This window comes from Schistocerca cancellata, chromosome 6, assembly GCF_023864275.1.
Source record: "Schistocerca cancellata isolate TAMUIC-IGC-003103 chromosome 6, iqSchCanc2.1, whole genome shotgun sequence".
NCBI lineage: Eukaryota > Metazoa > Arthropoda > Insecta > Orthoptera > Acrididae > Schistocerca > Schistocerca cancellata.
In genome coordinates this window covers 662,519,373-662,591,461 of record NC_064631.1, presented here as the reverse complement: position 1 = coordinate 662,591,461, position 72,089 = coordinate 662,519,373, and the positions used below count along the sequence as shown (strand labels likewise).

The 72,089-nt window shown below is 41.7% G+C and overlaps 1 protein-coding gene across 1 annotated transcript; it reads left to right on the top strand.

Moving 5' to 3' along the window:
- Positions 1 to 13,441: 13,441 nt before the first annotated feature.
- LOC126191265 (ejaculatory bulb-specific protein 3-like) lies at positions 13,442 to 64,092 on the top strand. Its single transcript, XM_049932074.1, has 3 exons — positions 13,442 to 13,550; positions 51,661 to 51,852; positions 62,422 to 64,092. Exons 1-3 carry the CDS (start codon positions 13,496 to 13,498, stop codon positions 62,616 to 62,618), a joined length of 444 nt encoding a protein of 147 aa, XP_049788031.1. The 5' UTR covers positions 13,442 to 13,495; the 3' UTR covers positions 62,619 to 64,092.
- The last annotated feature ends 7,997 nt before the right edge of the window (positions 64,093 to 72,089 follow it).

Genomic DNA, 72,089 nt, shown 5'->3' with positions numbered 1-72,089 from the left:
ACACCGCGATGCAGAGTGCCTCTCTTGCAGAGTCTGCCACTTGAGTTTGTTAAACATCTCCGTAACGCTATCACGGTTACCAAATAACCCTGTGACGAAACGCGCCGCTCTTCTTTGGATCTTCTCTATCTCCTCCATCAACCCGATCTGGTACGGATCCCACACTGATGAGCAATATTCAAGTGTAGGTCGAACGAGTGTTTTGTAAGCCACCTCCTTTGTTGATGGACAACATTTTCTAAGGACTCTCCCAATGAATCTCAACCTGGTACCCGCCTTACCAACAACTAATTTTATATGATCATTCCACTTCAAATCGTTCCGTACGCATACTCCCAGATATTTTACAGAAGTAACTGATACCAGTGTTTGTTCCGCTATCATATAATCATACAATAAAGGATCCTTCTTTCTATGTATTCGCAATACATCACATTTGCCTATGTTAAGGGTCAGTTGCCACTCCCTGCACCAAGTGCCTATCCGCTGCAGATCTTCCTGCATTTCGCTACAATCCCCCAATGCTGCAACTTCTCTGTATACTACAGCATCATCCGCGAAAAGCCGCATGGAACTTCCGACATTCTCTACTAGGTCATTTATATATATTGTGAAAAGAAATGGTCCCATAACACTCCCCTGTGGCACGCCAGAGGTTACTTTAACGTCTGTAGACGTCTCTCCATTGATAACAACATGCTGTGTTCTGTTTGCTAAAAACTCTTCAATCTAGTCACACAGCTGGTCTGATATTCCGTAGGCTCTTACTTTGTTTATCAGGCGACAGTGCGGAACTGTATCGAACGCCTTCCGGAAGTCAAGAAAAATAGCATCTACCTGGGAGCCTGTATCGAATATTTTCTGGGTCTCATGAACAAATAAAGCGAGTTGGGTCTCACACGATCGCTGTTTCCGGAATCCATGTTGATTCCTACATAGTAGATTCTGGGTTTCCAAAAACAACATGATACTCGAGCAAAAAACATGTTCTAAAATTCTACAACAGATCGACGTCAGAGATATAGGTCTATAGTTTTGCGCATCTGCTCGACGACCCTTCTTGAAGACTGGGACTACCTGTGCTCTTTTCCAATCATTTGGAACCTTCCGTTCCTCTAGAGACTTGCGGTACACGGCTGTTAGAAGGGGGGCAACTAACCGAATGCCAGCTATCGTTTCTGGATACGATGCTGCAAAATAATGAGAGAGATCCGTGTGTCCACTCTGCAAGCGAGGCCAGCTGCCCTCACTTGTTCAGCCAATTGTGTAAAGGAACCGAGGATGGCCTCAGAACCCAGGCGCCAAGCGTCATACGTGCCGATATGAGCCACTTTTTGCACCCATTGTGTTCAATAACTGCCGGCAGTGACCTCTCGGCAAGCATACCATGTGCACATTGGCCTTCTCCCTTGATCTGTCTGCTATTTCCTTGAAAGACTTCACTAACCGCCTAACTTTGTAGTTCGGAATGACAATCGAACCCAACCTATAGCCGCGTCGCCAGTTCCGACTTTCGCCCTCCGCCCAGAGATACGCGAACCCACCACTGTCCGCCACTCTCCCTCCGGTGGGGACAAATCGGTCATATGTTGCGCTTCTGAAGACGCAGTGTCATCGATGTTGCCAGTGTGTCGCAGTGTTCGCCAGTGGTGCCGCAAAGTTGCTGCAGCTTACGAGTAGAACACGGAAAGATAAGTAATCCCGATCTCCCACAAACTTCTTTCACTGAAAGAGTGGGCAAAATAAACAAACACGTGTCTCTGCTTAGCTGCGCGACTTTTTTATTTTGCGGACCGTGTTCGAAACACGATTATTATTTATATTTTTGTTTTTCATTTGTACACCCATGTCTGTAGAAGATTACTACACGAATATTTTCCGATATAGATTTACATAACGCTGTACTTATTCGTCTGCTAATCGTACGTCAGATGAATGAATTTAAAAAAAGAGGAAAGTATTTGACACGGTTTTTGGTGAAATTCCTGTGGTGTATCTTGATTCATAATCAAAGGGTTGAAATGGTTCTGAGCACTATGGGGCTTAACATCTGAGGTCATCAGTCCCCTAGAACTTAGAACTACTTAAACCTACCTAACCTAAGGACATCACACACATCCATGCCCGAGGCAGGATTCGAAACACGCGACCGTAGCGGTCGCGTGGTTCCAGACTGAAGCGCCTAGAACCGCTCGGCCACAACGGCCGGCGATTCATAATCAGTTGTAAGCCCCATTTTTCGGAAAAAAAAGATCCGTTATGCACTGTCTGCCGCGAAATCATTGCACACGCCCGATATCTTTCCTTCCAGAGTGAGATTTATACCAAGAAATGTTTCTGTGGCAAACCTGCTTTCGCGTGATGCTCGTGGTGTTCGGAATATCTGTGTTTGGAATGTTTCCACGATCGGCATTATCCACTGGAATGCACCAAATCTTCACGAAGAAAAACATATGAATAAAATATAAGCATTAATATGAGAATGAAATACCAGATTGTGAGAATTTAAAAACATTGTAACCCCTCAACACACCATAAACATGTACACTGGTCAGCCGGAGCATTATGACCAGCTACCCAACAGCCTGTATGTCCACCTCTAGCACGGATAACAGCGGCGACAGTTCTTGGCATGGAAGCAGTGAGGCCTTGGTAGGTCACTGGAGGGAGTTGGCACCACCCCTCCACACACAAATCACCTAATTCCCGTAATTTCCGAGAGGAGGGCGATGAGTTCGAACTCCACGTTCAGTCACACTCCAGATGTGTTCGATCGGGCTCAGATATGGCGAGTAGAAGGGCCAGCACACCAACTGGAACTTGACAGTGTGTTTCTCGAACCACTACATCACTATCCTGGCCTCGTGACACGGCGCATTATCTTGCTGAAAAATGCCACTGCCGTCGGGAAACACGACGTCATAAAGGGATGTAAATGGTCTGCAACCAGTGTACAATACTCCTTGGCCGTCAGGGTGCCTTGCACGAGCTCCACTGGACCCAATGATGCCCACGTGAATGCTTCCCAGAGCACAATGGAGCCGCCGCCAGCTTGTCTCCGTCCCTCAGTAGAGGTGCCAAGAAGCTGTTCCCGTGGAAGAGGAGGTATCCGTGCCCTCATGTCGGCGTGGAAGAAGAAAGTATCGGGATTCATCAGACCATGCTACGCTCTGCCACTGCGCCAACGTCAAGTGCTGATGGTCACATGTCCATTTCAGTCGTAGTTGCCGCTGTCGTATGTTAAAATTGGCACATGCATGGGAGTATTGTATACAGTGTGTTAACTGTAAGACGGCAGAGTTGTGAGGGGAGTTCGGGGAGAGGAGGAAGCAAGCATTGGCTGGCGAGGGGAGCGGTGTGGACCCTTTTGGGGAGGGGGGGGGGGGACAAGGCACGCCTACCAGTTGGAGTGCTGGCACTACAATTTGCGCGTCATGCTTACACGAAAGCAGCGAAAGGCTTCTTATAATCGTAGGCCTACCGGTAGGGGTTGTTGGCGACTCCCGAGACAGGCCAGCAACTGCCTCTTCACTCACTTTGATAATGTTTAGCAGAACTGCACAATAAAAACATGCATAACAGTACAGCGCAAAACAATAACGAAGCAGACGACAATGGCTACCTTGTACAACACAGTCAGCTACGTAATGTTGGCAGCAGTCGAAACTGCGTGCCTACCGAAGCCTCCCGACGTTTACCGATTCAGGACTAGGGAGAGGTCTGCCATCTAAAAGTTTACTCACTGTACTGAAACAGGGACCTAGAAACGACAGCGAGGCTTCGTTCCGTCGTAGTCCTCAGTATTCCACAACCCCACAGCAGACCACAGCAGTCACCCACCTCACCGCCGTCCCACACAGAACCCAGGGTTATTGTGCGGTTCGAACCCCAGTAGACCCCTCCGCACCCCCACGCCCCTCCGGGAACGTCTCATACCCGACGAGTGTAACCCCAAATGTTTGGGTGGTAGAGTAATTATGGTGTACGCGTACGTGGAGACAGTGTTTGCGCAGCAATCGCCGACAAAGTGTAACTGAGGCGGAATAAGGGGGACCAGCCTGCATTCGCCGAGGCAGATGGAAAACCGCCTTAAAAACCGTCCATAGGCTGGCCGGCACACCGGTCCTCGACACAAATCCCCCAGGCGGGTTCGTGCCGGGGACCGGCACGCCTTCCTGCTCGGGAAACAGCGCGTTACATGCTTGGGTACCCGGCAGCGTAGGCCCATAAAAAAAATGGTTCAAATGGCTCTGAGCACTATGGGACTTAACTGCTACGGTCATCAGTCCCCTAGAACTTAGAACTACTTAAACCTAACTAACCTAAGGACAGCACACAACACCCAGCCATCACGAGGCAGAGAAAATCCCTGACCCCGCCGGGAATCGAACTCGTAGGCCCATCGTCAGGAGTGTTCGGCCCACCGTGTGCTCAGACACACTTGTACTCTGGCCAGCATTAAAGTCTGATGTTACTTCCACCACAGTTCGCCGCTGGTTCTGTTTTACCATCCCGCCTAGCCTACGATGTCTGACGTCTGTAGTCGGGAGTAGCTGCCCAACCTCAAGACGTCTGGACGTGGTTTCACCTGGGTTTTGCCATGTGTTGAAGGCACTCACCACAGCACTCCTCGAACACCAGACAAGTCGTGCAGTTTCCGAAAGGCTCGTGCCCTGCCTCCGGGTCGTCAAAATCTTCCCTCGGTCAAACTCAGAGAGATCGCGCGCCGCCCCCATTCTACACACGGACAGCAGCCTCACTGATGCTGCATACACCGCGCACGTGTCTATCAATCGTTCCTTGCCACGCGACGCTTCTGTCACCTGGACGGGTTTATGTCGATAGTTGGTCGGTGGTCATAATGTCCTGGTTGATCAGTTCATGTTGTGAAATAAATGTGTAACACTTATTGTAAACTCCACTTGCAGTTTTACAAGTACTGTAACGTTCTTGTTTCCCATAATTTGATAAGAAACATCTGTGTAGTAAGCTTGTACTAACTTGGGTAGATAAATGAAAACAATAAAAATAAAATAAAATGAATGAAAAAATAATCGGGTTTCGAATATGGGGCCAAAATTAAAAAGCGGCGAAGCTAACAACTTCTTCTTCTTCTTCACGCGATCAGGCCCAGAGGACCGCGCGCCACCACAGTTAGAGCTCTCCATCCGTCTCTGTCTTCTGCTATCTGTCTCCAGTTTTCTGTGACTCCCAGCTGCAACAGGTCTTCTCTCACTCCATCGATCCACCTCTTTCTAGGTCTTCCCACTGGTCTGCTGCCTGACGGGATCCAGTCCATTGTGATTTTGGGCCATCTTGTTGCCTCCATTCTAACAACATGTCCAGCCCATTGCAGTCTTTTGCTTCTCATCACTCCCAAGATGTTAGGCTCCTTGTACAGCTCTTCTAATTCAGTGTTATGGCGTCTTCTCCATTCTCCAGTAGTCTGATCTCTGACTGGTCCAAATATTTTCCTGAGGACTTTCCTTTCAAATGTTAGCAGTCGCTTAAGGTCTTGTTTTCGAGTGCTCCAGGTTTGAGAACCATAAAGTACTACTGGCATTATTAATGTCTTATACAACCGTAGCTTTAGTTGTTGCGAGACACTTCTGTTGCGAAGCTAACAACAGAACAATCATTTAGTCTGATTTCACCGCGCTATAAAAGGCGCGTCAAGTACCGCGAAAATTTTGACCGTCGTTTTCTCAGAAACGATTGAGTGCCTGCGGCTAAGCCTAGACCCGTGTTCGCTTACTTCCACTCCTCCTTCACCGAGCGAAGTTCCCGAGAAACCGGGCTGTGGCAGTTGCCCTGTCCTCCTCGTTAGTGAGGCAGCTTGAAGACCGTCGACCGTGACCTATGCACCTTATGGTTGTTTCCGGACAAAGGCCAATTAAGCTTGTGTCTGCACACAACGAGCACGGCCCCTAGCCATTTCTGACGGCCGAACAATAAAAATAAATACTCCCTCCGGTGCCTTTTGGACGACGCTGAAGGTCATACTACTAAAGACTGGCGCGAAACGTATGCGCAAGCTGCTGTATGTGCACTAGCACACCGAAACACGACTGGACAGCACAATTGTTGGAGGAAGGTGTTTCACGTACCGTATTCGAATTTGGATACAATGCTGCACTCTTTCCTGCTGCGAGTTACAAATTCTTTCAGTCACTTCCAGATCATTTCGTAAGGCCTGACAAGACTAAACAATTCGCTGCTCCATTTATTCAAACTTGACCGATGGAAGTGCTGTCTCTTCACTTATGAGACGATTCCTGAACCGTATTCTCACGTTGAACTGGGTTCAAATGGCTCTGAGCACTACGGGACTTAACTTCTGAGGTCATCAGTCCCTTAGAACTTAGAACTACTTAAACCTAACTAACCTAAGGACATCACACACATCCATGCCCGAGGCAGGACTCAAACCTGCGACCGTAGCGGTCGCGCGGTTCCAGACTGTAGCGCCTAGAACCGCTCGGCCAGTCTGGCCGGCCGTTGAACTGGGGCTCCCAAATTTACAATCATGCCAAGTAAAGGAGAATTTCATTTCTTTTTTAGGTAATCCAAACTGGATAGAAATTTATCGAAAAGTGAACATAGAAAATATGTACAGACGGAAAAAGTAGCAACTCAAGAAGAAATTGTGCGACATAAAATAAAGTTGGTAGGTGTGTTTCTACATCCGACTGATGATGCCTCTTCAGATTTCGCACCAGACGCAAAAGAGTGGCGCTAATAGCACCACAACGAGAATGCTATTCAGGTTTGATTTAAACACACGTTGTAACGGTCGTGATTGTTAGTTATCTTCGAGATTGGACATGGTGAGTTGATGCTAGTCAAGAATGCCTTTAAGTTACGGAGATGCCATTATCAACACCTTACTGAGTTTGAACGAGGTCGTGTAATAGGACTATGAAAAGCTGTATGTTCTTTATACGGTACTGAAGAAAGACTTGGCAGGAATTTAGCCACTGTACATGATTGCTGACGGCGATAGTCGCAAGAATATACGGTAGCAAGAAGACCGTGCTCTGGACCGTCACTCGGCACCGCCGAAAGGGAAGACCATCGTGTTCGGCGTATGGCCATGGAGCATCGTATTGCATCTGCAGAAGCAATCTGAGCAGCAGTTGGCACTACAGGGAAATAATGAGTCGGTTACTTCGAGGACAGCTCCGAGTCAGACGCCTATAGCGTGCATTTCACTAAACCCAAGCGAGAGCTCACTGGAGGGCAGGGTGGAGGTGTTTTCTGTTTTCTGATGAAAGCTGGCTCTGTCCCGGTGCCAGAGGTGGCCGTGTGTTGGTTAGAAGGAGGCCAGTTAAGGGACTAGAATCAACCTATCTGCACGCTAGACACTCTGGACCTACACCTGGTCTGGGGTGCCATTTCATATGACAACAGTACTCTCGTGATTATCCCACGCACACTAACTGCAAATTTGTACGTCAGTCTGGTGATTCTACCTTTCGTGCTGTCATTCATAAACAGTATTCCATGGGGTGTTTTCCAACAAGATAAGCCCCCCACCCCCAACATACCGCTTTTGTAACCCAACATGCTCTACAGAGTATCGACATGTTGCCTTGGTCTGCTCGATCACCAGATCTACCTCCCATCGAGCACATATGCGACATCATCGGACGACAACTTCAGCATCATCCAAAAGCAGTATTAACCGCCCCTGTACTCGAGCAATTAAACAGAGAACCGACTCGTGGAGATAACATCTTGGACCTACTGATAACAAACAGACCCGAACTTTTCGACTCTGTAAGTGCAGAACAGGGAATCAGTGATCATAAGGCCGTTGCAGCATCCCTGAATATGGAAGTTAATAGGAATATAAAAAAAAGGGAGGAAGGTTTATCTGTTTAGCAAGAGTAATAGAAGGCAGATTTCAGACTACCTAACAGATCAAAACGAAAATTTCTGTTCCGACACTGACAATGTTGAGTGTTTATGGAAAAAGTTCAAGGCAATCGTTAAATGCGTTTTAGACAGGTACGTGCCGAGCAAAACTGTGAGGGACGGGAAAAACCCACCGTGGTACAACAACAAAGTTAGGAAACTACTGCGAAAGCAAAGAGAGCTTCACTCCAAGTTTAAACGCAGCCAAAACCTCTCAGACAAACAGAAGCTAAACGATGTCAAAGTTAGCGTAAGGAGGGCTATGCGTGAAGCGTTCAGTGAATTCGAAAGTAAAATACTAGGTACCGACTTGACAGAAAATCCTAGGAAGTTCTGGTCTTACGTTAAATCAGTAAGTGGCTCGAAACATCATGTCCAGACACTCTGGGATGATGATGGCATTGAAACAGAGGATGACAAGCGTAAAGCTGAAATACTAAACACCTTTTTCCAAAGCTGTTTCACAGAGGAAGACCGCACTGCAGTTCCTTCTCTAAATCCTCGCACCAACGAAAAAATGGCTGACATTGAAATAAGTGTCCAAGGAATAGAAAAGCAACTGGAATCACTCAACAAAGTCCACTGGACCTGAGGGGATACCAATTCGATTCTACACAGAGTACGCGAAAGAACTTGCCCCCCTTCTAACAGCCGTGTACCGCAAGTCTCTAGAGGAACAGAAGGTTCCAAATGATTGGAAAAGAGCACAGGTAGTCCCAGTCTTCAAGAAGGGTCGTCGAGCAGATGCGCAAAACTATAGACCTATCTCTCTGACGTCGATCTGTTGTAGAATTTTAGAACATGTCTTTTGCTCGAGTATCATGTCGTTTTTGGAAACTCAGAATCTACTATGTAGGAATCAACATGGATTCCGGAAACAGCGATCGTGTGAAACCCAACTCGCATTATTTGTTCATGAAACCCAGAAAATATTAGATACAGGCTCCCAGGTAGATGCCATTTTCCTTGACTTCCGGAAGGCGTTCGATACAGTTCCGCACTGTCGTCTGATAAACAAAGTAAGAGCCTACGGAATATCAGACCAGCTGTGTGGCTGGATTGAAGAGTTTTTAGCAAACAGAACACAGCATGTTGTTCTCAATGGAGAGACATCTACAGACGTTAAAGTAACCTCTGGCGTGCCACAGGGGAGTGTTATGGGACCATTGCTTTTCACAATATATATAAATGACCTAGTAGATAGTGTCGGAAGTTCCATGCGGCTTTTCGCGGATGATGCTGTAGTATACAGAGAAGTTGCAGCATTAGAAAATTGTAGCGAAATGCAGGAAGATCTGCAGCGGATAGGCACTTGGTGCAGGGAGTGGCAACTGACCCTTAACATAGACAAATGTAATGTATTGCGAATACATAGAAAGAAGGATCCTTTATTGTATGATTATATGATAGCGGAACAAGCACTGGTAGCAGTTACTTCTGTAAAATATCTGGGAGTATGCGTGCGGAACGATTTGAAGTGGAATGATCATATAAAATTAATTGTTGGTAAGGCGGGTACCAGGTTGAGATTCATTGGGAGAGTCCTTAGAAAATGTAATCCATCAACAAAGGAGGTGGCTTACAAAACACTCGTTCGACCTATACTTGAGTATTGCTCATCAGTGTGGGATCCGTACCAGATCGGGTTGACGGAGGAGATAGAGAAGATCCAAAGAAGAGCGGCGCGTTTCGTCACAGGGTTATTTGGTAACCGTGATAGCGTTACGGAGATGTTTAACAAACTCAAGTGGCAGACTCTGCAAGAGAGGCGCTCTGCATCGCGGTGTAGCTTGCTCGCCAGGTTTCGAGAGGGTGCGTTTCTGGATGAGGTATCGAATATATTGCTTCCCCCTACTTATACCTCCCGAGGAGATCACGAATGTAAAATTAGAGAGATTAGAGCGCGCACAGAGGCTTTCAGACAGTCGTTCTTCCCGCGAACCATACGCGACTGGAACAGGAAAGGGAGATAATGACAGTGGCACGTAAAGTGCCCTCCGCCACACACCGTTGGGTGGCTTGCGGAGTATAAATGTAGATGTAGATGTAGATGTAGACCGACCAAGTGGAACAGACGTGGAACTCCATCCCACAAACTGACATGCGGCGCCTGTACAACACAATGCATACACGCTTGTAATTTACATTCTGGTGGTTACACCGGTTATTAACGTACCCGCATTTAATACAGGGCTATTACAAATGATTGAAGCGATTTCATAAATTCACTGTAGCTCCATTCATTGACATATGGTCACGACACACTACAGATACGTAGAAAAGCTCATAAAGTTTGGTTCGGCTGAAGCCGCACTTCAGGTTTCTGCCGCCAGAGCGCTCGAGAGCGCAGTGAGACAAAATGGCGACAGGAGCCGAGAAAGCGTATGTCGTGCTTGAAATGCACTCACATCAGCCAGTCATAACAGTGCAACGAAGTTCAACAAAGATCCACCAATTGCTAACTCCATTCAGCGATGGTATGCACAGTTTAAAGCTTCTGGATGCCTCTGCAAGGGGAAATCAACGGGTCGGCCTGCAGTGAGTGAAGAAACGTTTGAACGCGTGCGGAAAAGTTTCACGCGTAGCCCGCGGAAAATTGGCTCATGCCACAACTGGAGACCGACAGCGCCGACTTCATCTTTCAACAGGATGGTGCTCCACCGCACTTGCTCCACCGCACTTCCATCATGATGTTCGGCATTTCTTAAACAGGAGATTGGAAAACCGATGGATCGGTCGTGGTGGAGATCATGATCAGCAATTCATGTCATGCTCTCCACGCTCTCCCGACTTAACCCCATGCGATTTCTTTCTGTGGGGTTATGTGAAAGATTCAGTGTTTAAACCTCCTCTACCAAGAAACGTGCCATAACTGCGAGCTCGCATCAACGAAGCTTTCGAACTCATTGATGGGGACATGCTGCGCCAAGTGTGTGGGGAACTTGATTATCGACTTGATGCCTGACGAATCACTAAAGGAGCACATATCGAACATTTGTGAATGCCTAAAAAAACTTTTTGAGTTTTTGTATGTGTGTGCAAAGCATTGTGAAAATATCTCAAATAATAAAGTTATTGTAGAGCTGTGAAATCGCTTCAATCATTTGTAATAACCCTGTATTTGCAGTGGTTTCTCTTGAGCTTACATTAAACAGTGACGTTATGTACACAAATGTATTCTCGAAATTTCATTACTGAACATTAATTTTTTTGTGCTGCGATTTTTTTTCCGTCAGTATATTTATCGTAACTATGGTAATATGCCAGGCTAAAGTAAGTGGTGATTTGTGACCACAGTTATCTCACACACTGCTTGTAAGCGGACTCAAGTTTACTGGGAAGTTTCTGCTTCTACAGTTTCGTAAAGATTCATTCATTTCAGTTCGCGATGTTAATTATCATACACCCTTCGTACAGGTCGTTCCAGAAGGAATGGTCAGTACTCAGGAATATAACAGGAACGATAATTCAAAGCAGAAAAGCCTAGTAAACGTGGGCTCTAAAATGTGTTCCTGAAGAGCTGTTCATCTTCATTGCCGTGAAACAAATCTCTTCTACAGCAAGCTGTTTCCGTTCCATAATTTGAGAGGTGATAATACGGACAAAACAAGCACAAAATGTCCAATAAACGTGGGCTCGAAAGTGCGTACCTGAAGAGCTGTGAACACTTGTTCATCTTCACTACTATGAAACGCATCTCCTCTACTGAGAAAGTGCTCATAATATGCACATTATGGAGCCCATGTTTACTGGACATTATTCTATAATTTCGGCACACACTACCTCTTGCCAAAGTAGGGAAAGAAAAGAACTTGCAGTAGATGAGATCTGCGATATTGCAGTGTCCGTGTTGTTAAGAAGAGCGATATAATATTCCTGCAGACGTACATGTGTGCATGTCCGAACGAACAGTACACCTTCCTTCTTAACAACACTGTCTCTGCAGTGTCGTATTTATCCGCCGATATCAGGCAGCGACTTTCAATTAAAATGTATTCACTTGTACGGGAATTACATAATGTGTGTGGGAGTACAGGCTGTGACGCAGGAACGAGGGCGTATGGAAGTTTGGGTGTGGCCGTGAGTCCTGCACGGATAGAAAAATGGTTCAAATGGCTCTGAGCACTATGGGACTTAACTTCTGAGGTCTTCAGTCCCATAGAACTTAGAACTACTTAAACCTAACTAACCTAAGGACATCACACACATCCATGCCCGAGGTAGGATTCGAACCTGCGACCGTAGCGATCCCGCGGCTCCAGACTGTAGCGCCTAGAACCGCTCGGCCACCCTGGCCGGCCGTGCACGGATAGCCGAAGCGGTTAAGGCGGCCACTAGCTTAAAGCGGAAATTCCGGTTTCGAGTCCCGGTCACTCACAAAATTTAATTACCTTTTTCCCTTGCACAGTTGATGGTTTCATGTAATAGAAGAGATTTGTTTCACAGCATCAAAGAAGATGTCCTCATAGCTCTTAAAGGTAAGGCCGGCCGGGGTGGCCGAGCGGTTCTAGGCGCTACAGTCTGGAACCGCGCGACCGCTACAGTCGCAGGTTCGAATCCTGCCTCGGGCATGGATGTGTGTGATGTCCTAGGGTTAGTTAGTTTTAAGTAGTTCTAAGTTCTAGGGGACTGATGACCTCAGAAGTTAAGTCCCATAGTGCTCACAGCCATTTTTAAAGTTATGCATTTTAGAGCCCATTTTTACTAGACATCTTTGCTTCTAACGATCGTTGCTGTCATATCCCTGTGTAGTGACAATCCTCCTGGGACACCCTATATACGTTTCTTACGGATTCATCTCTCTAATGTTTCAAATGGCTCTAAGCACTATGGGACTTAACATCTGAGGTCATCAGTCCCATCGACTTAGAACTAATTAAACCTAACTAACCTAAGGACATCACACACATCCATGCCCGAGGCAGGATCCGAACCTGCGACCGTAGCAGCAGCGTGGTTCCAGACTGAAGTGCCTAGAACCGCTCAGCCACAGCGGCCGGCGATTCGTCTCTCCATTGATCTTGGTCATGCTGCATGTAATAAGACTTTTGATTTTGAAAGTAACTTAAAAAATGTACCTACACCAACAATGTTGCTTCTTCACAAACAATGACTATCCAAAAACGCATACCAATAAATTCCAGATATACATATATGTTGTGTCCTGGTAAGATCAGAGGATATCCGCCATTATCTTCGCTAGAACTACCCTACGTCATTCGGCAAGGGCCACAGACATCTGCCGATATATATTCAGACGTTTGTACGGAAAGAGCAGTTCCTTCGCATCTGTTATCTTCTCATAAACGGGAATGCAAGCCACTAATGCAGCAAAAGTGATGCAGCCCTACTAACGTTGGCATTCTGTGGGTGGACAACTATGCTGTGATCCGTCCCATCGACATGCACGAGCCCTCTCTCGTGGCAAACAACAACAGGAATAAAAAGAATTCAGGCGCCAGGAGGAGCGAAGACAGAGAGAAGGAAGAGAGAGAGAGACTCGGCGACCCTGAACACGGCTTGCACTGGGCGCCCGCCGCGCCGCAGCCACCCACCAGTACCCCATGAGCCTTCCAGCATGCCGCTCTGCCGCCACAGCGCCGCCGCCGTCGCCGCTCTCCTCGCCGTCGCCGGTAAGGTTGCCTCCTCATCGCTAACTCGCTCTCCTCCGAGTACTTGCGCTACCGCTACACCACTCTACCTCCGCACTGAGGACAATCGAGCGACATGGACCAACGACAGAACAGCGGTAGTAACAAAAATGGTTCAAATGGCTCTGAGCACTATGTGACTTAACTTCTGAGGTCATCAGTCGCCTAGAACTTAGAACTAATTAAACCTAACTAACCTAAGGATATCACACACATCCATGCCCGAGGCAGGATTCGAACCTGCGACCGTAGCGGTCGCTCGGCTCCAGACTGTAGCGCCTAGAACCGCACGGCCACTCCGGCCGGCAGCGGTAGTAACAGGTTGACAAGTATTGCACGGAGCGATGAGGAACAGTGGCTAAGACACTACATCTACATCTACATCTACATTTATACTCCGCAAGCCACCCAACGGTGTGTGGCGGAGGGCACTTTACGTGCCACTGTCATTACCTCCCTTTTCTGTTCCAGTCGCGTATGGTTCGCGGGAAGAGCGCCTGTCTGAAAGCCTCCGTGCGCGCTCGATTACCTCTAATTTTACATTCGTGATGTCCTCGGGAGGTATAAGTAGGGGGAAGCAATATATTCGATACCTCACCCAGAAACGCACCCTCTCGAAACCTGGACAGCAAGCTTCACCGCGATGCAGAGCGCCTCTCTTGCAGAGTCGGCCACTTGAGTTTGCTAAACATCTCCGTAACGCTATCACGGTTACCAAATAACCCTGTGAGGAAACGCGCCGCTCATCTTTGGATCTTCTCTATCTCCTCCGTCAACCCGATCCCATACTGATGAGCAATACTCAAGTATAGGTCGAACGAGTGTTTTGTAAGCCACTTCCTTTGTTGATGGACTACATTTTCTAAGGACTCTCCAAATGAATCTCAACCTGGTACCCGCCTTACCAACAATTAATTTTATATGATCATTCCACTTCAAATCGTTCCGCACGCATACTCCCAGATATTTTACAGAAGTAACTGCTACCAGTGTTTGTTCCGCTATCATATAATCATACAATAAAGAATCCTTCTTCCTATGTATTCGCAATACATTACATTTGTCTATGTTAAGGGTCAGTTGCCACTCACTGCACCAAGTGTCTATCTGCTGCAGATCTTCCTGCAATTCGCTACAATTTTCTAATGCTGCAACTTCTCTGTATACTACAGCACCATCCGCGAAAAGCAGCATGGAACTTCCGACACTATCTACTAGATCATTTATATATATTGTGAAAAGCAATGGTCCCATAACACTCCCCTGTGGCACGCCAGAGGTTACTTTAACGTCTGTAGACGTCTCTCCATTGATAACAACATGCTGTGTTCTGTTTGCTAAAAACTCTTCAGTGCAGCCACACAGCTGGTCTGATATTCCGTAGGCTCTTACTTTGTTTATCAGGTGACAGTGCGGAACTGTATCGAACGCCTTCCGGAAGTCAAGGAAAATAGCATCTACCTGGGAGCCTGTATCTAATATTTTCTGGGTCTCATGATCAAATAAAGCGAGTTGGGTCTCACACGATCGCTGTTTCCTGAATCCATGTTGATTCCTACAGAGTAGATTCTGGGTTTCAAAAAACGACATGATACTCGAGCAAAAAACATGTTCTAAAATTCTACAACTACGGGGGGGAGAACTCCACCGGCAAATTTTCGAAGTGTGTTCTGAGTATTTTGGTGTACCACACCCGTGCTCTCCGATAGCTCGTTACTCGAAATATCAGCAGATGTTGACGGAATGGGCTGCGCTTCTTGTCTGGAAACAAACTTGTTCCATCCACTGACGGTATTTGCTGTCGACAGCGGTAACACTCCACTCTTCGCCTCAAAACCTGTATTCAGTACTGCTCGGTTGTGTCAGGGTCTGTCTTCTCGGCAGTTTTACCTGTACGGTAACTGAGTTACACAGCAGTGTTGATAAGTTTACTTATGAAGAGCTGCGGAAGTTCAAGATCCATTGCTTATACAACAGCTCAGCTCAGATGTTACACTTCTACTGCATTCAGTGATCCCATACAGAATTTTGTAACCCACCTGGAAGGCGGTGCGTGGGTCTGCTCCTGAAAACTGATAGGTTGGCCGAATGAAGGAAGTGTGTAGGAGCAGCAAAAGGTAATACACGTCGGTACTACAAGAAAGTAAAAGTGGTTTACTGGTGCATGAATATATACAGGGCATACATAACTTTGTAATGAGGTGCGAAGCCTTAAACCCGTCATAAGTAGAGCAAAGTATTTGAAGTGAAGCTGAAGCGAAGTGTCCCGGCTGTCTGTTTTTAAAAAATTTAAATCTAATTCGCAAATGCAAAAAAATGGCAACAGACGCTTCCTACCCCAGCAAAATGGTCCTTCCCCGATAGTCGGCCATTTGGCATATTTCTTCGCCTCTGAGGAACTAGATCTCAACGAGACATTGAACATCAGCCCCTGCGTGGCAAATACTCTTTCACTGCAGCTCCTGGTCTAGTTAGTTGAAAAACGAAAGAAAGTAGTTATCATCGTTGCCTCTAGATCAGGGGGGTCCCGGGTTCGATTCATGGCCACGTTGTAGATTTTTTTTTATTTTTATTTTTTTTGGCTCGGGTACTCGCCGTTTGTGTTGTCCTAATACTCCCATCTCCTCTTCATAACAAAGACGTGGAAATCACCGAAGAGGCGTCAAATAGAAAGAGACTAGAGCAGATGTGGTCTCCTGGCCAATGATGCCATACGATCATTTCGATTTTTTCTCTTACATAAAGTATGGAATATAACGTATGCGGAAATTACCCAAATAGCATTTCCTTGGAGGGCTGTATAATACAGCTAATATGGGGCATTTTCCTGAACACTAACTGCCTGGTGGTATGGAAAGTGTGTAGCAACTAGCGAGCGGCAACTCATACGGAGAATCGAGGTCCGTTTCCTACTTAGTAGTTATAAGATCCTGTCTCGTAAGTGTCAACCGCTTTGCTAACGATTTGGCTGGTCTGATTCAATTTTTGTATCCATTACTGATCACAATAAAGTGAAACATCCCACTACAACGATTCAACGCTGCCTGCATCTCACCTGTCAATGGTGACTAAGATGTGAAACATTATCGTGTGAATTACTATCGTGAGTGCTTGTGTAGTGTAGTGCCATGCTAGTGTGTTGCGGATGATTATAGAACTGAAAGAAAGGAACGGGATTAAAATCAGTAGCAGAAGGAAGCCACCTTTTCCCGTACAACGCCACTGAGATAAATGTCAACATCCGTCAGATGGATCACCATTACCGTCATACTCTGCCACTGGATGAGACATTGCGGAGAGGTCTGAGACATTAGTCAAGATGCTGTTGTACAGTTTTGTTATCAGAAGCGATAAGTTACTGCTTTTCCCTCTGGAGGGCGAAATACTAGTGCTGAAAACTTCTCCCATCCCCAGAATTCGAACAACTACATCTGAAACTATCACTAGCATAGTATTATGTATGCATTGTATTAGTTTCGTTTTCTTTCTCATCCTCTGCTTTTCGTAATATTTTCTCTGCTTCAGTTGTTAATGTTCCATGACATATTACTTTGTACCATGAGTGATATAGTCGTTATCCAGAAAGGTATCAGATACTACTCATGAAGTTGTCTTGCAATCACGGTGATTGTCGAGTGTTTATAATGAAAATAAAACTCTAGAGAAATAAACTGTTGGGTGTAATGCGTCCGCGGTACAAAGATACTGGAAGTTGTCGAGCGGGATGGAGAAGTGGTTAAGATTGTGGACTTACAATCACGTGCCAATGCATCGTGACCGCTGTCTACTGTGACATTGGATGCCGTCAGGTGGAGTTGCAGGCGCGTGCCGCAATAAGAAAAGTGTGCAAACGGAGGAGGAACGAATAAGGAATTACTGCAGCTACGATGCGGTCCGCAAGTGGGGAAATCCACATGACATAAGGAAGGGCAGATTGTTATATCCCGGCGTCCGAGAAATTGCATCTCGAAAACGATGAAGCTGATCGACGCTTCACGAGCCACTGATTATCTACGGAAAATGTTTGGAGAACGGTGGAATCAAGAGTAGGCGGCAAAGTGTTGCACGTCACAGCCTCACTACACAACGTTGAGGTTGGACGTTCGCCAGCTGTGTGAGTAATTCGAGGACGTGGCTAGCGCTGCGCTGCTGCCACGTGCCGATCACTGATGCAGTGAGGTTCATTGGCACTCGGTCACGATTTGCGTGTTGTTCGAGACACGAGTAACGCTGTCTGTTACGTCCTAGAACACAACCGTTCTCAATCAGCTCTTTAAAAATGCTGCATAAATTAAATAGACATTATAAAAATAGTTTTAAAGTGAGTTTCGCTGTTACTCGCAGGTGCTGATATATCTTATTAAGAGATCATCAGACTGAAAAGGTAGAAGGGCAGTGCATTGGCGGAGCTCTCATTTGTACTCAGATGAGTCATTTGAAACGGTTTCTAACGTGATTATGGCCGAACGACAGGAATTAACAGACTGTGAACGCGGAATGGTTGTTGGACTTAGACACATGAGACATTACATTTCGAAAATCGTTATGGAATTCGATATTCCAAGACCTCAGTGTCAAGAGTGTGGCGAGAACACCAAATATCAGGCATTGCCTCTCTCCATGGACAACGCGCCGACGGCTTGTACTAAACGACTGAGAGCAGAGGCGTTTGCGTTGAGTTGTCAGTGCTAACAGACGAGCAACACGGCGTGGCATAGAGGTAGGAATCAGTGTGGGACATACGACGAACGTGTCAGTTACGTTAATGGGCTATGGCAGCAGACGAACGACACGAGTGCCTTTGCTAACAACACAAAATCCCCTGCAGCGCCTCTCCTCAGCTCGTGGCCATATCGGTTCTACTCTAGACGACTGGAAAACCGTGGCCTGGTCACATGAGACCCGATTTCAGTTGGTAAGAGTTGATGGTAGGGTTCTAGTGTGGTGCAGACCCAAGAAGCCGTGGACCCGTGTTGTCAATAAGGCACCGTCCAAGCTCGCGGTGGCTCAGTAATGCTGTGGGCTGTGGTTTCAAGGAATGGACCGGGTGCTCTGGTCTAACTGAACTACCTGCAGGCCATCTGCGGCCGTCCATGGACTTCATGTTCCCAAACAACGATGGGATTTTTATGGATGACAATGCGAAATGTCACTGCGCCACAGCTGTTCGCGATTGGTTTGAAGAACTTTCTGGGCAATTCGAGCTAATTATTTGGTCACCCACATCGTCCGACATAAATCCCACCGAACATTTATGGAACATAATCGAGAGGTCAGTCCATGCACAAAATCCTGCACCGGTAACACTTTCACAATTATGGTCGGCAATATGGGTCAATATTTCTGCAGGGGATTTCCAGCGATTTGTTGAGTCCGTCCCACGTCGAGTTGCTGCACTACACAGGGCAAAAGGAAGTCCCACACTATATTAAGAGGTATCCCCTGAACTTTGTCACCTCAGTGTAGAGTGAGACCGCAAGTGGGAAGTTTAGGAGCAAAGACCACTGTTGACTAATGGGAGAGACAAACTCAGCGGTACAGCAGCATTATAGGCATTTTCGTGAAAGTAGTGAAACTACAACAAAGCTATAATGTTCACTTTGTGCTTAACTCCCATGGTGCTTTCGATTACCACAGGTTCCCATGAAAGCCCAGGCGAATGTCTGCTAAACTTCGTGCTTCCCCAGAAGTCTTGAGTCCGCGGCGCTGTGCACCTGGATGACGGCGTATCCGGAATCGGCCATCAACGTGCTGCAACAAGAGACGAGACTCATCAGCCCAGCCGACACGTCTCCACTAATCCACGCTCCAGTCTCAATGATCCCACGCCCACTGCAATCGTAATTGGCAGTGTCGTGGCGTAAAGATGGGAACACGTAGGTTCTGTTTGCTAAGGATCCCCGTACTCAAAAATGTGACCTGAATGGTATACTCCGAAATAGTTTTACATACACTAGTATTTTACTATGCCGTCCGATCTGCTACAGATAGCCACTTATCCTGCTTTACGTAGCGGGCAAGTTTCCAACCTCCCATGTTCGATAATGAGTCGTGGGCGTGGAACACCTTGTGACCTAGTCGTGGTTTCTCTATCGATCAACCACTTTCCATACATGTTCAGGGCAGCGGACGTGAACAGCCGACGAACTTCGCTGTTACCGAGGACGTCGTTCCAAATCGCCGCTTGTCACTGTCGCTGTGTCAGCGGATTTCCCCATGTGCTTCTCGTATCTTCTCTATAATGATTCCCCATTAGTTGTTAACTCCGCTTATGTACCTTATTTAGCGCGTCACGTAGCCGCAACGTGACGTGGTGACACTGTATCTCGCCGTGGGCAGTGGTCATAATGTTTCGGCTCATCAGTCTGTATACTTTTTTACCACCAGGCATCACACGAGAAAAGTAAGAAAGGTGACAGCTGCCGAAGACGTCATTAGACACGGAACTCGGTAACACACTTTCTGTTTTTTTAATGGAATTGTTTATTTCTTCGATAGAACCGCGCCCACGTTCACCTTAATCGTTTTAGGTAACGCTGCTGCGCGAGAATCCGTCGGTGAAGTGTGTTAATACAATGAAAGACATTGCTACAGCCTGACAGGTGTGCTCGATTTTCTGGAGGTGAAGATGGTTTTGGATGAAATAGCTGCTAACCAGTTGTTGTTGTCCAGTGTCGAACTGGTGAGAGATTTTCTGTTGCCCATTTATCCGCTGTTATAACACGCTATAATCGGCGGTAACCCCTAGAAGCAGCAAATTGTAGCTTTTGGCAGCTAACTCTTAAAGCGGCATTTTTCTTCCCCCAGTCTTCGTACTCACAGTACACGCGACGCGTCGAGCATCCACGGTCCGAGTCCGCAGCTCGTGGTCTAGATGCTAGCATTACTGCCTCTGGATCACGGGGTCCCGGGTTCGATTCCTGGCTGGGTTGGGGATTTTCTCCGCCCGGGGACTGAGTGTTTGTGTTGTCCTCATTATCATTCGGGTAGTGGCGGGACTGGAAATGGAAAGATTGGAATCTGTACGGGCGCTGATAACCACGTTGTTGACCGTCCCATAAACCATCATCACCATCATCATCATCCACTATCCGACCGTCACCATATGCGTTGATAGCGACTATCACACCTAGGGCAAGCAAAAGATCAGGTGACACTCGGGTCACGTGAGATACTGAACTACTCCGTTCGCTGTGATGTCCAGAGCATTTACTCCCCTACAGACACAGCAGCAGTAGCTAATTGCTCATGTGTGTACCACGAAACACAGTAAAAGTTATAAACACGGCACTGTCAAGGCTTTCGTGCAGAGTTCTATTCCTCCCTGGACTACTCCCCACTCCCCCTTGTGGTGTCACCGCCAGACACCACACTTGCTAGGTGGTAGCCTTTAAATCGGCCGCGGTCCGTTAGTATACGTCGGACCCGCGTGTCGCCACTGTCAGTGATTGCAGACCGAGCGCCGCCACACGGCAGGTCTATAGAGACTTCCTAGCACTCGCCCCAGTTGTACAGCCGACTTTGCTAGAGATGGTTCACTGACAAATTACGCTCTCATTGGCCGAGACGATAGTTAGCATAGCCTTCAGCTGCGTCAATTGCTACGACCTAGCAAGGCGCCATTATCATTTGCTATTTATCTTGTGATGCATGTACCGTCAGACCGATATTCACCAATTATGAATTAAAGTTAAGTATTCCAGTAGTTACTTACGTTCTTTACTACTATAAATTCCCTTAACTGTTCCAGACCTCACGCCAGCCTGCGAGAGCTTAACGCGTGCCTTTCGGCTACCAATCATAGTGGCTTGGCTGTCTTGCCAAGTCACAACACCCCTCTCTCTCTCTCTTTCTCTGCTTCACCCCCTCCCTCTTTGCAGCGAATTTTTGTTAAGAGCCGGAACATCGGAAACCACAGTTACGACCAGGGTAATGACAGTATTACAGGGGGGAGGCGTGCTAGTAACTGCTGTAATCGCCGACTACAGTTACTGATAATACACTTTTTTTACATTTAAACATTCTTGGTATACACTGATGAGCCATAACATTATGATTACCTACTAAAAAGCGTGTTTTTCCATCTCTGGAATGCAGTTCAGCAGTGATGCTGCGTGCGATGGACTTGACAAGTACTTGACAGGTTTCCAGTGGTTTGTGGCATCAGATGGCAACGCGCAGGCTACACACTTCCCGTAACACGGGCAGTTGGTTTGTGGGCGCGCAGCTGGCGCCCAATAGCGTCCCAGTTGAGTTTCAGCGCTTGCAGATGAGCCGAATTTGATGGCCAAGACATCAACGTGAATTCTCTGCCATGCTCTTCAAACCATTGCACCACGATTCTGGCCTTAGAACACGAACAGTTATCCTGCTGGGAGAAGCCATCGTTGTTTGGGAAGACATCAAGCTTAAGGGGTGACCGGTGGTTCCCAATAATGTTCACGTAGTCCACAGCTGTCGTCGTACCTTCGATTACTGCCACAGGTACCACGGAAGCCCAGTTGAATGCCCCTCATAACGTTCTGCAACTCCCACTTGCCTTCGTCCGAGGCGCGCTGCATGTCTCGAGCAGTCGTTCGCCTGGATGACAGCGTATTTGCACAACGACCATCGACCTGATTTAACAATAATTGGGATTCATGCGAACGGACACCAATATTCCACTGATACGCGGTCCAACATCGTGGAACACGTAGGCATCTTCTACTGCGGAACACCGCGTTCAACACTGACACTGCGCTGAACGGTGTGCTCCAAAACACCTGTGCCTGCGCCAGCACTGTAATCTGACGTCATATCTGCCACAAATCTCCGCCTTTCCTGCCTTAGAGAGCGGGGCAGCCTCCGATCCTTGAGTTCTTTGATGAGGTGTGGGCGTCCAGATTCTTGTCTCCTACTCTTGGTCTCAGCATTTTTCAACGACTTTCCACGGATGCTGACGACAGTAAAACGCGAACAGCCGACCAGCTTCGCTGTTTCCGAGATGCTCGCTCTCAGGCAGTGGGTCACAATGACATGGCCTTTGTCAAAGTCGACTAAGTCGCCGGATTTCCGCATTTGCGCCACTTATCGTCGCTAGAAAGATTCCCCATTCGTCTCTTCTCCGCTCATTTACTTCTCTCATCGCGTCACGTGCCCCTAACACCACCAGGCAGCATACAACCTCGAGATGGGCAGTGGTCGTGTTTCGGCTCATCATTGTATATTTTATCTATAGTTTCAGTTGCATGCATGATTCATATTTTTAAAATTCACTGTTAAACCAGGGACATTTAAGACATTAACGGCCGGAAGTTTCACATACGCCAGTTTCGAAGGCCCCAAGACTAGTCGGCTACATGCTACGCTCCTATAGCTTCTCAGCAACATCGATTAACGGAGCGGGCGCATCGCACTGCAAGGTCCATCCCCTCTCTCGCTTCCACTCTAGAAAGAGAAGGAAAGCTGTACAGCTGTTAAAGGCAGTTGATAATCGTGCTGCATCTTAGATTCTCTAGCTATACGAAAGACACGCGTTTTATTCTTTCGCTCGCTAATGGGCTCAAAGTGTTCAGTTATAAATCAAGGTACATGTTTTAATGTTTCATAGTGTTCTAGTACTTATTATTGTTTATTCACTTTAGTTTCAGTGAACAGATACATTTTTAATGATTTTAAATTAGTTTCTGAGTTATGTGTGATGTTGAGTTGCTGAAGCAATATGGACGAAGTAGCGGGCACCGCAAAAGATACAGACATATCAGATTGTAAGTGTGTGCTGGAAAGTCTGTGGACACATTCATTTGGAGGACTTAGTTTGGAGAGGAAATGTGACTTGACCAAATCTTATGTAGAATTATGTCAGACATTTTCAAGAATCTTGGCACTCCTCTTACAAATCGCTATGTGGTTGTAAAGAGACAAAAATCGTACTGTTGCCTTGGTATTTCGTATCTAGAGAAAATCAGTATCTCAGCTCCTATGATCTCAATGTATCAGTACCCGAGGTATCTAAACAAATGAAATTAATTTTAATCGTTCCTGCAGCCAGTGCTTCGACAGAAAGATCATTTTCGGCGTTAAATAGAATCAAAACTTATCTTCGGAATACGCCTCCGCAAACCTGATTTTCGCACCTTGCTTTGTTGTCCGTTGAAAAACGATTGCTCAAAACCGACTCCGTAACTGGAGTTTTCGACTGACCTTAAATATAAATAAAATTGTGAGTACTAAAACTTTTAATATCATCCTTGTTCAAGTACATACAATAATAGGTATTTTCCGAGTATCCGGTATCGCTCATAAACTTTAGGAGGTTTGTCCTTGTGCTTTAATTGACAACACACGGCATTATTTGGTGTAATACTATGGCGTGAAGCGACGCAGTAATGGATAATCGTAAACAATAACATAACAATAATTACACAGCAATGCTGTGACTTGGATAATCGTAAACAAAAAAATCATAACATTAACAATGACAATAATAATTATAATAATTAGAACAACAATACTGTTATCCTCAACAATTTTTTAAAAACGATTACAGTTACGAATACCTCACGCCTCGCCACTGCTTTATTACTAAGGACAGATACAGCTTCCGGCCGTAAGCTCGATTCCAAATTAACGGCAGTTGTGGAGGATAATGCTATCATGCACTTTCGCCGGTGAAACACAAGAAAAACCAGCGAAATACCCTGCCCCGGCCGCCAACAGACAGCACATGAAATGTACTGTACTTCATTCTGTTTGGCGCCTGGCCGTGCTACTTTATGGCAAGGTTGCGCAAAGATGAGAACGAACAGCCACCCAACCAGGACAAGGAGACTGTACTTACGCTGCGGTTGGGTGTCAAGGTTCACAGGCTACTCTCTCTCTCTCTCTCTCCCTCTCTCTCTTTCACACTCCCACCTCTCTCCATCCCCCCCCCCCTCCTCTCTACCCCCTACCCTCTCACTCTCTCCATCCCATTCTCTCTGCTTGCCTTGCTGTTTGTGTTCCTCTTCACAGTGTCTATGTGAAATTTGAAAGTGGCACGATAGACGTGTTTGCCAGAGAATTTTAATATTTTTTGCATACAGCGTAACTTAATGTAAATACGTGCCATATATCCTTGGCCTCAATCGCATATTTCACATTCATAAATTGTTTAAACGTTGTCATAAACATACACAAATAGACCTCATTGCTCACGCCAAGTGTCAGCAAAAGCGTCGTTATACTAAATCAAACATCAATGTTTTCATCGGTTAACGGATAGTGATTAACTTTTACAAATGCTTTTATATCTCGTTCAATCCCCATTTGCATCCTTCTGTGCAGGGTCTACGCTCCAGTTTCCCATGCTTCTCAACTAATATTTCTGTCTGTCTTTTTTTTTTTTTCCAGTGTATTGTCAAATCTGCCGCGGCACAGCCTACTTACGAGTCGCCACTGAGACTACCGAAATGACGTACTTGATGTCATTCTATTCGCTGTATAACGTCCGTAGTTCTCATTTCTTATCTTTAATTCAAGTTTAAGTAACTCAACAAAAGGTTTAAATAACTGCAGTAGGATTTTTTTCACCCAAGTAAGGTCTTTACCTGCAACTTATCGGCTTAATTGCTATTTATTCTTCCACATAGAATATTTACACTGCAGGATCATTTCCATGGAATTGTTACATAATAACTGTATTACTCGTGCCACTCTCATTTTTATTTGGTTTCTTGGAATGGTATTTAAAAATTGACCACAATAGGTATTACTTTGCTCTTTTCCGCTAATGCTAATGAGATGGAAGATTTTCGTTCTGTTTTTACATTTTTCTATGAAATTATTCATTTAACGATTAAAATTTTTCGTGGTGTTGTACGGCGTCATTGTATAAAACACTTAGAAATATAAATAGGCGTTTTGGCACTATTGCCATGCCTTCCTCAGGGCAAGAGCTTGCCCTGAGGATGGTCTTTATAACGCGACCGAAACGTCTGTTTAATGGTTTATATTTTAAAGTATTTTGTTCAATGACGCGGTAGGACAACCAGAAAATTTTTAACCATCTTAACACCTGCCGCGGAAGCCTTTAATGTTTACGTTATGGGTGTTACAATACTAATAACTTAGAGATTTTATTTACAATTTTAGTACATATTTTTACCGAAAATTCCTGTTTTTATCCGAAACTATAATGGATTTAACATTAAATGACTAATTTAAAATTCATTCCATTTTCCATCGAAATTACTTCGTATTTATTTTGAATATTGTGTATGCAGGATGTCCTGCTTATCATCACTGTCCGAAATAATTTTTTGTGCAGAAGCAAAATAAAAAGCATGTGTCACGCAAACAACATTTAGCTACCATGGGGGCTTCAAACAGCATGTCTGCCTTTCTTGTAACTTTGCTCGTTACGAAGATATGAACAGTGTAATGGTACGACCTCCCTCGTTAGGAGAATAGCATTATGAGGTCACCAGTACAGATTCGTATAGTGTGACCAGCTTTCGTAATACACGCCCCGTATATCTACATAGATCATAAGTTACCTGCGCCAGAAGATATTCAACAATGTAATCAAGTTCTTGGTGCTTCGCTGTTTAATCGGGGGCAGTTAATTGCATATGGGTACCACAAAGATAAATTAGTCTTCAGTTTCAGTTCAGTTCGCTGTCGTACTAACATTATTTATCCTTGTTTCCATTGCTACCAGCGATCACTTTTAACTTCCGTATCTAATATGACACATTCACAACAAAAGCTAATACCTTTGCGTATCTTGAGTTAACCTTAAATTGTCTCTAGATGCAACTGAAGAAATAACTCACACCCTTTTTTAATTTGTAGGTGCTAACATGAGTGTGGGTCCTGAGATCTAGCTACAATATTTTAATCTCGGTCTGGAGTAAATTCACGTAGCAAGAATTCACCAGAGGTCTCATAGTTGATCGGTAACTCAGTATGATTACTTCTCTGAGTTGTATTGTTGGACCTCACACGGTATATTAAACTTTGTTCCAAAAGTCAATTGTTCACTTCGATATATTTAAATAAGTGCACAACTGAAGCTTAGTTGACTAGTAAAAATTCGGCTCTTCATACTAGTTGAAGTTAATTCACACAAAATCACTCTCCCTTACCGTAGTTTTCTAAAACTTCCGTGAAATATTTGGGAGAACTTTTGTTATCAACTGCTTGAAATTACTCTTAACTTCTCATTCACATACTGAATATTGAAGTTATTTATACTCTTTCAGAAAGTTCAGATCCACACACTTCTAAAAAACACAACTCAAAATCTTCAGGTAAATTTTAAAACACTTCACAGCATTTTATTTTCATCTTCTTGTACAGATGATTGTAACGTAACTTCAACGAGATATCTTAAAGGATGTGAATACAGCATACATGTGATCCGACTGTACAGTTACAGTTCGTGATACACTCATAAAGATTGATCCTATACAAAACAAATTTATAATTTATTAAGTCATTATTTATTTCTGACAAATCGGCACAGCGAGAATTTGACGCTCTCGGAAAATTGTTCCGTCCTTATGGCCGTCGACCATGAGGCGAACACGTCCAGTGACTGCAATGGCTACCTGGGAGGCCGAAGACTCCCACTGTCGCCAGCTCCTTTCTGCATCGCTCATGAATAAGAAAAAAATCATCGTCTATAGTTCACTAGTAAAGACACATTAAATAACAACAGAATTAATTAGCTGGAATATTCACAATCTTTACGAACCAGGCAGGGAGATGATCACCTCACGAATCCTGTTTGTTCCATTTCGAGCAGCAGTAGGCCTACATCTTTTTTATACAGCACCCAATATTTTTATTCTCTAATCCATTTCCACACCTCAAGACCTGTTCAAAAAAGAATCACAGTGTATCATTCTGGTAAACATGGCGTTATTAAAAGGGTAACACGAAACTGACTTTGAATCTCCTGTTCTAGCATACAGTACAAGTATCCGGGACGATGTGAGTCGTTCACCTGCTCGAGTTGGCAGTAAACAAATGTAAAAAAAGGGAAAACGTACTACTTACTCGGGGAATGGATCTCTCATTAGTGGTTGATGTTAGACACTGGAACTCCACGGAGATTTCGACAGGCCTACTGTGTTAACTGGAAGTTCTTGCACAACCAAATAAACACCGAAGTTCTGACACTGAAACTTCTGCTAATCTCACTTCGTTCCGAGTTTTCTACACTCCACTGTCAAGACTCAGCTGCTAGCTATTTGGACCATTGTACAAACGAACGTACTAAACCAGGAACCAAATACCGCTGCCTAGAAACTCAGTGGAAGGCCCAGAATACCTCACGTTATACTTGTCACTGCGTGCATTCCGAGCCGCGTACGTCGGCTGCTTTTCAAACCCTTGCGAATGCGATATCCGTTCCCAGCCCCGGATCCACGATATTTCCAAACCGCGACAAAACCTTGTTCGTGGCGCCCCCCACCCCACGAGCGTTTGAGATAGGACGTCAAAAATTTAAAGAAAAAGCAATTTTTCAAAAATATGTTCGTTTTGTAGCTTACATCTCTGAAGAGTTTGCTACATAAAATATATACGTTCCAGGAAATGTAAGATATGTGTTTTGGTCTGAAGTGCGCCAAAGTGCACTGCCACGCCTCTCCACACAGCGTTCGTCTACTGCACGTCACGGTATTTCGCTCTGTGGAATTTTTGTAACGGAAGCCATCACACCTATATTCAGGACAGTGGAAATTAAAATATCCTGTGTTGCCTCTCCTGCTCCCAGTCGCCCGGTTTGACATCCTACCTCCCTCAAAAAAGAACTCACAATTAACACTGGGTGGAATTATTTGTGACCGACAGAATAAGGACTCTTCAGAAAACGTGCACTCTTTATTGCCTACTAGCTAAATCTTTCTCTTTTGTGTGACATATAATTAAATACAGGAAACATAAAACCAGTAAAGACAAGAGAGAAGCAAGACAGTACACATTTCTTTAATCCTTAGGTCCCACTATTTTTTTCTCTCTAATCTTGCTACAGCTTTATACGGCGTGCTTTCTTTTCTGCGAAAGAATCTATTACCTCATCAAAGTTCGTCAGTCGTTGCCTACTACTGAAAAAGTGTTAATACGAATAGTACCCTAGACTGGTGTGATTTCTCAATCTGATTACGTCTATTTTGTCACTGGCTGCTAGATAAAACTTCTAATATTCCAGCAGTCGTAACACATGCCAAATAAGCGTGACTGTTTTGGTCATTTTTTTATCTACCTCATTTACGTAAATAACACGACGGAATATAGTTCACGAATTACCAATATCAAATGCCTATTGGGCCTATTGCAAGTAAAAAGTTTTACGTTAGGAAATAGTATCGCATTTCATTCATAAGTGAAACATATGAGATCGAAAAGTCATAATACGAAATTTTTATATAAATTTGGAATCGTCATATTCTTCCATATAATTTGCGTTATGTCCACGTTTCTTCTCCTTCCTCGTTCTAACAATAAATCTCGTCATCACTAATTCTGTAACTATTCCTGCCATTGTGAAAACTTATTCTTCGGTTAGGCGTTATTACGTGTTCGTACAACGCGTTTTCTGCACTACTTAGAGACTAGAACTTCAGCGGCTGCTATACTAACCGTGGATTGTAGAACTGTCCCTTAATAGTGCAGCGATCTGGCAACAATTTTCAGTCAAAATTTCATTTTCTTGGATACAACGAAAAGATAATATGTAATCTTTCTCACCTGTTATTCTTGTTAGTCGGTTATTTCCATGCAGGTAGTCTGAATCTATGGAGTTCGCTAATAATTATAATAACACTGATCATTCGCATACCCTATCAATCAGACAAACAAACAGCGAGTGGCATTCACCCGGTCGGGTTTATTCGGCTCAGATTATGTAGCCCTGTCCCCTTTCCCCTGGCAGGGGCATCACGTACACTATGCACGCATTCAAAAATCAACTTATGATTCATTCAGAAATCAACTTAAAATGTGTTCAAAAATGTTCAAAAACCACAAGGATGCGTTTCAAAATCATAAGAATAATCGATAGACCAACGTTCGCTGGATGCTAGGCGCTTTGTGGAAGAAGGTTGTTGCTTCTCCCTTTCAAGAATATGAATTTGGCAACCCCTGAAATTGCCGCCAAGGGCAGATACCCCGGTTTGCCCCCCACCCTCTAGATCCGGGCCTGTCTGCTGCTACAGTCTCCTTCCTTGCAGTAAAAAGTCCCTCAGTGTTACAGTCACCACAATAGCAATTTATCACTTAAATTTCCGAGGACGACCTCCATCCCTTCCATCAGGAATAAAAGCACTATCGCTGCTATACAGGGTGAGTCACCTAACGTTACCGCTGGATATATTTCGTAAAACACATCAAATACTGACGAATCGATTCCACAGACCGAAGGTGAGGAGAGGGGCTAGTGTAATTGGTTAATACAAACCATAAAAAATGCACGGAAGTATGTTTTTTAACACAAACCTACGTTTTTATTAAATGGAACCCCGTTAGCTTTGTTAGCACATCTGAACATATAAACAAATACGTGATCAGTGCCGTTTGTTGCATTGTAAAATGTTAATTACATCCGGAGATATTGTAACCTAAAGTTGACGCTTTAGTACCACTCCTCCGCTGCTCGATCGTGTGCATCGGAGAGCACCGAATTACGTAGGGATCCAAAGGGAACGGTGATGGACCTTAGGTACAGAAGAGACTGGAACAGCACATTACGTCTACATGCTAACACTTTTTTATTGGTCTTTTTCACTGACGCACATGTACATTACCATGAGGGGTGAGGTAAACGTACACACGTGGTTTCCGTTTTCAATTACGAAGTGGAATAGAGTGTGTCCCACTGGAAACGCGTCGACGTATGTGGTATCAGCATGATGGTGCACCTGCACATTCCGCAATTAACACTAGGCTGACCCTTGACAGGATGTTCGACGGGCGTTTCATAGGACGTGGAGGACGCATAAATTGGCCAGCCCGCTCTCCTGATCTTACACCTCTGGACTTCTTTCTGTGGGGTACGTTAAAGGAGAATGTGTACCGTGATGTGCCTACAACCGCAGAGGATATGAAACAACGTATTGTGGTAGCCTGCGGCGACAACACCAGATGTACTGCGGCGTGTACGACATTCATTACGCCAGAGATTGCAATTGTGTGCAGCAATTGATGGCCACCACATTGAACATCTATAGGCTTGACATGTCGGGACACACTCTATTCCACTCCGTAATTGAAAACGGAAACCACGTGTGTACGTGTACCTCACCCCTCATGGTAATGTACATGTGCGTCAGTGAAAAAGACCAATAAAAAGGTGTTAGCATGTGGACGTAATGTTCTGTTCCAGTCTCTTCTGTACCTAAGGTCCATCACCGTTCCCTTTGGATCCGTACGTAATTCGTTGCTCTCCGATACACACGATCGAACAGCGGAGGAGTGGTACTCAAGCGTCAACTTTAGGTTACAATATCTCCGGATGTAATTAACATTTTACAATGCAACAAACGGCACTGATTACGTATTTGTTTATATGTTCAGATGTGCTAACAAAACTAACGGGTTTCCATTTAAAAAAACGTAGGTTTGTGTTAAAAAATCATACTTCCGTACATTTTTTTATGGTTTGTATTAACCAATTACACTAGCCCCTCTCCTCACCTTCGGCCTGTGGAATCGATTCGTCAGTATTTGATGTGGTTTACGAAATATATCCAGCGGTAACTCACCCTGTATATGTTTTCTCAAGTAACCTCATAATCTTACAGGGATTGGCTGACGACGTCAGCATGCCATCACTGCGATTCTCAAAGTACACGACGATTCAAGAAAGGAGTGTAACTTTCCGCAACGACTGCCGCACATTGATTTAAATCCCTTACAATGAAGTAGGTGTAATTCTTCTCATGTCAGCCGTAATAATGGCCTCACGTGTAGCCGTTCAGGACTGGTGGGAGTACACTTTTCGAGGAATAAAGAGGGCAGCAGTGATATCGAACACACGCGGGCATACTAACGACGAACGAGTGATTGCCATTGTTCCCTTTCCACGAACTTTAAATGAGTTTCACAATACTCTGCGTAGACAATGGATGCAGATAACAATCGAGCACGGTCACTCCTTTATTAAACCTTATGTAGTGTTGCTGTGAGAGTTCTATTTCCGTTCTAAATGAGCATATGCGGTATTGCAGCTTCAGTGCAGGTTATTTGTTCTCTTTTTTTGTATTGTTCTCATGGGGGGAAAGAGGGGAGACATATATCTGGAAACTTTGCTGCCCACAGAGTATGCCATTGTTTTCAAGGATTGTCCATTTGTGCAATGAATAAACCATTTGAATAGTAGTATTACATACTATGGTTTCATTTCTTGTTGATTTATTATTGAAAACGTAATTCATTTATTTTCCTAGTGCGACTGCGCCCGACCATATCTAATTCTGCATGGAATTTGCGAGGGAAATTTTTTCTCTTGTTCATCGTGGATATCTGGAGTTGAAAGGTAATCTCAATGACTGGGAAAGGTGACATGCTTTATGCTCTGCAACAGGAAAAAAGAAAATAACTTGTTCTCTATCTACGATGATGTGCTATCCGACAAAAACATGTAATAATAAGGTTGCTAGGTCTCGACAAAATACTAGACAGTCGAAATGTTGTGCAAGTATTTCGAAATACATGAGACTGTAAAGACGTGCCAATTATGGGACCTTAAAACGTATTCTTCCCCTGAATAAACGATTAGTGAGTAATAACTGCAAGACAGAACGCGTTGGATTGGAACAAATTTTGTAGTTTCAGTTGCGGGTAAGGCTGCGCTTCGTTGGTGGGGCACTGAGAAATGGCTATTGGTCACTAAGAGAAATGCTTGTAAAACACTTGTATGACTCGTATGGGAATATAAGATCATCGAATGTGGTGAACGTATCAAATTGGAGTAACTAAAGACATCGAGTACTGAAAGCTGTAGGGATCCCCTAGACCAGGGGTCTCCAAACTACGGCCCGCGTGGTGCGGCAAACCGGCCCGCGTTAGCTGGCCGGACATCTTCGGTATCCGGCCCGCCAAATATTTGAGGTGGTACCTATACTGCCAACAATTGAGTTTCGAGGCCTATCGCGACCAATACACCGCGACATTGGCTCTGCTACTCGCTACAAGACTACATAACTAAACTTATTGTTGCGCCGCTTGAAATAACAATGCGTTGACATACTCTACCTCTGTTACGTCTTGCAGTAATAGTGTTGCTAACAATGATTTTGAGATTTCGTTACCTTTGCAGGATGCTTTCGTGAAGAATGTGCAGTGACATACTTTTTTGTCGGTGAAATTCGCCAGAATAAAATACGCCAGAATTTCGGTCAGGTACGCCCACCAATCAAAATTATGTAATTAAATAAAAATCGTAGTTCGTTTCAGTGCTAGCTATTCCCACAACCTTAGATTTTTGCGATTTCATCTTTCCTTTAGCCTTACGTTACGGTGATCATGGAGTGCTAGGGTGCTTTAATCCCACTAGGTAGATCTTGGCCCTTGTGACTTCGTGGAGGAGTCAATGTGGCCCACGGACTAAATATTTTTGAGACCCCTGCCCTAGACTAATCATTTGTGCACAATAAGCCAGAAGTGTAGCTGGCTATGTTCAGAATGCACACAATGTATTAAGCGATTCTACGGCCAGTCACATTGGTACAGAAACCTCAAAACTCTCATTAACAAACCCAAGGAAATGTTGTCATCAGGGAACGAGTTAAGATATTAGTGATCAATTAAAGGAGTACTGACTATGAACCACTATTTAAAAATTGTGGTTCATTTACTTCACCGAGAGTCGGCTGAAGCCAACTCAGCCAATTATGAGCAACCAGACAAAGTGAAAATGGCAAAGCAACGGCCAGTATGTTTCATCGACGTCAAAGAGCGCAACATCAGCGTGTGAGTGGTACCAAATGGGGCAAAGCATGATAAACTCATTTCTTGCTTGGTCACTCACCAAGCAAGAAATGAGTTTATCATGCTGTGATATTACAGCTCCTACGGCGCATAATGCTGCCACGCAACCACTGAGAGGAAGCGAGCAGTCTCGTGTACCGCAGAAATCGTTTGTTTGGACTAAATCCGGACTATGGAAAATCTGGATAATCCAAAAATTCCGAATCTTTAATCTGAAGTCAACTTGGCTAGGACAATTAGATTTTGAATGCATTTATAAAATTTTGCTCGGCTACAGTATGCTGTGAAAGGTTTCCACCAGCCTTCACACCTTTGAAAGCAGTTCTGTTTGTTGTCAAGTTGGGTCCACCATTAGAAAACTTCTTGTTTAAACTCACCACTTTTTCCTACAGTATTGGGCCTTAAGTCGGAAAATCACTCTCCCTCTCTGCATTAAGCCACATAGGAAGTGCGTCACTTGGCGACTCATACTTGCTTTTTTTGGTTTGCACCCGACTCTGTAATCCACCTTTTGTCATCATTTTGAAACAAACCAGCAAACCACAGATTCTTTATAGAGTCGAACTCTCGTGCAAAATACAGCTTCAAACGTCTGGTCTATGTTACTAACCGACAGTCGTGGAATCTGGGGCACGGTACCCCGGACCATTTGCAGGTTGACAAATTTCAGCTTCCAGGGGTAACAAAAATTTGATTTTCAGCATTTCGCTTAATTACTGGCCTGATTAATTTTAAATGCAGTCATAATCTACTTATTAAGTGGTGTAATATTACGTTAAAACTCGGACACAAGAAGACAAGTTTTACAGTTGGAAACTGTGGTTTGTATCGAGGCAACGCTAACTGCCGGCGCGCGAATGCCAGGACTTAATTCATCCAGTATCTGAGAATGGGAGCACTTAGCCACTTCCAACAAACTTTACACATAATTGCAAAAATTTTCGAAACTATCTCTCGCTGACACCCACAGAAAGTGTTGAACAGAAAAAAAGTTTATCGCTCACTACATTTCGACTGTTCGTGCAGTAAAACGGCAGTATTATGAGTGCTGTTTTACTTGTTACTTCTTTACTACGGTACCAACTCTATCCGCAACACAGTTTGCAGACAGTATCCACATATACCACTGGGTGTGCCTGCACAATGATACGATTTTACAGCTCATAGTTCAGGAGATATAACATTATAAAAATTTAGATGGTGAAAAACTAGGTTTTGCGTAAAATGGGGCGCAAATTACGCAGACTATGTTTATCCAGTGTTTCATAATAAGAGCACTTAGTGACTTACAACAAACTTTAAGGACAACGACAAACGTTTCCTAAACTTTTTCTAGCTACAGCATACTTAATGTCAAATGTTTAACACATTATCTCATTTGTAAATCAGACTTTTCAAGCTATTTCTAGACAGGAATTCTATTCTTCAAATAAATGGGGGTTTACCGGTTACTTTAGAAATGAGTTGTATGTTAAAAATTTGACTTAAATAACTGTGTAAGTGAGAGAAAATTTAGGAAACGTTTGCTTGTTGCAAGTCGCTAAGTGCTCTCATTACGAACAGTGAGTGAAATATAGTCTAGTTCTAAGTTCTAGGGCACTGATGACCTCCGAAGTTAAGTCCCATAGTTCTCAGAGCCATCTGAACCAGTAACTTTAGCCCACGGAATAATGAGACTATATGCCCGTGAGAAAGCCATTCTCAGGTTCCTCTTTAATTACATTCTAAGGAGTGTGTCTGAACTCTCCATTACATTGATTAAATATTGATTAGATTGAGTTGCGGAAACAATATAGACAACTTAAGGCTATTCTTTGCATTGTATAAGATTCTGCAGTTCTCTACGGAAATAAATAAGCACTCTGATTTCTATAGTAACAATCTGAGGGCGAAACACGGGATCGCGATTCTAAGCATTGTTGTGAGACGAGGTCTGTCTCCGAGAGTAAAATTTTAGTAGTTTTGGTTGAGAGCTTTGGGACGGAAGACGTGTTACGCTGCCTTCATGTCGGTCATAGCAGATCTTACCACACTCAAGGAATGATTTCATTTATATGTCCAGAAGAGATTTAGATGGCTTAACTACGCTTGAAGATGGAATTCAAGGTGAAATTCGCAAGCATAGCGTGAAGTGCAATACCAGGGTTAGGCTCGTGAACGTTAGTCCGAGTTTGCAAAAATCCCATGTTTTGCTTGTCAGTTATAAAAGCCTCCTTATCCTCCAAATAATAATAATTATTCTCCACGTGCAATCCATAAATATGCTGTGGTTATTAAATGTTAATGCAACTTTGAAACTGAAAGAATTTGTTAATCTGGTACTCAGCCATTATTGCTACTTATAAGGTAATTGTCAGGCATTTCGCCATTATTAATACTTGTCAAACTATTATTGGTCATGATGATTTCTGAAGTTTTTAAATAGACTTAGTTTATGAAATCCCTTCTTACAAGCTATTTAGCTTTTAGGCAAAAACTAGTTTTTCGCGCATCTCAATATTTATGACATCATCTCTCCTTAACTATATGTCATACAATGTAACCTAACCTCATTTTGAAGGTACATTCAGTGATATATATTGTTAGATGACCAATAGATTGTCACCCCACAGAGAGTCAAAGGAGACGTCAAAACGACAGTACCTTTGTTTAACTGGCTTCTTTATTCCAGCCCTTAGCCGTAGTATGTCAGGAACAGTTTGGTGAAGGCGTCCAGTTGCCTCTCATGCGAAACAATAGACGTCAGGCATTGGTGACAGCGAAAAGAGCAGGGCCGAGCTTGGCGTTAAGCTGAGTTTACACTAGCAAGTCGCTTGCAGAAGTTATTACTAGCTGCTTGCAGCTGTGTTTACACAGCAGCGCAGGAATTAAGCAAGATTCTTCCGCAAATTCTTTGGCAAGAAACTTGCATCAACAACTTGCTGATACTGTTTACATATGCTTTCAGTACCATTACGAGTGTCAGCCGAAGTGTAAAATGACAAGTAGGCGGGTGAGGTGTGCTGCAGCTCTTGTAATTGTAATGCAAAACGTGAAAATGAAAAATACTTGGGTTAGAGAGTGGATAATGAGAAAATCGCAAAATGGTGCCTGTAATAACCTTTTGCAAGAACGTAGTATCGAGAGCATGGATACTTTTGAAAACTTTTGCAGAATGTCCCCAAATGATCTGGAGTATTTGCTGATGTTAATAGCGCCATATCAAAACGAGACACAAACTTCGGTACTGCTATTTCAGCAAAGGAACGTTTGCTAGTCACTCTATGATTTATAGCTACCGGTGAGCTACGAATAAAACAGGCATTTCATTTATTTATGTGAAACATATAACCAAAAAAAGTTTGAATTTTGAAATCTTTTCTTTGTAGGAGACTCATACAAGTCCCTAATGTACTTCTTTCATATTCCCGTCAGCACGATTTCTCTGATCGTACCCGATGTACGTAGAGCCATTTTTAACGCCTTGAAAAGGGAAAATTATTTGAAGGTATGTGAAAACACAACAATGAATTTAAATTTTTATTGAAATAAACTGCATTTTACAGAATGATATGCTTATAATTTTTTTTTCTAATGCTCATGAAATGGAAAGTGACAAGCTAAGTAAATGGAACATGTAATAATTACACATCGTCTTTTTCTAGACTCCTAAAACAACAAGTGAGTGGATGCAGTTGGCAAAGTGGTTGTGTCTTAAAGTTATGCTACTTTCTATGTACTTCTTTTATAGATGTGTCGAATATCGACGAGATTTCATTTAATGCGCTCATCTTCTTCACTCTATCCTTGAAGTCTCGGTTATGCACGTTCTGTATTTCGGGGTAGCTCTCCACAGCTTCAATAAAATGTTCTGTATCCTGCTTCATCCATTCCCGTTTCTCCTCCATTTCCGAAATTTGTTTGCATATATAATACGTAAGATGGTTGCATACAATTAAGTCACCGCATTAAGTAAAATGTTAAATACGAGTGTTATGCAGACGACATAATTACCATAACTTGCGCTTCCTACTTGCAGGAAATAGAAATAAATCCTAAAAGCTGCAAGTTACTTGCAGATACTTCTTGCGTGGTGTTCAGACTGGAAGCGGGAAACGTGCAGCAAGTCACTTCCGCAATAAATTGCTACAGTCGCAAGTCGACTTGGCGATATGTTTACACTCGCAAATTGCGCGGCAAGTTCCTCCGCGCAAGTAAATTGCTGCAATAACTTGCTAGTGTATACCGAGCATACTCGAACGCCCCTGTCAGTGACATCTCCGCCTGCGACAACGATGAGTGTGGCAGCGCACTCGACAATACTACGGAGGCGGTCGTGACCACCTCCTCCCCCCCCCCCGCCCCCAGCGGGCGGGCGGCTCTCTGCCCCGGCGGCAGCTCTCTCCTGGCTCAGGGCAGGCTGCCTTGTCCCGTAGACAAGCAGCGGACCCCGGCTTAAGACACATACTTGAAACACTTCCGTGGTGGCAAGTGAGGAAAGGTTTCCATCCTTCTGCTAGCGTATTGCTGTGTTGGCTGTTGCCGTACCCCGATAAGCTGGTTCTGCTTCGCAAAGCTTGTAGGCTTTGTTTTGCTTCATAACGCATGACACCTTTGTCTGTCTCTGTTGCAACTCACTTCCTCTCTGGCATACTTTTTGACCAAATACAGTCAATACGCTACATTGCCCTCCTTTTTATCAAGGCCCCATCCTTTGAGTCGAGCAAACTAGATTATCCTTTACATTAGAGTTCCTGGTGACCGGCCTTTCTGTCCCTGTTTCACTTCTTAATAATTATTCTAGCACTTGGTTTCCATAACCCTATCATTTAATTTACATATTTCTAAAGGGCTCCTTGCCCTGCTCCTTAACTCAAACACCATGAAGCTTATTTTATTACTAGGCTTCTTGCACAATAATTTCCTTTTACCCCAAACTTACAAGCTAAAATGAATCAATTGCCCTTAATACTAGCCCCTTCTTTTGCTTTTATACTCTGGGTATCCAATCCCCTGGAATCTGATTGACAGCTGGGTCCAAATTCAGTCTTGTGCTTTGTCTCCTATGAAACAAAACAAGGACTATGCTCAGCAGAACAAATGTTGCCACAGTGGTTGGTATGGCAGTAGTCAACGTTGTCTCTTTCCGGTACTGATGCTCCTGATATAAATTTTGTATGCTGCAATAATGTTTCCAGGGAGACTCGTCCCTCCTGCTGGTTCAGAAGCATGTTTACAGACTGCATTAATTCCATCCCTAGAGTTTGATTTAACATGGTTAGATTTGCAGCAGGTAGCACTTCCATGGGTTCCTCTGACCAATACAAATTTGGTTGTGAAATATTCAGGTGAGTTATCCCTGAAATTGTAGTGGGCAGATGGAAAGTAGGCCCCCTTGTCTCACATACTGTTGCATTTACTGACCAACCACTCCCGTTTAAATCTAGCCTCATTGCTGACGTGAGCTTCCCATGCTTGAAACAACACGCTATTACTACCATCTTGTCAAAGGTGGAGTTCAACCATGGCACTTCAACCTGCTGAAAGTACAGCTCCAGCTCGATCATTTCTTTATTGCATTCCCTTCCCTCCATTTGTCCCATTAGCAATTTCACTGCACACAAATCTCACCTCTCTCTTATTACCATACATGGACAGATTGTGATTTCCCTTCGGTAGCATTTTTGTAACTGCTTCCTCCATTTCCACATATCTTCCCTTGTATTTTGCAGTTAATAATAGTCACTGTGTTTTTTACTCTTACAAATTTCTTCAATATCCCCCACTTGACAAGATACGCATTAACTATATAGCACTTGTAAAATGTTCATATCCCTGCTACTGCTATAATTACAGAAATGGAAACTTTCATTTCATCAGCCTCACTGATACTGTGGCTGCCTTGAAATAAAAAGGTAAATTTTTGTGTTTAGGTTCTAAAACCAACCCCAACGCTCAACAATATTTCCCTCTGTACCTTCCTCATAACTTCTAAATACAACTCTGGTGACAACAAGCTTTGCCCTAGCTGACCTCTTAGAGCCTGTTGCATAGGCTTCTGCAGTTCTGTTACTTTCCCTCATGCTTCCCAAACACTATCTAATACAGACTGCAACCATTCTATCATTACTACTTCCCTATCTAAGACTTCTACTTTGGTTTTTAGTTCCCTGATAATCTGATTAACTGCCTGTTCACAGTTCTGGCACACCGCATTACTTCTCCAGGTAATTGCTGTAGCAGTTGTGTGTCATTCAGTATGTCCTTCTCTAAACTCGCAATCTGCTTAGTGTGACAATCACTCACAGCTTTGTTCCCTGTTGCCCAGATTAACCTCTTCTATGGTGTTGTTCACCCTTGGAATGTCTTCCTCATCAGCAGTGCCAAATATTGTTTTCATAAGCCAACCTCCAGCAGCAGTCCAAACCCTCTTCCTTCATGTATGTGGAATAACTCCCAATACCTGGATCCTCTCACTCCTTAGCTTCTCATAAACTCAGTGGCCTCTCCCATGTACCCTGACACTTCCTTTGAGTATCCTGTGCCTTTCTGTTTCCTGGCGGAATTTTTTGAAAGCTTCTTCCGATCTTCTCACCTCATTTTGCATCTCCCAAGCATTGAATAATACTTCTATCACCCATCAATGACTATTAATCACTACTTCTTCCTGCTTGGTGAGCGGTGCTCCCCCTTCTAGGGCTGGCTCTGTAACATTTCCACCCTGACAAAGATCAGTAGCACTGCTATGAACTGCATCATCTTGCCTTGTCTGCACCTCACCTATGGGCAGGAATACCTATTACTTTCCTCCCCCTTAAATTCATTGCTGCTCTGCAGTTGCTTACGCTAATTAAAATAAATCTATACCTAATCTTAAAAAATGTTAAATGAGTATCGCCTAGGTCTTAATCCATTTGGGTTCCTCATTACCACTTCATTCATAATGTCTTGTTTATCTTCTGATACCTTTCTCCTCACTGTCTCTTTCCAGTTGGCATCTTCTATCCCTGGAATAACTTCCGGACCTTGAAAATGTTTCAACCATCCTACATGCACAGTTGTCATTATCATCAACAACTGAATTCTGACATTTAGTGGCAACATAGTCTCTACCACTTGGTCTGGCCCCTGGTACTTTGCAAAAAGCTTATGTCTTTCTCTTCAGCATATACATAGTCAATAGCATCACCCACTGACCAACCATATACTGTGGCATTGTTGCAGTATGGCCCACTACTTCTTCCTGTTTCTCCAGTGCTTGTGTATTTGCCCTCTGTACTCTATTCCAGATTTCCTTAATCTCTGACAAATTCCTTAACAGACACTCCACTCTTCTCTTTCTTCATTTTCAATGTGTCAAATGGTGATGGCATTTTATGACCATATACAATGTCATATGGTGATAATCCTGTATTCGTATGCTGTTTTGAGTTGTAGGCAGAGACGACGTACTTCAAAAAACATCCCAGTTGGTGTGATGTGAGTCAATGACATATCCAAGCATCTTCCTGATTGTCCTATGTACTCTTTCAGTTCTTCCATTGGCTTGTGGATGGAGAGGACTCATCCTTAACTTCCTCATGCTCAGTAACTTATATAAATCCTGGAATAGATCTGACATGAGGTTCATTCCCTGGTTTGTTATTATTGTTTCAGTCACTCCAAACTATGGTATCCAATTATTCACGATTGCTTGTGACAAAGTTGCTTCCTCCTGGTTTGGCATCATGACTATTTCTACGTATCTAAAAACATGATCTATGATTGTGAGTACATGCTTATTCCCTGCAGGTATTTTACTGAATGGACCTAAAACATCAATCTTCAAGAATTTGAATGGTACCAATGCTTCAGGTAACCTCTGCAAGCACATACTGATTTATGTTTGTCTGCGTATTCCTAATCAATACCTTTCTGCTACTCTTCTTTGGTAGGTCTGTGACCTCCATGTCCTGCTAATATACGATCATGAGCTTCTTGTAGCACTCTGTTCCTTAGCTTCACTGGTAACACTACCTGCAGTCCGAACTTGGTTTCTCTGCATAACAACCCATTGCGCATACAAAATTGTGGCTGCTTCAAATACTGCTTAAATCTGTCATCTTGTTCCTGTGAAACTTGCCATTCACTATGCTCATCACCCCCAATAAGTAATACTGCTATTTTTTTACTTAAGCCATCCACATTTCCATGCTTCTGACCTGGTTTATGCAGGACTTCAAAATAAAATTCACTTAGTCTTACTGCCCATAGTGTCAACTTACTACAAGGATCCTTTAACCCCAACAACCATTTTAATGCTGTATGATCTATTACTACTATGCCACATGATCTGTTACTACTATGCTGAATTATCTGTTATTACTCTAAACTTTTTAACGTACAAATAACATTTCAAATATGGGATTCCATAAATAAGGCTTAACAGCTTTTTCTACAGTGAGGAATTTTTTTTGCAGAATTTAGTTGTCTTGTTACCTAAGCCACTAGATGTTCTACACCTTCTACCTCTTGTGACAACATGCAGCCAAGTGCATGGTTTGATGTATCACATGATAAAATAAATTCTATGTTAAAGTCCAGAAATACCAACATCGTACTAGACGTTAAAACTTCTTTTCACTCCTCAAAAGCATACAGGCACTGTTCTGACCACACAAATTTAGTACCCTTTTATAACACTTGTGTCAAAGGTCTGGCAATATCCACAAATCCTTTTACAAACTAGCGGTAATAGTTTGTGACTCCTAAGAATGAATGCAACTCATTGTGGTATTGGAAATTCACATACAGCTCTAATTAATCTTGGATATGTCTTAACTCCATCTTTACTTATGATATGTCCTTAGTATGATATCTCTTCCATCACAAAATTACACTTTCCTGTACTCGGTGTTAACTTCACTACTTTTAACCTTAGGAACACTTCCCTTACTAGCTGCACATGCTGTCCCATATCACTCCCATAAATGATTACGTCATCAAGATACACAGCATTGCTGTGGTTTTGGACCTCTGTTAAAGGAAACTCCCCATCACACCCCCTCTGATTTAGTGATAAGATGGGCCAGTGGATAGCCCATCAGACACTGAACACAGGCCAAACATGGAACAGGAAGAAAGTGTACTGCACTGTGAAAAAAGAAGCAAAATCAAAATAGTGAACAGTCAAAGTTCAATATGTGCAACATCGAGTGAACTGAAAGAATCACGGCTTTGTGGTTGTGCGAGCACAGTGTCGGACTGTGAAGAGGGATATCTGTGTTCAAATCTCCCTCATGGCCTCCCACCCCCCACCCTTTTTTTTTTTAACGGGATTATGAACTGTCTGTTGGGTCTGCTCGCTGTATTCAAATTTGTGTCTGTGTCTTGGTGTACCGTTCGGCTGCAACAGCGAGGTGTAATAAAGGGCCCTTCAGATGTATGTACCTCCTATTTTCTACACGAGTACCACTTGTTTTGACTCTTGCTTTCCAGCTTGGAAGTTTTGACTCTTGAATTCCTTTTGTAACATAGTTCACACCTGTTTATTTGTTGTTTTCCATTTTTGTGAGAGGTCTATGCAGCATCTCGCCCACTCTCGCTATTAATCACATTTACTTGTGATGGTAGTACATTATTGCCACATAACTCTCATATTGCTTAACCAATGTATGGTATCACAATTGCCAAGGCTATAGAAGAAGTACAGTCATGTCAGTGACTGGACAGGAAATTCATAATTTTGTGAGAAAAAAAGTGGGTCCAGAGAGAGATCTGAAGACATATCTTCTGCTTTGCAGTCCAACACCATGACTGCATAACCACAATGCCATGATTCTTGCAGTTTGCTTGATTTTATACATCTTGAGCTTGGACTGCTCACTGTTTCGATTTTGCTTCTTTCTACACAGTTCAGTACACTTTCTTCTTGTTTTCATGCTTGATTTGTGTTCAGTTTTTGACATGCTATTCATGGGCCATTTTACCACTAAATCTGAGGGGGATGCAATGTGGAGTTTCCCTTGGTAGTACTCCATCCAACAATCTGTGAAACATTGCAGGTGTACCTCTTAATCCGAATGGTATTCTTCCGAATTGGTAGTGTTCCCAGGGCACTAAAAATGGTGTTTTATACTGATCGTGCAATGCAACCTCTATCTGGTGACAACCACTCTTCAAATCCATTGTTGGAATGCATTGCTGTAAATTATCTAAGGTTTCTGTGATGTTTGGCAAAGGGTAGGAGTCTGTTATAGTTATCATTTAGATTTCTTTAAATTATCACAAAACCTATATTTTCATGTTCCATCTGTTGATTTTTTTGGCACAATGACTGTTCCTGCTCCCCATGCACTATTACTTCCTTCAATAATTCCATCTTTCAGTTGTTGATTGACAAATTCCTCCAAAATTGGCTGTAAGTACCTAAGTATTATGTATGGTTTGCAGTAGACTGGTGATTCATTTTCTGTTGGTATGTAGTACTGTGTAATATGCGTAGTTGGTAGTGGCGCTCTTGGAAAAAAATAAGTTCTTAAATTCCAAAAGTAATTTCCCATCTACTTCCTATTACTTTCCTCTAGGTACTTCATTTTTCCTCGTAATGCATTTTTAATGGCATCTGGCAATTGTCCATAGCTGATGACCCTCGTGTTATGTTCTTCTTCCTCCATGATATCCATTAGCGATTACCAACCCCTTTATTTATCCTATGTCCTCTGCACTAAACTTATCTATAGACATAGGTGCCTTCTTTTCACCATTTATTTCTTGTATGCGTACCATACCTCTTTTAACTAAGCAATCCATCTAATCCAATACTTCATTCTCTTCTAATGGTTCCACCACACACAAAAATCCTAGTGGCAAGCTAGACTCAACACTGGCTAAGAGTGATTTCCCAGTACCTAAGGGTACACAATCATGTGAATTGAGACTTAGTGTGATTATTTCCACTTGACAGATTCCCCTTGCAACATTGTTGCACTGGCAATGGCTTCACCTAACTAAAAAAATTTTCCATCAGGTACCACCTGATGCTGCTAAAGATTGATTATGGCACAATGCTGATATAAGAAATCTAATTCTAGAATCATGTCATAGCCCTCAATCACAAGTCACAAAATCTCTATACATTGTTCAAATTGAACCATATCCAGGCAAAAGTCTATGTCCACTGATCCTATTGGTGTGACATCTTTAGCACCCACTCCACACAACCTGTACCATGGTGGATCCCGTTGCTTACATTTCACCATATCACTGCTGGTGACCGACACATGTGCCCCCATGTCCAATAATATCCTGCAACTGTTTTTTCCTACTATTCCTCTTATCATACAACCCACCTCTGCACATGACTTTGTAGCATCCAATCTTACTGAGAATGGCAGTAGGTGGATCTGGGGTTCCCACTGACGTTTAATACCTTATTATTCCCCAGTTCTCTACTTCTAAAACTATTAATTCCTCTTACTTTATTCAAATCCTACAGCCTCCTCAAATGCCCCATTCGTCCACATCTGAAACATTTTATACTACCTGTAAACACTGTCTATTTAAAACTTCCTGGCAGATTAAAACTGTGTGCCGGACCGAGACTCGAACCCTTTGCCTTTTGCGGGCAAGTGCTCTACCAACTGAGCTACCCAAGCACGACTCACACCCCATCCTCACAGCCTTACTTCTGCCAGTACCTCATCTCTTACCTTATTTACTCCGCATCCCAGTCACAAATCAGTCTCCTCACACTCTATAGCCAACCGTATTGCTGTGCGCAAATCTGTTCCCCCTGTCCATGCACATCTTGACATTTCCATGTGCAACCGTCTTAAAAAAGCATCAAGCACCATCTGCTCAGCTTCTTGCAAAATAATTTCATCAACTGCAGCAGCCTGTCCTAATTCATAGGTACATCCATTAATTTCCCTTAACCTATCTGCAAATTGTTCCACAGTTTCCATATTTCTCTTAGTTATTATCCCTAATTGTGCTCTATAGAGTCTGGCACTAGTTTGTTTTGTATATCTCTGAATTAACCCTTTTTTTAAATTCTTCAAATGTTGTGGCTCCCTTAAAAGCTTCTGCGTACCATATACAAGTTTTAGCTTCCCGTCTTAGTCTCCTTATCAGACAAGCCTTCCATCTCACCCAGTTTACCAAGGTCTCCCACATAGGCCTGCACATTCTTGGTTGCCCTACCAGAAAAAGGAGAAATTAAACTTCTGAATGACAAATCTACACCCCATTGTGACAATCATGAGTCTACCAACTCTCCATTATTATCCACTGTTAATTGTGCTACCTTTTCTAACAATATGCATACTGCTTCCATCTCTGATGAACATAACATTTCTGGTTCTGTCAAAGCTTTGTTCTTGACAATACTCATTTTGAGAACTAACATTCACAAGACAAGAAAACAAAATACATTACCTTGATTATTACGTCTAATCATGAGCTATCTCGGCTCCTGGCATTGCCTAGCCATATGCCCCCAATGATTAAATGTACAACATTTTATTGGAACTGATTCTGTACATGGAGCTGAGTGGCCATCAAAGTTACACTGTGCACAGCTAACAGGCACTAATCAATCATGACTTCCATTACCCCCAAAACTAGGCAAATCCACTGGTTCTCTAATCACCAACGTGACTGATGCTGTCATCTTAATAGGGAAGGGAGGGTGTGAAACTGTTCATCCCACAAATTCCAATTATTCACAGAGACCTTTACCTCACCTTCCAGAAATAGCAGTTTCCCCTGCGACCTGTATTTCTGCTTATTATAAATAAGGCACAGGAGCGCAGCTGCACAAATTCGTTTGGCAGCTGCAGGACCGAAGACATAACTGTGCAAATGATTAGTTTCCTCACTCATCCAATACTCTCCAATTTAATGGGCATTTTTATCCATTCTCTGGCCTCTCATATCTTCCCAACAGCCTGGATGCCAGTACTCATAAAGTCATTACCCAAGAAAGAATCTACCAAACAACCCTCAGATTACAACTCCACTTGCAGTCCACCAGCATTATATGAGGTTTTAGAATACATAGCTCACAAATAGCTTATTAATTACTTAACATCAGATAACCTTTTAGATGAACACCAGTGTTGCAGCACAGCAATTGCTCTTACAAAAGTGAGTGAGTAACTGAAATAGTCTGTCAGACAAGAGGCAACTATTTTGTGCTTTACGGATTTCAGGAATGCTTTTGACTCTGCTGACATTCTACAGGGCTATTACAAATGATTGAAGCGATTTCATAAATTCACTGTAGCTCCATTCATTGACATATGGTCATGACACACTACAGATACATAGAAAAACTCATAAAGTTTTGTTCGGCTGAAGCCGCACTTCAGGTTTCTGCCGCCAGAGCGCTCAAGAGCGCAGTGAGACAAAATGGCGACAGGAGCCGAGAAAGCGTATGTCGTGCTTGAAATGCACTCACATCAGTCAGTCATAACAGTGCAACGACACTTCAGGATGAAGTTCAACAAAGATCCACCAACTGCTAACTCCATTCAGCGATGGTATGCACAGTTTAAAGCTTCTGGATGCCTCTGTAAGGGGAAATCAACGGGTCGGCCCGCAGTGAGCGAAGAAACGGTTTTCAGTGATGTAGCAACATTTTTTCTTAACGGTGAAGTGAACAGACACAATGTGCGAATCTGGGTGGTAGAGAATCCTCACGCATTCGTGCAGCAAATTCGCAATTCACCAAAAGTTAACGTGTTTCGTGCAATCTCACGGTTTAAAGTTAATGGCCCCTTTTTCTTCTGCGAAAAACGTTACAGGACACGTGTATCTGGACATGCTGGAAAATTGGCTCATGCCACAACTGTAGACCGACAGCGCCAACTTCATCTTTCAACAGGATGGTGCTCCACCGCTCTTCCATCATGATGTTCGGCATTTCTTAAACAGGAGATTGGAAAACCGATGGATCGGTTGTGGTGGAGATCATGATCAGAAATTCATGTCATGGCCTCCACACTCTCCCGACTTAACCCCATGCGATTTCTTTCTGAGGGGTTATGTGAAAGATTCAGTGTTTAAACCTCCTCTACCAAGAAACGTGCCAGAACTGCGAGCTCGCATCAACGATGCTTTCGAACTCATTGATGGGGACATCCTGCGCCGAGTGTGGGAGGAACTTGATTATCGACTTGATGTCTGCCAAATCACTAAAGGGGCACATATCGAACATTTGTGAATGCCTAAAAAAACTTTTTGAGTTTTTGTATGTGTGTGCAAAGCATTGTGAAAATATCTCAAATAATAAAGTTATTGTAGAGCTGTGAAATCGCTTCAATCATTTGTAATAACCCTGTACTTGTGAAACTCTTAAAAGTATTTTTTTCTTCAAATGCTGCACAATAGCCCCACTCCTATCTTTACAACCTGCCAACAGTATGTAATGATGAGAATAAAAGGTTCACAATGGAGCGGTGTAGTACCAGGGGTCCCACAATGATCAGTACTGGGCCCATCAACTTATTCATTACACAGTGAAGTACCAATTATTCTATTATTCTCTCCTGTTCCGAATATCACTTATATTCTGATGACCTTCAGTTATACTTAAGTGCAAATTCAACAAACCTATGCAGAACACTCCAGTATGTCTATGCTGATTTACTTCCTTTATCAGAGTGGGTGCTGAATTTAGGTTTGAAACTTAGCTCATCTAAAATGCAAGCAATCTTTACCCACAAAAGATCATTACTCAACATTTCAGGGAACACATAACCTGTAACCCATAACAGATTTAATGATCAGTGATCAATAATGATAATCGGACAAGTCAGTGATTGTCAGTAGTCAATGATGATGATCAGTGTTCAATGGCGGTCATTGGATTGTTCAAAGATGTGACAGTGATCCAAGATCGTCTCTCATCATTGTCTTCTGCAGTCCATTTAGCTTGCTCTGTCTTCCTTTTATTCTCTAAGCAACAAAACATGTTGCACTATGACGGAATTATCCAAAGGAGATGGACGCTGATCTTATACTCAAGAAAAAGAGTTTTATGAATTGAGCATGTCAATAACATGCTGGTCCACCTCTAGCCCTTTTGCAAGCATTTATTCAGCTTGGCATTGATTAATAGAGTTGTAGGGTGTCATCCTGTGGAATATCATGCCAAATCCTCTCCAACTGGCATGGTAGATTGTCAAAATCTGGTGATGGTTTGAGGGCCCTGCCCACAATGCTCCAAATGTTCTCAGCTGTGGAGAGATCCAGTGACCTTTCTGGCAAGCATGAAGACAATCAATAGAAACTCTTGCCTTATTGGGCCATATGGGTTACAGGTTATGGCTTAGTTTTATAGGTTGTAGGTTATTAGTTACATAGTGCCAGTAAGCATGCTGCATGTATTTTTATAAGTAGTACAGATAATTTAGATGTGGAAATATTGCATATAGAGCCTTATAGTGCTTGCAAAGTGCATGAAATCTTATTGTGGGTTGTGAGTTTTATTAGTTAAACAGTGCCAATAATCAATCTGGATGTATTTTAATAAGTATAACAGATAATTTAGAAGTTGAAATATTTAATATAAAGCCTCAATGTACTTGCAACATGTGTAAAATCATAAATATTTCTAGAAACAATATAATGTTATTTTGATTGATTTTTATAGAGGTCCTTAATTATACTTGGATATTATTTTAACCGTGCAAGGTGTGTGTGTGTGTGTGTATGTGTGTGTGTGTGTGTGTGTGTGTGTGTGTGTGTGTGCGTGTGTTTAAATTTACTGCCCACTGCCATCTTTAATGTTTTTAAATATACAGCAAATTTTTCAAATTTCTTAGAATTTTAAATTTTCTACTATATTGAAGATGTCTTCAAAGAAAGGGATGTGGTTGTGATCTCACAATGATGACATCATACACAAGGGCATGTTCTCATGATGTCATCTCAAAGATTAATGACCTGCGTCACACTATTTAAACAAAGTGGGCTAGAAGTTAAAGTGTAAAGAAAGTGCATCAAAATCCCTATGTCCTTCCTACCTATTTGGTGTGTGTTTATCCTGATCAGATGTAAGTGAGAGACTTGAGGCCCTATTCTGATCAGGCTAAATAAGCAACAAATAAAGAAATAAAGTTCAAGAGGGATATGAAAGATCCACCACAGTTTGACAGCCTTATTAGAAAGCTGGTATGAAAGCAAAGTAAGCATTACAGCAAATTTAAACATAACCAGAGCCTCACCATCAAACAAAAACTGAAAGAAATCAAAATTATCATAAGTCGAGCCATGAATGATGCATTCCAAAAATTTGAAAGTAAAATTGTCTATGCTGTGACCGAAGATTTTGAGAGGATTAGATCTTATGTTAAATAAGAAAAAGGATCAAAGCCAACTGTCCAGACATTCTGTGACGAAAGTGGCATCGAAATGGAGAATATCAGGGAGAAGGCTGAAAAACTAAACATTTCTTTCCAAACTATTTCACAGACGAAGATTATATTGTGGTTCCTCATTTAAATCCTCACACGAACATCAAAATGACACAGGCCTATGTCAAAATAAATGACCATGGAATGGAAAATCAACTGAAATCATTTAACAGAGAAAAGGCCACTGGACCTGATTGGACATAAATGTGATTCTACACTGATGATGCAAAAGAATTGCACCTCATCTTACATGAGTCTACTATAGGTCACTGCAGGAGCAAATTGTTCCTAACCATTGGAAAAAGTGCAGGTTGTTTCCACTTTCAAGAAGGGTCATCAAACAGACGCATGAAACCATAGGCCTATGTCGCTTGATGTACATCTGTTATAGAGTTTTGGAACATGTTTCACGCTCACATATTATAACTTTTCCTGTGACCATACATCTAGTACTGTGAATAAATAGGCAGGAATACTGTATCCATTATTGTACGACTATACCAATGTGGAACAATCATTGGATCCACTCGCATACATAAAAAAAAAAAACAGGAGTATGCATACAGAGTGATTAAACTGGAATGGTCACATGAAGCTAATCACAGGTACTGCAGATGTCCAATGGAGATTCATTGGAAGAATCCTCAGGAAGTGTAGTCCACCCACAATGGACATAGCTTACAAAATTTTCATTTGGCCAATAATTATGTATTGCTCATCAGTATGGGATATGTACCAGATGGGATTGGTAGGAGAAACAGAGAAGAAACATAGAAGAGCACCCTGTTTCGTTACAGGGTCATTTAGTAAGTATGTAAACATCATGGAGATGCTCAGCCAACTTCTGTGGATGATAGCTGCAAGATAGGTGTTTTGCTTCATGGTGTGGTTTACTACTAAAACTCCAAGAGTGTACATTCCTAGAAGAGTCAATGAGTATATTGCTTCCTCCTATCTCCAAAGAAATCTTGAATGTCAAAGGAGAGGGATTAGAGCCCACACAGAGGCTTACCTACAATCATTCTTCCCATCAACCATTCATGACTAGAAAGCAAATGGGAGCAGTTACAGTAGTATGCACAGTACCCTTTGCCACACACTTTAATGTAGCTTGCAGAGTATAAATATAGATGTAGATTATTTCTTGCAGGACAATTCAATAGCACACACAAATGTGTCTATGACAGTGTTGCAACTTGTTTTTGATGATAGGAACTATCTCATCCAGCAGACACAGACTGCAGTAGCCAGTTGCATTATTGGACTTCTAGAAGCTCAGTTTCATTTGGATCACTGTCCCTGTCTGTTTAATTCTGAATAATATTACATTTTTTTATTCTTGGAAGTGTTTTATTTTATTACCTTAATGCTTGTTTTTGATTTTCTCTGTAACAGACTTGAGGATTTTACTATAGCAGGTGGTAATGGAAATTCATCTTCTGACTGCAGCTTGTTCTCTGAATTAGAGAAGTAACTTTAATCGCAGAAGTTATCTATCCCTTAACTTTACATCTAATTTTCCATTTACATCCCCATTACATAAATTTCTCCCCATCATTTTCTCTACAATTTATTTCTAAATTCCAAAGGAGAATTAGTATTCATGATTCAGTATAATTTTATTGTCAACATTTGACCATTATGGTCAAATGAATCAGACTATTGGTTTTACAGCTTAATCACTGCAGACTGTTTGATACTAAAACAAACTGTATATGTGGCCTCAGTTTTAACATATCATTTTATCCTCGCTGCAGCCTGTATGGTGACTGTGACATCAGCAGCACCTCAGAGATGTTCTTCCATAGCAGCAAATGATAAGAAATACACCACACGTTATGACAGCATCGATATTGACAGCATCCTGAAGAGCGACCGCCTGCTGAGGAGCTACATGGACTGCCTGATGGATCGTGGACCCTGCACTCAAGAGGGCTGCCTCCTCAAAGGTAAGCTATTGTTAGTTTAGTTATTTGCATGTCCCATGCATTCATTATATTCGTGACAGCATGATATGATGTGGAAAGCGTCAGTGGGTTTACAAATATTTTACTGTTTGTCAATGAAAATTAGGCTACTTGAGACATTCATCCATTCCAAAAATTACCTATCGAGTAAAAATTGTTGTTGAGCAGAAATGATTCCAGTTTGTTTTGAAAAATAATTTTCAGATTCTGTCACTGCCTTTAATTCAAAGTAATGCAGTAAAATATTATGGCTGCAAACTTCACTCCTTTCTACTCAAAATCAAGCTTAGGTTATGGAGAGTCATGGCCGTTTTTCATTCCTCGTCTTACATTCATGAATGAATGTGACTGTTATTTTCAAATTGTGATGTGTCCTTCACAACAATTTCATAAGAAAGTAAATTTGTTGTGAGGCTATGTGTGCCTAGTACTTCATGTATGTGTGTAAAATTGTTCTAGCAAATTATTCCCTATGACATTAATGAATGAATGTGAGCTAAGTAATCCAGCATTGTGATCCTTTCATGAACAAAATCATTAACCACATGCAAAGAAAGTGTTGCTGAACTGGAGAGTTCAAAAAGATCTATAGTACATAATTTTCAATTCAACTTCTGATCAAAACATACTATCAAGAATGTTTAACATTCATTTTTATATATTTCATTTCCCCTGTGATTCACTGTTATTAATGACGATATATTCAGCCTTGTATAGAACTGAGCGAACTGTTCTTTTAAGTTTAGTGATAGACCAGTTATTATGAATTAATGAGTATTTTACCAAATCTTTCATTTATTTTTCTTTCTATTTTTATATCTCTTGTCTTGTATAGAATTGAAGAACTGTTCTTTTAAGTGAAGTAATAGATCAGTTATCATGAATGAATCAGTATTTTATCAAATCTTTCATTTATTATTTTTTATATCTCTTGATCATGATTATGATGCTTGTGTTATCAGCAAAAAAAAAAAAAAAAAACTATACGTGCTTTACAGTGTAAGAGTTAAGACCATTCACGCATAGCAAAAACAAGCAATCCCAGTACTGAACTCTGTGCAGGGACAGAAATAATTACCACCACTCAGTAAAATAATCTGCAGTCATGTGTGAGAGTTGCGTTTGCGAGTGTGTGTGTGTGTGTGTGTGTGTGTGTGTGTGTGTGTGTACCTTGAAAAATCAGAAACTTTAAATTTCTCCAGTTGCAATTAGCATACTCAAATGTCTTATGAAACTAACTTACAAAAAAGTGATAACTGAATATAATAGGTGACATTCAAGGATGTTAAAAATGTAAGTGAACATTAAGAGTATGAAATGAAAAGCTACTAGAAAGAAAACATGAAGAAAGAAATGTAAGGAAAATCTTTAGCAGAAGAAAGGATGGTTAATGGCACATGTAGAGATATGAAACTGAATGATCATATAGACTCAGATAGAGGTAAGATAGTTACCAGACTTCAGCTTGTCAGCAGAATACTGGGAAGATGCAGTCAGACTACAAAGGAGACTGCAAACAAATCGTGTTTCTCTCCCGTCTTAGAATATTACTCAAGTGTGTGGACCTAATACCAAAAAAACTAACAGGGGATATTGAATGTATACAGAGAAGGGCAGCACATGTGGTCACATACTTTTATGACTCCTGAGTGTCACAGAAATTTTGAAAAACCTGAACTTCAAGACATTAAAAAGATAGATGCCAATTGTCTCACTAAAACCTACTTACAGAGCTTCAAGATTAGACGTACTTTCATTCCAATTGATCCATAGCAAGGAACACCTCCACGATGTAGAAGGTGTCAGAAGACAAAGAAACACAATAAATACTTACAAAGAAAAACAGATCTGCTAATGTGCCATCCACAGATCCCAAGTGAAATGGCTCTCATGGATATGGAAAAAACAGATTTTCATTTAAAAGGTATTAACAAGTGTCACAAAATAAGTAAATATTCAATGCACATAGGTGCATATGATAATTAATTCTTAGGCTATTGTAGCCACACAGCATCAGATAGAGAAATCATTTTCAATACTTACGTACTGTGATTGCATTACTGCACCGAAGTTGTACACAATGCAGATTGCATGTAATACTTGTATTACTGGATGTTATTAACATATACACATCAGTTGATTCTGCTAAGAAACTCACCAGTGGAGTAAAGAGTTTCTTGCAGGCACCTCTCAAACTTACATTTATTAGTATTTAAACTTTTCATGGTTGCGAGCAAATTATTGAAAATGCGTGTTCCTGATTATGGGACACATTTCTGGACCAAAATGAGTCACTCTAAATCTTTGTAAAAATTACTCTTATTTCTGGTACTGATTCCTTGAATTGAGATGTTGGTTTGGAAAAGAGAGATATTTTAAATTACAAATTTCGTTAAGGAATAAATATATTGGGAAGCAGTACTTCATGTCTCCATTTCCTTAAAGATGTCTCTGCAGTATGTCCATCAGTTCACACCACAAATATTTTGTATTACACAGTTTTTCAGATAATAACTTTAGCTTGGCTTTAATAAGTTACCTAAAAAGAGTCCTGTGTGACATTATGGAATGAAAGTATGCAAAATAAGCTGGATTTTTTATTTTTATATCACCTTTATCTGACAACATTTGTATACTCATTGGAGATCTGTTCAGATGCTTCAGCAGTTCTGTGGTATGCACCTCCCTGTTGATTTATTACCAAGTTGTAATAGCAAAAATTTTACACTCTCAACTTATTCTATCTGTTTGTTTTTTAGGCATAAAAGGATGATTTTTTACCACAACTCTAGGTATTGATCGATGCGAGGATATGGAACATAAAAGATCTAATAAACTTATGTCCAGAAATGCATGGTTTCCATACTAGAGACCCTTTACACCCTTTATTCAACCATACATTGTTACAGAGACTGCGGTCTAATATGTGATGTACCATGCAGCCACAGTTATAGTATATATTGAATGTACTGAAAATGGTTTCAATGTTCCTAAATGTGTACGTGTATGTGCTGTAGCGTGTTCTGCCTCACAACTTCACATCGGTCATGCTGCATCCGAACAGTGTCAAAGGCAGCATGAATATGCTTCCCCAGTGTCTCTGCATCTGTAATGGTCTCTGCATACATGATACTTCTGAGATGGCCCCATAACCAGTAATTGCATGGGTTGAGATCCACTGAATGAGCAGGCCATGCAACTGGAGCCGCTCGTCTAACCCATAAATCAGGGAAGAGATGACTGAGATGCATCCAGACATTAATGGCAAAGTGGTCTGGAGCACCATCATGTAGCAGCCACATAACCCTCTGAATCATCAATGGCCTTCCTCCAGCGGGGGAGGCAAGGTCATCCACAAGAAATGCCAATAGTTCTGGTCTCTTAGACAACATGGAAGGAAGAGTGGTCTCAAAATACGGCCGCTAATTATCCCGGCCCACACATTCTGGCTCCACTGATGCTGATGATTCACTGTCACCATACCATGGATGTTCTGCATAACATCCCACAGATGACTGTTATGGAAGCTGATGGTACCACACCACATATAGGTGACCTCATCTGTGAAGAGGGTGGAGGACACAAATCCCAGAATCATGCTTGCCTGGTGAAGAAACTAGTAACAAAACTGCTCCCTATGTGGCATGATTGTTGCTAGTAAGCCCTGCACACACTGTAAGTGATTAGAGTAGTAGCAGTTGTCATGAAGGATGTGCTACATGGTCGTCTGGCTTACATGTACTGGCCAGCCAACTACCTGGTACTGACATGGTGGTCACCTTCCACAGTGTTAATCACATATTCCTCCAAGTCTAGTGTCCAAATATTTCGGGTACATCCTTTATGATTTCCTGCTTCCTGAAATGACCCTGTATCAGACAAATGGCAAAACACTGTTGCAAGCATTGAATGCTGTGGTTGTTGTCAGTGGCGATAGGGTCCCCCTGCCTGCCACCCATTGCCATTTGCCTCTCCATAAGTAAACACCACTTCAGCAAACTCTTGATTCAAATACGGAACCATTGTGTACAATGCTGTATCACATCCACTATAATGTGAGTCAGCACGAGAAGTGAATTGCTATGGCAGGAGAGGGCATGAAGGCATGACATATGAGGAACAGTACTACCCTCTAGGAGGAAACCATGCATACTATAACTGTGGCTGCATGGTACAGCACATATTAGACCACAGTCTCTGTAACAAAGTATGACTGAATAAATGGTCTCTAGCATGGAAACCATGCATTTCTGGACATAAGTTCATTAGACCTTTTTTGTTTTGTATCCCGCCATTGATCAACCCCTAGAGTTTGTAAATGGTTGGAAAAAATCAGCCCGTCCTGGCCAGAGACCTCTTAAAAGTTCTGAACTGCAATGAGTGTGCTTTTTCAGTGTTTAGTGATAAAGAATTGGCAAGGAATTATTTATTAATGTGAATAAAAATTTCATTAAATGATATTTCTAAGACCACACTTGATTTATTATTTATTGCAGTGTTTGCATCATTGCAAAGAAAATTAACTTGACTTCTGCCAACGTTCCTGAGGATAGGTCAGTGACTTACACAAGTAAAAGTAAGGTCTTTAAGATTGAATCTTGTGGGAAACCATGTGTAATTAGGTCTGATGGCTCAGTACACTTGTCTTTCCTACTGACATCCTTTGTCTTCTGTCAGAGATACAGGATTTTTAACAATTCTGCAGCACAGTAATATTCTAATTTACTCAACAGAATACTGTGATTTACATAGTCAAATGCCTCTGACAGATCACAGAACATACCAGTAGTTTGTAATTTATTGTCCAGTGAATTGAGTACATTCTTGTTATATGTGTAGATAGCCATCTCAATATCAGAACCCTTTAGAAATCCAAGTGGTGATTCATGTGATTCATGATGTCATATCTTTAACAAACATAATATCTTTTTTTTAAGTTTTTGAGAATGCTGGCAAAAGTTTAACTGAATGGAAATTTTTTGGTATTTCTTTATCTCCTTTCTTAAACAAAGGCTTAACTTCAGCATATTTCAACTGTTCAGGAAATGTTCTGATAATTGACCTGTTACACAAATCACTTAAAATGTTACTAAACTCAAAAGCACACTCTTTAATTAACTTTGTTGATATATTATCATAACCACTAGAATGTTATGTTTTTACAGATTTTATGGCTGACATTACTTCTACTGGCATAGTGAAGGGCATATTCATATCACTGAAGTTACTTGTAATGGCTGATCTGTTATATCCATGGCAGCATCTACTGAACTCCGCAACCGCATATTTTCTGTAACAGTTATGAAATGCTCATTAAAATGTTTATTTTCTTCCTTCACTAAATTCCATATTGTCTTTATTATGTTATCTGATGGGATTATCTCTGTTTTTAATGCATTTTCTTTGCTGTCACTACTATTATCTTTAATGTTTTGCAGCATGTCTTGTATGTAATGAACTGTAGCATCAACAGTAGAGCTATTTGAGACTGACTGATAAGAGTTTCCTTTTTGAGACAAACTGCCTGTTGGCTTCTGTCTCGGGTTCTGCAGCCAACATTTGTCTGATGATTTTTCTGACATTTTGCCAGCATGAGTGGCTGGATCATCAAAGTTTCACCCTCTGTTGCTGGTGGTAGACTTGAGCCGAGTTCACATCCGCAGACTATATGTACATGGCATGCCATTGTTCAAGGGCTTTTTCCGCGGTCATTTCAGCTGTGGTTCTCCTCTTGCTACCAACAACGGACATTTGATGCAGCATGAGAAGCCAGAATCCATTTACCTTGAGGCTTTCTTCTTTCTCGTTAAAGCTATTCTCGTGTTTGTGTATTTCTATAGCTTCTCAACAAGCAGGTGTGATAGCTCTCTGCTCGCTGCAGCACGGGTAGCCAGGTTTCATTTATCTTGAGTCTTTCTTCTTTCTCGTTGGAGCTATTCTTATGTTTGTGTATTTCTATAGCTTCTCAACAAGTGGGTGTGACAGCTCTTCTCTATAGCCAGAACTTACACGTCGGCAAATTTTACTATGTAGTTGGTCTCACACAACACGTGCTCTGCCACAGCCGATTTCTCCACCTGCCCCAACTTGCAATGTCACTTATGTTCTGTGATCCTGGTGCTGATTAATTGCCCTGTCTTTCCAAAGTAGGCTTTTCCACATGTGCATGGTATGCAATATATTACCGGCATTGCAAGTGGGTCCCTTTTATCCTTTGCCAATACGAGACCTTCTTTGTCAGTTTATAAACAGTCTTTATACTATGTTTGCGCAATATATGGCTGATTCTGTCTGTCACTCTGGGAGTGTATGGCATATCTTTTTCTGATGTATCACTTCACTGAGTGTTTGACGCAGTTATAACTCTAACGTAACTTGAGTACCTGTTGCTCCTCAGAACACTTTCCAGATGCATTTCATATCTGAGGTGCTGCAGCTCACATATTCAACTTGCTCGCATTATGAGTGTATTAATCATGCCTCTTTTCTGGATCAGGTGGTGATCTGATAGCTTGTGCAGGTATCGATCCTTGTGTGTCAGTTTTCTATACATGCTGTGTCTCGGGTTTTCATTATCCCTTGTAATCAGCATATCTAGAAATGGTAGTTTTTTGTCCTTTTCTACTTCCATGGTAAATTTTATGTTGGCATGGAGGCTGTTCAAGTGTTTTAGGAAGTCACTGAGCTGTTCCTCCCCATGGCTCCAAACAACAAAGGTGTCATCGATGTATATTTACCTCATATTAGGTTTACAAGGTGCTAAGTCCAGCGCCTGTGCTTCAAAATGTTCCACGAAGAGATTGGCCACCAATGGACTAAGAGGGCTAAACATAGTGACGCCTTCCAGCTGTTTGTAGAAGTTACCATTCCACATGAAATAGCTTGTGGTGAGGCATTCATGAAAGAGCTTTGCAATGTCTTGTGGGAAAATGAAACTGATGTGCCCCATAGAGTCACTGAGGGGCACTTTCATAAACAAACAAAACAACACCAAAACTGTAATTCTTCAGACTTTCCAGGCAAGGCTTTGTCATGTTGAATAATTGGGTTTCTGTCTATTATTCGCATCTTTCCTGGATAATATTTCAATTGCGTGGCTCACAGTCTTCTTCAGGTGCTGTCTGATACTGATTCCAGTGTGGACTGAGTCCGGTATTTATGCCTATGCTGTGCTAGGTGGTCCCTCTGCAGTCCACACTGCATCCAGCTTGCTATCTGTAGTGTGCGCCGACCAATAGCAGCAGCTAAAGTGTTTTCTTCCACTTGTGGATGTTCCAAATGCTGTGAATGTACTTAGTGGTTATCCTCCATTGTCAATATTGCTGAATTAAGTTCTGTAGGACGTACAACCTGTGCTAGACTTTCTATCTTCTGACTGTCATCATTTAAGTCCTTCTGTGATTTAGGGCGTTCTATTACTGTGGTGTGGCATGTTAGACACTCCGTCTGAAGACCTTGCCTCCCAGGAATGGCTGCAGTGTTATATTCAGGCTGACAGCATTCAAATTGCTGCTCACAACTCAGAAGAACATCCTTAGATATTGGGTCTGTTGTCTGAAGTACCATTTCATGCGCATCCTTTGTTACCTGTACTGGGCTGTCATCTCTAACTCCATCTTGATACTTTATCCCTTCGGGTCTTGATGTTTCCACCTTTGCTTTTTCAGAAGATCGAGTGCCGGGTTCCAAGCCGAGCTCAGCTGGAAATCAGTGTCCAGTTAATGAGATTCTCTGCGACATTTATCTGAATAGATTCTTTAATTATGCTGTCCCAGTATCTCAATGTTTGTGTTAAAATCTGGGCATCATTATATTTCATAGAATAGTTGCCTGTCTCAGTCTGGTGTGCCTTTGCTGCTCTTTGCACCCAATGTCAGTGGTCATGGTTGTCTGCCCAATGTATGCAATACCACATTCACATGGTACGTGGTAAATGCCTGGCTTCTTAGATGCAGATCATCCTTCACACACCCTGTCAGACCCTTAATCTTGGTGGGTGGATGGAATATGCTTTTAATTTTATGTTTGAGGAAAAATGAAATGAAATGATCATATAGCATTTATTGGCCGAGATATCCCCTTTGGGGTTCAGCCGCCGTACTGGAAGTCTTTTTAGTTACCGCCAATTTGGTGACTTGCGTGTCAATGAAGTTGAAAATGATGATGAAGGACACACAACACCCAATCCGCTCCGTATGCCACGGCAAACTGGCTGACACTGACGGCGGCGGTGCACAAATGCTGCGCAGCTAGCGCCATTCGACGGCCAACACCGCGGTTCCTGGTGTGTCCGCTGTGCCGTGCGTGTGACCATTGCTTGTACAGCCCTCTCGCAGTGTCTGGAGCAAGTATGGTGGGTCTGACACACCGGTGTCAATGTGTTCTTTTTTCCATTTCCAGGAGTGTAGTAAAGGGAGTAGTCCATTTCCAGTTCCATGGTTAGGGTGATCCAAGAAAGCATCGAGCTTTCCCTTCCCATGGAGCCATATGACAAAGGTGTCATCCACATACCTAAAAAAGCATTTCAGTTGATCTGGGGCTGATGTAAGTGCCTCCTCTTCAAATCTTTCCATACTGAGATTGGCCACCACCAGTGAGAGAGGGCTGCCCATTGCCACCCCTTCTGTTTGCTCATAGAATTAACCCCCCTAAAAGAAGTACGTCGAAGTAAATATGTGACTGAATAAGTCTAGGAGAGCACCACTGACCTTCTCTCCCATCAGCTGAAGAGGGAAACCACGTCTAAACTGACCATAATGTCAGAGTCTGTGATCTGTAGCTGCCTAAGGCATTGAAGGAAATCCTCTGAGTTGCCAAGGTGATGGGCACACATCCCCACATATGGCAAAAGCGTCTTGTTATAGTGTTGAGCAGTGAGGTGGGTGGCTGTATCAATATTGCTAATTATTGGATGCAGAGGAACCCCTTCCTTGAGCACCCTAAACAGGCCATAAAGTCAGGGTGGTACTGGTGCTTTAGCCCTTACTTGCTTAACGATCTTTTCTGGAAGGCTGGTTTCTTTAGATGAGCCCTGGTCTTCTTGTCCACCTTGTCTGTGGGTCCCTTTCTACTGGTCTATATGCCACGTCATCCAGAAGTTGTCACACCTTACTGTCATAATCTGCCTTCTGTAGGACAACGGTAGTATTTCCCTTATCCACCTTATCTGCTGGTAACATCACAATGCTGTCATATAGGTTTTTGAGGGCCAACCTCTCATCACCGGGTGTTTGATTTGGGCACCTTGGTTTTAGTGAGTGCCTTCACGACTCTCGTTGGACTTCTTCAGCCTCACTGGCAGGAAATTTCGGGGCCACCTGCTCCACTGCACTGACAAAGGGCACAAAAAGAACATTTCCGGGGATAACTGCAAAATTAAGACCCTTTCTCAATACTTTCAAGGTGGTCGTGTTGAATTCCTTCTCGCACAGGTTGACAAGCATGCGAGCATCCTTGTTCTGCTATGCCTTGTTGTTAAGACGTTCAAACATGGCTAGCTGACAGGACACTGATTTCTTCCTTGTGCACTCCACTAGGGCCCAGGACATGCCATCATCTGGGTCCCAGTCTTGTCTGGTAAGAGAATTTGCTTTAAAAAGGGGTTGCACCAGCAACTCTCTGGACATCACATCAGTTGGTGGCACATGTCACGTACTCTCTCCCTGACCAATGCTAAGCTCGCTTGATGTTTAATTCTGTCGGCCACTATGAAATTGATGTGATGTTTAATTCTAACAGATACTGGAGCCATGTCCTCTTCTTGGCATCACAGTAGGAAACAGAGAGAACTGAGCAGTCTCCCCTTCCTTTGTCAAAGCTTGTCCAGCTTTCTAATATTCAGATACATTTCCTCCTCGTAGAGTCTTCTAAAGTAATTCTTCAGGCTTTCCTGGTGAGGCATTGTCATGTTGCAGTTCATAGTAGCTTAATCTGTACATTGTATTAATAGCTACACTGTGTAGTGCTATTTGTGCAAATTCAGCTAATTTAATAGACATCTTAACATATACTTGATTACACTGATGTTCTCAAAGAAAACAGTTACCTACAATTGTAATTACAGAGTCTCCTTTACATAATATTACTACTTATCATTCAGTTATGTTATCACCATTTCATAGGTGTCTCCTGCATGTCCTACATTCCAGTTTTCATGTAATTTAAGAAAATTACACCTGAACAAAAAAAGAGTAGGGGAATGATGAGAGTAGGTGGAGTTTATGGGGGAGGGGGGGGGGTATTTGCTTGATGTTTTGGTATTAATTTCAGCCAACGGTGTTAACACCAACTGCACTACTGTAGCTCAGTAACATTTTCTGTCAACAAAATAGTTTTCTCTCAGTGATCAAGAGTGAGTGCTGCTATATAACCTTTTAAAACTTTTGAAACAAGCTGATTAACAAAAAGCTACGTCAACTTACCTCATAACTGATGTTGGTTACATTCTCATGTACAGCACTCCTCCAAAAATTGTGCTGCCTCATGTTTTTATAAACTAACAAACCAATTACCCTTTGAAGCTATACATGTCTTTTCTTATTATTTTTCCAGCGGCGATTCCAGATGCCCTGCAAACAGAGTGCTCTAAATGTAGTGCTGTTCAGAAGAAACAAGCAGGCCGTGTCATGGCCTGGATACTTGAGAACAAGCGCAATTACTGGGATGAACTTATTGCCAAGTATGACCCAGAAGGCAACTTCCGCAAAAAATATGGTTATGATGAGGATGATGATGAAGAGGAGAAGTAATATAAATACAAGTGGTGAAAGAGGAAAGGAAACAATCCAATCCATCACAGTTTGAAGATTCAAAAGGCCTTTTGAAGTAATAGAAAATTCCCATTCTTTTGTAACAACAGTGATACTTACCTTGTCAGGTGCATCAGCGCTTCTGATAAGAAACAGTGATCCTTATAATTTTTCTCAGAAAGCATACTCATTGGCAAGAAAGTGATGAATTGTGTGCTAGTCTCCTAGAACTGAAAAAATCTAGTGTAATTAATTTTGTCGTGTAATGACATTCTTGGAGAGTTGTGGTGGTTGTGTGATACATAATGTTTATAGCATACTATAGCTATCAGCCACAGTTTGGATTTGGTTTACTTTATAGAAAAATACCATTACTGGTTCTGAATTTACACATTCATTCCCAAATGGCTTGGTTCCATTTATGCTTTTATCAAAATACAACACACTGCATTGCCTTTTATAAAGTGTAAATGATGAATGTGTAAATCTGAAACTAGTATAGCGCTCTTTCATTGTAAACAAAATTGAAACTGTGGCTCATTGCTGTGCTGTATGCTATAAATATTCTATTAGAAGGTTGTCTGATAATGTAATGCTGGTTCTGAACATAAAATGATCTGTTGTGGAATATTACTGCATGACACTTACAGATCACAACACTATGCAGTTCTTTGTATTTTTTCTGTATTTACAGGATTAAAAGTTAACTAGGAATCTATGTAATTAGACATATCCTAATACAGTATATCAGTGACATAGCAGAGTAAAATTCTTTGAAAAATATGATGAGGTTGTGTAAAAGCTATTTTGGTTTACAGTTAAGGGAAATGATAGTACTGTGGCCATATTTGAAGAAGCTAAAGGTTAGCAATTAGTGTTCTTATTACTCTGAAATGGAAGTGGCCAACTTTCCCAGGAAAAGACCATACATATATATAAATTTGAAAATAATTTTATTGTGGTAGTTCATACGAAAAGAATGTATTCATGATTGGGATTTTTCTACAGTAAAAATACAAAATTCAGTTGATGTATGTCAGTTTTACACAGTGATAATACTATCCAGAACTGAAAACAATCTATCCAATTCCCTTACAACTAGTCTAAATCACTTGATTTATAGAGGAATTAAGTACGTCAAGCATACATTACAATCATTTCTCTATTGTTCCAGAAAAGCATTTCATATTTATTACCTGTGAAGTGTTTAAAGAATTACACGTTTAAAAAGAAATTAGACATTTGTTTCAATTTACTGGTACCGGTATTCTTCCTATTATCATTTGTAACCCAGACTTCAAAAAATCCTACAAAGTTCCCTTTCAATCCAAAAGCATACACAGACTGCATCATCAGCTATCAAATCTTCACCTCAAATATTTTGTACAGGCAGCTACAGGTAAGAAACTCACACTTTTACTTTCAGTTTTGGAGTGTTTTGATAAGTGATTTTAAAGATGTAGTGGTATTTACTTTACACAATAAAATAGTTTAAAATTTAATTATATGATGTATCTAGGCATTCATTACCCCTGCATTCCATTCCTCACACTGGCAACACTTTATAAGTGCAGAGCTTACTGCTTCCCCTCTACATATACATAAATACTCCCAAAGGCACTGTGCAATCTGTGGCAGAGGGTACCATGTATGATTACTAGTTGTTTCCTTTCCTGTCCCACTCACAGATAGTTCAAGGGAAAAAATGACTGTCTATATGCCTCCATATGGGTCCTAAATTCTTGTAGCTTATCTTCATGGTCATTATGTGAAATGTATGTTGGCAGCAGTAGGATCATTTTCTAATCAACTTCAAATGCCAATCATCTAAATTTTCTCAATAGTGATATTTTCAAGCAGGAATTGCAGAAGTCAAGTAGCTCTTTCCTCATTGTATACAATTATGCTGTATATTGTATACAAAAACAGACTGTTCTACAACTTCATTCTAGGCTATGTAACTGGGTAGATACTAACAAAGATGAGCTTTATGTGTTTTTTGCAGATGTTGATGGGAATTATTCAGAAGCCATCCATAAAGTTGTATTTCAGCAAGCATCCGCTTTTGAACACACCGATTTTTTACCAGAGTATGCAACGAGACACGTTTGAGCTACTTTGCGGATTCCTTCATTTTGTAAACAATGAAGAACTGAATACATTTGAATGCAGTAACAGATCGTTCAAGTTGGGTTCCATCATTCAACACTTGAATGATACATTTAGAAATACATACAACATGGGAGAAAACATTTCTGTTGATGAATCTCTTACATTATGGAAAGAAAGGCTGCAATAAAAATCTGTCTACCTCTAAAATCGGCAAAGTTTGGTAAAAAGTCCTATTAGATTAGATTAGATTTACTTTCATTCCAATTGATCCGTAGTGAGGAGGTCCTCCAGGATGTGATAAACATGTCAGAAAAGCAACAATACATGACAAATATTTACAACTAAAACAAATAAGCTAATGTACCATTCCACAGGTCCCAAGTGGAATGATCGTCATTTTTTAATGAACACTAAGAGTCATTTTACAAATACTAATGCACTGAATTTAAAATAAAAAAGTTTTTTTATTTATTTATAAGGTAATAAACAAGTAATACAACTACTGTAATACTTATTTACAATGAACACATTACTGCACTGAAATGGTACAGAAGTTAGATTATACTTACACGCACACACACACACACACACACACACACACACACACACACGAACGCACACACACACACATACACACAAATTTTCAATGAACACATTACTACACTGAAATTGTGCAGAAGTTATGTTGTACTTATATACAAATCAGTTGGTTTTACTAAGAAATTCATCAATGGAGTAGAAGGAGTTGGCCACCAATAAATCCTTTAGGCTTCTCTTAAACTGAATTTCATTGGTTGTTAAGCTTTTTATGGCTGCTGGCAAGTTATTGAAAATGTGTGTTCCTGAATAATGCACACCTTTTTTGTACAAGATTAAGTGACTTTAAATCCTTGTGAAGATTATTCTTATTTCTAGTATTGATTCCATGAATTGAGCTGTTCGTTTGAAAAAGTGATATATTTTTAATGACAAATTTCATTAAGGAATAAATATATTGGGAAGCAGTAGTTAGTATCCCTAGTTCCCTAAACAGGCTTCTGCAGGATGTTCTTGAGTTCACACAACATATAATTCTTACTGCACGTTTTTGTGCCCGGAAAACTTTAGCTTGGCTTGATGAATTACCCCAAAAAATAATCCCATATGACATTATGGAATGAAAGTAAGCATAGTATGCCAGCTTTTTTTTCATTTTTATATCCCCTGTGTCTGACAAAATTCGCATTGCAAACAGAGATTTGTTAAGACGCTTCAGCAGTTCTGTGGTGTGCTCCTCCCAGTTGAATTTATTATCAAGCTGTAATCCCAAGAATTTAACACTGTCCACTTCTTCTATCTTCTTGTCATCGTATGTTAGACATATACTCTTGGGACACCCCTTACAAGTTCTGAACTGCATGTAGTGTGTTTTTTCAAAGTTTAGTGACAAAGAATTGGCTAGGAACAAGTGATTAATGTTCACAAATATTTTATTGGCTGATCTTTCTAAGACTACACTTGATTTGCTATTTATTGCAATGTTTGTATCATCGGCAAACAAAACAAACTTGGCATCTGGTAATGTTACTGATGAAAGGTCATTGATATACACAAGAAAAAGTAAGGGCCCCAATATGGAACCTTGTGGGACCCAACATGTAATTAGTTCCCAGTTGGATGATGCCTGATAGCTTGATACATGTCTCTTCCCTAATAACACTCTTTGTTTCCTGCCAGAGATATAAGATTTGAACCATTTTGCAGCATTTCCTGTTACACTATAATATTCTAGTTTACTTAAAAGGATATTGTGATTTACACAGTCAAATGCCTTTGACAGATCACAAAATATACCAGTTGCCTGCAATTTTTTGTCTAATGAATTAATCACATTTTCACTGTAAGTGTAAATAGCCTTCTCAATATCAGAACCTTTTAGAAATCCAAACTGTGACTTTGACAGTATGTTATTTGAGATAAGATGGTTATAAAGACGACTGTACATTACTTTTTCGAAAATTTTTGAGAATGCTGGCAACAGTGAAATTGGACGGAAATTTGATGCTATTTATTTATCTCCCTTCTTAAACAGTGGCTTAACTTCAGCATATTTCAGCCATTCAGGAAATATTCCACTGATAAACAGATAGCTTAATATGTTACTTAGCTCAGAATCACATTCTTTAATTAACTTTGTTGATATTTCATCATACCCACTAGATGTTTTTGATTTTAAAGATTTTATGATGGACATTATTTCTGTTGGGGTAGTGAGGGTCAAATTCATATTATGGAAGTTACTTGAAATGTCTGGTCTAAGGTAATCCATAGCAGCATCTACCAAACCTGACAACCCCATCTTTTCAGTAACAGTTATAAAATGTTTGTTAAAAGTTCTGCAACACTATACATATCTGTCACCAATGTATCATTTACTCTTAATGCTATTTGTTCCTCTTCATGTCTGGTTCTGCCGGTCTCCTCCTTCACTATATACCATATTGTCTTTATTTTGTTATCTGATATGACTATCTTTTCCTTGTAATATATTTGCTTTGACATCCATATTACAGTCTTGAATATTTTGCAGTATTTCTTATAATGTGTTATAGCATCAACATTGGAAATGTTTCGGATTGACAGATACAGTTTTCTTTTTGTTTTACAAGATACCCCTATTCCTTGAGTAATCCATGGCTTTTTTGTAGACTTTGCTCTAACCTTGGTAAGTTCTGGGGGAAAGCAGTGTTCGAATAAGGTAAGCACTTTATTAGCAAAAATGTTATATTTTTCATTCATGCCATGAGCACTGTAAACATCAGTCCAGTGAATGTCTCTGAGGAGTGTCCTAAAATAATCAATTTTTGGCTTACTGATTATCCTCTTGAGCTCAGATTTAACAGATTTTATATCCTGTTCAGTATTAACATTTAACAGAAGGAACTGCATGTCATGGTCTGAGAGGCCATTGACTATTGGTTTTGTAATATAATTTTGTTCATTAGATATTATCAATGGGTGTTTGTGAGCAAGTGGCTATCCTAGTGGGGAACTTTACTGTGGGAATTAAGTTGAATGATAGTGTTACTAACTCAAATAAGTTCTTATTGGGAGAGTCTTTAAGGAAATCTACATTGAAATCACCAGCAACCACTATTTCTTTGTTTTTGGTTGTTAAATGGGCCAGTACAGCTTCAAGGTGGTTTACAAACAGATTAAAGTTACCTGCAGGTGCTCGATATACACTTAATATTATGAAGGATTTTTTGTGAAAATCTAATTCTGTTGCACATGCTTCCATATGCTGTTCTACGCAAAATTTATGAATGTCTATGTTCTTAAATTTATGACAGTTCCTGATGAATGTGGCAACTCCTCCTTTCTCCATTTCTGATCTACAAAAGTGAGATGCTAACCTAAACCCTGTAACACTTAAAAGTTCTATACCAGTGGTCACATGATGTTCAGAGAGGCAGATTATGTCAGCTGGGTCTGAAGACTCTAATTCATCTATGCAGATAGTTAATTCATTAATTTTATTTCTCAGTCCTCGAATATTTTGATGCAATAAAGATAGCTGACATTTCACATTGACTGAGTTAAAACTGGGTGGAGTTAAAATATCTGCTGACAGTTGAAAATTCTTAACCAATGGCTGTTTATGCTGATGTAATAAGCTGGAATTATGTTTTTTGATTTCTTTCTCAAACTGAAGGTTTGTCTCAGTTCTAACCTCTCTTAAAATTTGCTTTCTTTCTGTCCTCCCTACCCTAAAAAAGGGTCTTTTCTGAATCCTATAACCACTGGTATTTTACCACTCATGACAGTGCCTCCCCCCTTTAACTTTCCTGCTATTTCCCCAGCCAATTTACCCTTCCCCTTCCTGTTGAGGTGAAGGCCATGCCTAGTATAATCCCACCTACTGAGAGAATCAACATGAACCACACCAGTGTGTGACCCGCACCCGACATGAGCAGCCGTTCCAGCTCCAAATTAACTCTCTTGACAGAAGAGTTCAAATGAGGTCACTCATGGCGCCCAAGAACAGATACAAACTCAACACTAGTATGCTTCAATGCTGATGCAATCTTCGCAAGGTCACACTCTATACTGTACCCAGGATCTCTGTCAATACTGTTACCTGCCCCACCCACTATAACCACGGTGTCTTCCTTAGTGAAATCTTTGCAAAGTGATCCTAAATCCTTTGTCACCTGCTCCAGTCCAGCACTAGGTTTAAAAAAATTGGTCACCTGGTATTCTGATCCTAATTCATCCTGCAAAAGTTGGCCAACACCTCTTCCATGGGAACTACCTAACAACAACACCTTCTTTCTCTTTACTGATTTCCCTACATTATTACTTTTCAATTTGCTGCTGAAAGTTTGTTGCGCCCTGTCTACACCTGCAACTGCTTGAGGCTCACCAGCTTCTATCTGAAGCAACAGGTCAAATCTATTTTCCACATTCACCATAAAGCTGTCAGACAAAGTTCTAGGCCTGTTCCTCCTGTTGCCTGTTGCCACTTCCCACCTCTCTTTACCCTTCTCCCTCCTTAACCTGTCAAGATCTCCCCTGGCCTTGTCTAACTCAGCCTGAAGGGCGGCAATTTTCCCCTCCTGTTCTAGTATCTTCCTATCTCTACTACAAATCCTACAAAACCACTGATGAGTCTCATTTACTTCCCCTATTCCCACGCCACTACAGTCACCCACATGGAAAAAACTACAGCACCCATCACACCAAAGCCCCGACCTAACAATTCTACGGCAAGTCAAGCACTTTTCACTCATGATAAACGTAATAGTTTATTAAGAATAAGTCAGTTAAATTACAGATAAACACGAAAATATGGTTACACAAATTTGGCCTGTACGCAACTGTGTGTAAACAAAAACAAAAGTGCAAAGTTTTTGAAACAACAACTTAAACTTTACGCTACTTTCCGGAAATGCTAGTTAAATAATGAAGAGGTACGCTGAGTTAAATTTCTGGAGAGAGCAAGGAACAACTAAAGGAAATTCTATAGATTTGCTGCAGCAGAACGTAAACAGAAATACGACTGTACGGTCTTTTCGTGTTTTCTGCTATATTACGTAAAGAAAAATGAAACTTTTAATGATACACTTAAACGGCACACTAATACACTTATTTACCACGTAATCAGAACTAATCTATATGTTTTATAATCTAAAATGACTTATCTTTACGAGAACACCAAAACTCGCGCTAGTTGCCTGGCTGCAGGGCTATGAGATCTGCGAATCTTCCACAGATTATTTATGGCAATTTATTATTTATGCAACAGTTCCACAGAAATAGAAACAAAATTTCTTACTGCAGATACCTTGAAAACCCGTCGGACTGTAGTGAAGCTTGTTGAGCCTCTTTTCAACTTAGGCCATACACTTTGGATGGGCAATTATTATAACAGCACCTTTTTGTGCCAGTTTTTGAAGGAAAGAGGTATGAATGTAGTTGGCACACTTCGACTGAATAGGAAGAATGTACCTGATGCCTTGAGACGTGCAAAACTGAAGAAAGGTGAACTTGTAGCATACCCATTCACATGGCGTAATGGTACTGAAATGGATGGATAAAAAGCAGGCTGCCTTTATTTCTACATTTCATAATGATGCAGTTGTTATGGCAACCAAAAGGGGCAAAGAGGTAAGAAATCCTCAGTGCATAAAAGAGTACAATAGTTTCTCATGGAAAGGAAGGAAGGTGTAAAGTGGTATATGAAAATGTTTAGAAGGCTAATGAATGTTGCAGTGCACAATGCTTTTATTGTTTACAATGTTAGCGAAAGAACAATGGAAGAAACGCATATAAATTTCAGGCTTCTGCTCATGACACAATTGCTGGAAATTCACGGGAAGAATGTAACTTCACCTCGATGTGGGCGACCTTCAAAAACTCCTGTGCCTGAAAGACTCACAGCGAGGCATTTTATTGAGAAGATCCCACCCACAGAGAAGAAGGGTAAGCCTACAAAGAGATGTGCACTCTGCTGCAAGAAGATGGGGAAACAAGGAAACATCGTTCTGGTACAAGGACTGTGGTGTAGGACTTTGTTTCGAAGATTTTTCAAAATATACCACACTCAAAATTCATTTTAAGTGACAATGTATGTTTTAATCATAATAAACATGTATTGATACCAATTCCTGAAATTTTCATAACATTTGAACAAGTAATTCCCATCCTAGAGCAATTTCACTGAAATGCTGCATTCTGGGGCCAGCCAGCCATATGAACTACCGCCAGTAGGCTAGGCACACACCCTGAGGCTACCGGCTTGAAGGGTTAATAATGAAATGGAAAAGGAAGGATGTAGTGAGGCAGATATTAGGTGTGATAAGATTTGCTCAGTAAATGAAGTGAAATCATTTGCATTCAGGGAAGATGGAAATCATGTGGTGATATTAACATAAGGGGATGGGGAAGGATGAGCATGAGTATAATATAAAAGATTGGGTGTCACACGCAAATGTGCATCAGGTGTTGGTGCCAGAGGAATAGGAGATATTAAAATTCAGAGATGGTAGAAAATATAATGTAATTTTATAGGTAAAAAAATCTCACAATGCAATGGCAAGAGAACACACATATAAAAGATATTAAATGTTGCAAGCTTTTGAAGCCAGTGGCTCCTTCTTCTGGCAGAAGGTCTGAAGGGGAAGGAAAAGGGGTGCAGGAAAAGGACTGGTAAGATTTAGGAGAAGGTGTAGAGTTTGGAAGTTACCTGGAACCCAGGGTCAGAGCAGACTTACTGGACAGGAAGAGAACAAAAGACTGATGTTAGGGACTGTACCAGACAAGATTTGAAAACCTGAGGGCTTAAAGGTAGAAGATTGGGTGAGACGCATGACAGAGATTACTAACATATTGCTTACAAAGTTAAGTGTATCATATCTGATAGAGGGGAGGGGGGGGGGGGGGACAGGTCAAAAAATGAAAGATGTAGAAAACTAAAAGAGAGCAAAGGAAGGAATAGTTACTGTGAAGAAATGCCGAGACTAAAAAATTAATGTAAATCAAAACCAGGTGTGTGGCGAGAACTGTTTGTGGTGGGATGTCTTCTGTCTCCTTTTATTCATATTCCAAGTGGGTTCCCAGGCCTTACTAGGGATGTAACCAGTAGCTCGATTGATCAGCAGTTCCTGTACTTGAATTTCAATAGATACTTTAATGACACAGTCCCAGTATTTGGACATCTGTGTCAGAACCTTGGTCTGGTCATAATTCTTTCTGTGTAATTCCGAGAGGCAGTGTTCAGCAACCACTGACTTGTTAGGCTGCTGTCGTCTGGTATGCTGTTGATGTTCTCAGCAACAATCTTAAGTAGTAAGCACCATTTGACATACTAAGTCATGT

Excerpts from the sequence above, each read along its gene's own strand:
- LOC126191265 (XM_049932074.1), top strand. The coding sequence starts at position 13,496 with ATGCCGCTCTGCCGCCACAGCGCCGCCGCCGTCGCCGCTCTCCTCGCC. Across the intron at positions 13,551-51,660 it reads CGCTCTCCTCGCCGTCGCCG|CCTGTATGGTGACTGTGACA; the intron begins GTAAGGTTGCCT and ends TCCTCGCTGCAG. Across the intron at positions 51,853-62,421 it reads AGAGGGCTGCCTCCTCAAAG|CGGCGATTCCAGATGCCCTG; the intron begins GTAAGCTATTGT and ends TTATTTTTCCAG.